The sequence below is a fragment of the Pinus tabuliformis genome, chromosome 9, assembly GCF_031772625.1.
Source record: "Pinus tabuliformis cultivar Carrire ecotype Pingquan chromosome 9, CPIR1, whole genome shotgun sequence".
NCBI classification, from domain to species: Eukaryota; Viridiplantae; Streptophyta; class Pinopsida; order Pinales; family Pinaceae; genus Pinus; species Pinus tabuliformis.
Genome location: NC_142307.1, coordinates 24222413 through 24294501, shown reverse-complemented (window position 1 = coordinate 24294501; position 72089 = coordinate 24222413). Strand labels below are relative to the sequence as shown.

Here is a 72089-nt window from a genome sequence, read left to right as displayed (position 1 = left end):
TATAGAACAAGCATATGTTATCCTCCTCAAGCTTGACAAAAATAAAGAGGTACTGGTCAGCAATGACTGGGGAAAAATTGGGAAAAATCAAGAAGTCTTTGATGGTAGCAGGTCGCTCTTGAACATGACACTTTTCCTCCGTACCACATCGGGTTGGGTTGTTTCATTCACCGGTCACATCACCATGGTCTTGCCACACCATCCATATTTGGGGTAATGCTACCAATCCATCGCATCAGTGTCGCCATATGTTCAAGAGAAGTCGTTCAGAAAGAGTCAACCGGGTCCCATCCACTGCCATACATTATCCTTCATCCATTCATGACCGCCACCCTGAATCATATGTTACAGATCGTTTTCACCTCCATTAAAATCATTAGCTCCATTCCTTGTCACTGATGTGGGATTCATTAAGGCCCTCCTTTGACGGATCGCTTTTTGTCGACATCAGCTCATTATCCAAGAAGTTGATCTAGGAACAACCCCTTCAGTACTTTGAAGCTTGCATGCCTCAATGGCAAGTTTCTCACTTCCGGCGACAGGTATACATCAATGACCTTCGACCAGGAGATTTTGCGTGGTGTTCGACACCAAGTCCTTTATTCACACCACATGAATTGTACTGCAGTACCTTGAGGGTCATTATCATTATTGGTGATTCCTCTCGCGCTTGTTAACGGTTTACATCATTGACCGGTAATCAAGCGATGTCTTTCCATGTTCGACTTCAGCGCAATTCTCACATGGATCGACTTGTACTTAGAGTGAAGATCGAACGAGTTTGAAGACCCCGAATCTAGTTTCATCCATCCGGGCTGCGATATATATTCAGGAAAATAAAGACATTTGACATGTACATCATTGCAGCAGATGATCATCCTACTCAAAGGATGATAGTTTCGCCAGAATTATCAGTCTACCATCAGACGATCGTCTGTTCTATGTACCAAAATGTATTTATAAAGCTGAGCATGGGAATGCCCGCCTCAGCTAGATCATGAAAGCAGAATGAATCATAATGTATTGTATTGTATCTTATTATAGGTCTCCTCCCAGCAAATGGATGAACTTCGGACTCCCCTGGATAAAGCATTTCACCTGATAAACGGCCTCATACTTTAGGGGGCAACTGTTATAGACATTTTTGTGCCTTGCATCACTGAGCATGAAATGTCAATAATCAAGGGATCCAAAGTCCCTAAACATGTTGTTCCTACCCCTAGAGGAACAAGGCCAGCAAACCACAGCAGTTCACAAAAGTTCTCCACCTGAAAACACTCAAAAACAAACCAATTCTGGATCATGTCAACTGCTCCACTGAGCATCTGCGCTGAATGTCAACTGCTCCACTGTCTACCTGCGTTGAATGTCAACTGCAACAAAGGCTACCTGCGCTGAGCGTAACTGGACAAGTGGCAGGCTCATTTCTCAAGGTGTCAATACTCAGGAAGCTTCCAAAATGACACTTGCATCAAGGAATTCGACTGGTGATGAGTAAGAGGTTCCAAATCTCCAAGTGGAAGCAAGAACCTCCAAGTGGACTCAAGAACTGAAGTGGGAGAGGACACTAGTCAGTTTCATACCAGCCTCAAGCTGACTCATCCTCTCTCCAAAACTCCTATATATAGATCTCTCTCCATGAGGTCAAGGGAGGCTAGAATGTTGTGATTGCAAAGAATTGTTGTTGGTTTGTGGTTGGATCATTGGGTGTTTATGCTTTGAAAGGGGCTGAAGAAGGAATTCCATTCTGTTGGGAAGGAGATGCTGGGTTGGAGCCCTATGGGTTGTATCTCTTCCTGAACCTTGTTTATCAATCAATAAAGCTTCTTGGTTCTTTCCTATATGCTGGTGTATTTTTGTATGATTTGCATTAGTATATTTGATTTACTTCTAATCCTAAATCATTTATGAATATGTATATTTGCCTTTGTGTTGTGTCCTTCTCTTGTCGCAAGTAGCTGTTCTCTTGTCACAGGTAGCTGTTCTCTTGTGATCTCGTGGGAATCGAGTAGCTGTTCTCTTGAGCGAGCGAGGAGGCAAGTAGCTGTGGACACCCAAAGAGGAGAGGATCTAGATCGAGGGACAACCGGAAGATAACGGTAAGTCTACCAATCTCCTCTCTTTCATATTTCATAAAGGAAGAAACCGAAGTAGCTGTATTCGTTTGTTGCTAAGGTACTGTCACACCTTAGGTTGATAGGATTGTCCTGCATAGGCATTTTTCCCCACAACAACATCGGGTGCCACACAAGTTTCAGGTGGGCGACAAAGTCTGGTTGCATTTGCAAAAGGAACGCCTTACTGGAGCCTATCGGAAATTGAGACCACTCCGATATGGTCCTTACACCATTACTAAGGCTATGGGAGACAATGCATTTGAGCTCAGCATTCCCCCATTCCTTGGCCTGCACCAAGTGTTCAATGTGGACCGCCTTCGGCCATACTTTCCACCATTGCTAGACACATCCAACATTGCAGAACAGCTCAAACCCACAGAATTAAATCCAGATTGCATGGAACAAGCTGCAACTGATCGGATCATGGAGACACAGATCAAGAACACTCGCCAACAGAATATCCAACTGTATCGAGTTGTCAAAGCAAGCCAACTCCTTCAGCAGGGCAAGTGGCTCACCAGGGAACAAGTTCAGCAAAAGTTTCCTCATCTCATGGAGGAGCTCAACGCAATGGGGACCATTGCTTCCTAAGGGGGGAGGAATGATCCAAGTGGATATTGGTGGCCACCTGCCAAGTCCACCTGGACCCCCACCATTTTTCTTCTCAGCATTTTCAGTTTCCTTAATTGTAGCACAACTTACTATTTTTAGCAGTTTTTTGGGTCCTGAACTTCCGGAGCCGTTTTGAGGCCCTAAACGACGTTTTTTGGGGAATCCGGGGGCAACATGGGTCCATGAAATGGACCGATGTTGCCCGTTCCAACAACGATAGTGCTCGGATAAATCTTTCTAACGAGCTATTGTATGCGTCAAACGGAGATCGTATGCCAAAGTTACGACCCCGGGAAGTTGATGTACCAACTTAACCCAAGCGGGGCCCATAGTTTGGCGTTTCATCTTCTAGGGTTAGGTTTTGGAATGTTAAGGGTTTTTTCCACTGTTTCTCAACAATAAATAGGCCTTCAAGCCTCATTGTAAGACAGTTCAGAGGCATGTAGCCATCACATCTCTTCTCAGAGATAAGCTACCATCGCCCTAGCTGGTTTATTTCCATTTCTGGTTGTAAGCATATTTCAGTATTTTCCATTAATGAAATGAAGTATTATTTCCGCTGCATCTTTGTGTATATGGTTATCTCTGTAATTTGTTGCGTTCCTGTTTAAATCTGGATCACCTTTCAAAGTTTTGGAACCTCTCATACACCTTCCTTGACCCACTGCATCAGTCACACCCTTGATGCTGACAGAATTTTTCTACTTACCTCTGTACGACACCGCGGTCAAGGCATTACCTTACAACCCACTGCTGGGAATCCTACACCAAATGGTCTAAAGTCTAATTGGGACTTCTTACCAGGGAGATCCCCTTGACATTTTGGTGGGTCCAGCACCGTCAACAAGGCCATAAGCCATAAAAAATAATAAGGACAATGGTGGACATGATATTCCAGAGTTTTCCATCTATCAAAATTTTATAAGCTTGGTTGTTGACATCTCTATATTTCGGTTGCAAGATAAGATATCATGGACTAGATTACATATTTTTCTTATCTCTTCTCACATAATCATCTATGTGTGGGAATCGTGGTTTTTACCTCCCGCCCACAACATCCTCCATGTGTTTGGGTTTGCATTCGCTTTAGGATTTGTTGCATGACTAATCATATAGGCATACATTTTTATATTGACTTGATGATATGTTGGTTGCACTGGCTTTATGAATACACTTAATAATAGCTTTGTCATATGCATGTTAGAGTAGGATGCATTGAATGCTCATTTTTGCATTAGAAGTAAGATTATATGATGTTTCTCACAATAGATAGATGCATATTTACATATTTTATTTTTTGTTGATTTTATGGCCTAACATATAGCATGTGCAATCATGAGACACCACGAAATCATGCTTCCCTATTATAAAATTATATATTATAGAGAAATGGAACACATAAAATATTGCAGAAGCATAAAAAAAAATGCATAAAACAAGAGAGACACATATATATGTGGTTCACCCAATTTGGGCTACGTCCATGAAGAAACAACGAGTCCTTCCTTTATATTATCTAGAAAAATGAAGAGATACAACCTAGAGAAAATCCACTATAATTTCCTCTTCGTTATCACACAATCTCCTCTCTCTTTCTTGCTCAAAATACACATGTACATAGCCGCAATACAATTCCCTAATAAATAGAGATGGGTTTCCTTCTATGGAAAAAAAACCCTAAATTAAACATGAATTCTACTGTTAGATCATCCGCCTAATGAATATCTCATATTGACTACAAAATTACAATATTTTACAAGGAAATTTTACATCTATTTTTAGCTTTGGGCCCCCAAACACCCTCCAGGGGGGGGGGGTCATAAAATTCATTCTCGCCCCCCTGGACCCCCCTAGCAGTGATCAAATGGACGGCATTGCCGCCCCATTACAAACTGGGGTCCGATGCGGCGATACCTCTTAATAAAGAAGATAATCAGCCTCCACACCTAACATGCACCATGTTTTTCCATCTATTATATGTGCAAGAAATAGATTGATCCAGATCTTGGGGAGGCCCAATTTCTGAGTAATTGCCACACCAAGAAAAGAACAAAAATAACCCAAACAAAAATGTAAATCATGAACAAAATTTTATTAGATCATAAAATGATAGTAGTGTTGGGTGTAGTTTTTGAACCTATTTCCTATACTTTCTTTCCCTAGTTTTGACCTTTTTCCCTCTGGACCAACAAAACATTACATGTTAAACACCTTTTTCCTTATTGTGAACAACATATTTTGCCATCACGTTATTTTTCCATTTTTGCTAGATATAATGATGAAATATTCCTTTTTATGGCTAACTGGGGTAATCATTGGAGAATTCTTTTGGATCCTTTCCCTTTTTTAGGTGTTTCCCGCAAGAATGAGGTTATGGAATGAACAGTTGCGTCGATCAGTCTAAGAGTAGGATGAAACATATTGTTGTTACACTTTATGTGTTGTTACAGATCTTGCTGTTACACCACGATATTGTTACAGACCTTGATGTTACACTGCGTTGCTGTTATAGATTATTGTTGTTACACCCCTGGTTCCATTACAAGATTGTTGTTATCTAGTGTTTCTGTTACATCCCAAACTATTATTGTACACAGGGTGTTGTTACACCATAGCTGTCAAATCCATGGGTACTATTCCACGCAACAACTATTGGAAGTTACGAATTGTCTATTTAGAAAGTGATAGATCCAAGCAATTATGATTTTAACCGATGTATTTGAATAGAATTCGTATTTAGGAACTGGTTATAACAATTTCTATTTTATGATCAACATGAGAATCATGAGATTCTCATGACTGATCTGTTCCTAATTTTTGGGTATGTAATTTCTATAAGAGAAACTTAATCCCTCGGGCATGGGGGACAACATAGAGAGTATTGTTATTTTGATCCTGTAACTTTTAATTATTCTTAATATCAAAGACACTGTGGTGATGTTGTTGATGTTTCCAAGTTGAATTCTTAACTAATCTTGTGTTCATTCCTGCACCCTTGCTAGGGAGGAAGGGCCCTCCTCTTTAGCAGGGATTGTAGTGGTAGAGTAGTTGTATATTATTGTCAGTTTCTTTTATTATTTGTATGGTTTCTGTTGTCGCTGTATAATTTGTAGAATATATATGATTCAATTCTATATTTATGATATGTTGTTAGACAGATTTGGTTAGCAGTATGGTAGTCGACCAACTGGTGTAGTTATCAGTATAGTGTGTGGTGCGCCTTTGCTTTGATGTGAAGTTTGATTCCATTCCTGTAGAGTGTTTTTTATTTCTGCATGAATTTTAGTTTCTACAATTGATTCAACGACATTCTTTACTATTTTTCTATCTTCACTCTTGGTTGTAGTGTATCGGCATAGATAGTGCAAACTCCATTGAAATAACAGACCTACCTTGGGTTGATAATTAAATGGTTTCAGTCTTGGTCAATTAGGATTGATTAAAACAACACTACATTTTTGCGTCGTTGTCGGGGATGGCAGTTGACGATATAGTTAGCCAAGTTGTTTTTTATATGATAGAGTGTTCCTAGTCCATAGTCGTTGGGCGGTAAGACAAAAAGGTAAGAACCTGCACATCGCTCTAACATACCTAGTTGGGTTCACCACTGTGATCAATAGGGCACTTAGGGTGTGGAATTTTGGTGTTTTTTAAAAATGTGTCTTTAGCTCTTCAGTTGTTGGGTAGTAAGACGAGAAGTAAGAACCTGCACATCGCTGTAACACATCTGGGCAGTCTCACCACTGTTGAAACTGAGACATTTAGGGTGTGAATCAATACACATAGGGTCCATGTGTGCAACTGTAGGAATCATAGAAATACCGAAAGCACCCCCCCACTCTAATTAGTCACAGGAAAAATGAGTCGTAAAAAGGAAAAGAAGAGTGTAGATTTGGGAAGGAAAACATTTATTCATGAACTGATCTCAAGGGCAGAAAAGGAATAGTCAAGTTCTCAGAAGGACACAAGGAAAAAAGAGCCACAAAAAGATGTTACTCCCATAACAAGAACAAAAGCCTCTGATTCCTCTGTCTCAGGACCATACCATTCTAAATCTAGTGAGAACACTCCCAAGACTAAGCATCCAATTCAGGAGCAGCAGGGGGAAGCTAGTAACTAGAACCTTAGGACCAAGGGATAAGGGGAAACTAAGGGGGAACATTAGAAGCCTGAAACAAGAGAGCATTTATTGGTTTATCAATATCCAGATTCAAGCAGCGTAGTGAAACAACTAGCCTTGAAGCAACTTGAGCTACCAATTTCACCCACAAGACAATCACAAGAACGGTCTGAAGAACACCTATTACAGCAAGGATTAGAAGGGTCAACAATGGGGGACAACAATAACAACAACACTAAAACAGATGCTACTGTCACCACCTTTGAGTTCCCAATTGGGGATATCAGAGGTGAGGCTCCCATGAAAAACATTCCTTTATCATCTCTACCATCTTTTCAAGGAATGACTGTAGAAGATCCTGACACCTTCTTGTTTGAATTTGATGTCTTGTGCAGGAGATATGACTATGTTTTAGATGCTCAGAAACTAAAATTATTTCCTGCTACTCTAAAAGGAGCAACCCTGAGATGGTTCATGGGGTTAGGCTTTGCTTCTATTCAAACATGGAGAAACATGAAGGAGACATTTTTATCAAAGTATCAAGATTATTGTAGAACCAAGGAACTAAGAGAGGAAATCTTTAGGATGACACAAAAGAAGGACGAGAGCCTGGAGGACTATGTGGAGTGATTTCATCACAATTTGCAGATATCTAAACACAATGATTTAGATCATGAGATCTTGAAGACCATTTTCATAAGGGGAATGATGGATGACTGCCTTGATACCCTCAATCTATTAGGAAAATGAGACATATCTCAGGAATCATTCGCTGAGATAATAAATCTCTATCTGATATGATCTAGAGGATCATCAAAGGGAAGAAGCACAATCCAAGATATCTCTGCCTGAATACAAAAGTCTGCAAGTGGAGGAGTAACCAAAGTAGATATCGGGAATTTATTTGAAAATTTCAAAACCGACATCCTTAGTACTTTATTTGCCCAGATAACGATGGCACAGATCATGAAGGCACAAGGGGAAGTTGATATAGCTTTAGCTGTGTTTTTTTCAAAATGCAGAAGAAACATCCCTTGAGGGATTGTGAATTAACAACGTCATCTTGTGCAATATTTGTGAGCTGGAACATCCTACAATTCAATGTTCGGAGCTTCCCAAACTGAAAGCAATTCTTAGAGAGTCGAGTGAAGAAGTTCAGTCCTCTTATTTCATGAGGCCCAGGAGACCATGGAGACCATGACCCCTAGGTATGTCCCAAGATTTTTCTTCTTTTAATTCATGGAATAATGCATATAACGCTCAGCAATATCCATGGCAATACTCTACTCCTTCTCCAACACAGTTCCCTTCACCCTGGAACCAGTGGTCCCCCTCTCCATTTATTCAATATCCTCCATCTCAACCATATCCTTGGAATAAGAATTGGAGGGGGAACGCCCAAAGTCCAGTTCCATATGCATTACCAATGCAACAACAACTACAATTTCCCCCTTTCCAAACTCCTATTCCTACACCTCCAGTGCGACCCCAATTACTTGTGCAACCTAACCCTAACCCGAATAATAAAGTAGCCCAGAGCATAGAGGCTCCGACTACCTTCCAGACTAACCTTATCACTCCTGTTAGACTTAATGAAATTCAACTATGGTCGGGTAAGGTGATTAAACCAAACCGCTTCCCTATCATCACCGAGGAGGAATGTGAGACTTCCAGAGAAGGTACAGTAGATCTTGAGGCAGTTGTTGCACCTGTAACAGCTGATACAGAGTAGACTGTTACATCTATAACAACCAACTTGAGAATAACTGTTACTCCTGTAACAACCAACTCGATTAAGGTTGACACACCTATAGTAGTCGATTTGGCTATTATGACTTAGGGTCCTCCATATCCTTAGATATTAATTGAGACTGGAATGACCTCACAACTCGAATCCAATTTTCTTAGGGAGTTGGAAAACTTGCACATACGGATTCCTCTATTGCAATCTCTCAAATAAGTACCTATTTATGCCAAAACAGTACGATACATGTGCATTAAGAAACCTGTAAGGAAGCCTAAGGACCTTGCTACTATACACGTGATGGGGAAATTATCCAAATTAATGACTACTCAACCTCTTTTAACCAAGTATAATGATCCAGGGAACCCTATGGTTATTATTTATATTGATGGCTAGCCCATAACTAATACATTGATTGATCTTGGGGCGAACATTAATGTAATTAAAAAGGACCTCTTTACCACCCTAGGGCTATATGGACTTAGACATACGCCTACCGTACTTGAATTAGTAGATAGGTCTCGTGTTAAACCCAAGGGGGTATTAGAAGATGTAGTAATCACAATATCTTCCTGGAGGTATTCGATTGAATTTCTTATCTTGCAAACCAAATCAAACCTGGGGGGACATCCTTTGATTTTAGGGAGACCCTGGCTGGCCACTGTGGATGCATTTATAAGGTGTAGATCCAGATCTATGATGATTTCAGATGGCCAAGCTACAAAGAACCTAACCTTTACCTCCCAGCAAAACCAAATATGGATTTGAATAATCCTTGGTGGGATGAATTTGAACCCGAATCAGATCTTTCCCTACCGCCCATCATGCTTGGAAAAGCACAGTATTTCAAGGACGAGATAGAGGATGATATCATTAATGGATTTATTAGTAACTCACTTTCTATGACTTCTATTGAAAATTCAAGGGAGGAAGAGGAGGTAGATGATGTAAAATTTGAACAAATGAGAACTACTCCACATACTGACAGCATTCTAGTTGAAATAGAACCAGGAAAGTATTTGAATATAATCCCAACTTGACTACTAAGCAAAATATATTGTTGTTATAGCTGTTACAAAAACACAAAAAGGAATATTCATGGGACTACATGGATATGAAAGGGATTCATCCTAGCCTGTGCACTCACCACATTTATTTGAAAGATGGTTGTAAACCAATTAGACAACCCAAGTGTCGCATGAACCCTGCACTCAAGGAGGTAGTGAAAGAAGAATTACAAAAGCTCCTAAATTCTAACTTCATTTATCTGATATTTGAGAGTCAGTGGGTGTCTCCGCTTGTCATTGTCCCTAAGAAGAATGGCAAGTGGAGAGTCTATGTGGATTACAAAGAACTCCGTAAAGCCACTCAAAAGGACCATTTTCCTTTACCATTTATAGATCGGGTCCTTGATACCCTTTCTAGGAAAAAGTTTTTTTTTCATTTTTAGATGGGTTTAGTGGCTACAAACAGATACAGATTTCCCCAGAGGATCAGGATAAAAAAAAAATTACTTTCCCTTGGGGTACTTTCACATACGGAGTACTCCCTTTTGGACTCTGCAATGTGCTAACAACTTTTCAGAGGGCAATAATGGGAATTTTTTCTGATTTGTTGAATGAATTCCTTGAAATATTCATCGACAACTTTACACCTTATGGTGATGCATTTGAAATAGCATTAGCTAATTTAAAAAAAGTGTTGGAACTTTGTATAGAGACTAATGTTTCTTTGAGCACCGAAAAATTTCACATGATGATGACTAAAAGGATTGTGTTGCAACACTTCATTTTTGCTGACGAGATCAAGGTAGAACCTGCTAAAATAGAGGTAATTCTAAACATTCCAACTCCCTAGATGAAAAAAGAGGTACGTAGTTTCTTGGGACATGCAGGGTATTACAGAAGGTTTATAGAGAATTTTTCAAGAATTGCATTCCCTTTGTTCTCCTTACTTATGAAAGATGTGGAATTTGTGTGGACAGGAAAGTGTGAGCAAGCCTTTTTGAACCTGAAATGTTGTGTATCAGCAGCTCCTGTTTTACATGGACCTAATTGGGATATGTCATTTCACATAGCTATAGATGCATCTGACATTGCTATAGGTGTTGTTTTGGGCCAGCTGGAGGATAGGAATCCTTACGCTATTTTTTACATTAGCAATAATTTGACTTCATCTGAGCTCAACTGCACAGTGACCGAGAAATAATTCCTAGCAGTAGTGCATGCCATCAATAAGTTTTGACATTATATTACTAGGTATCAAGTATTTGTACACACTGACTACTTTACCATTTGCTTTTTAATGAATAAACCAACTACCAATGGTAGAATTACACACTGGTTATTGCTGTTACAGGAGTTTGATATCACAATCTTAGATAAACCTAGAAAAGATAATGTAGTCGTTGATTTTCTTTCTAGGTTAACTATTGATGACAATTTCCTTCCTATTGAGGATTCTTTTCTTGATGAGTATCTCTTTGCTATTTCTACTCACTCACCATGGTATGCAGATATAGCCAATTATCTTGCTGCAGGAAAGTTTCCACAATACTTATCCTCCAAGGAAAAGAGAAAAATCATACAACAGAGTGCTACTTACTCCTAGATAGAGGGGAATCTCTATCACACTGGACCATATTTTCAGATCAGATGTTGTGTTAGGGAAGATGAGATCTTTGACATCCTTAAGGCTTGTCACGAGGAACCTTGTGGAGGGCACTTCGCAGATAAGCGGATAAGATACAAAGTCCTCTCGATAGGATATTATTGACCAACAATATTTCAGGATGCTAAGAAGTTCGTGAAAGGGTACGATAGCTACCAGAGGATGGGCCAACCGCTACAATCAGATGAGATGTCGTTACATCCTCAAATAGTCTTAAAACCATTTGAGAAATGGGCCTTGGATTTTGTGGGAGCAATTATTCCTTCATCTAGAAAGAAGTCCTACATCTTGGTCTGCACTGACTATGTCACAAAATGGGTTGAGGCAAAAGCACTAACTAGAGCCACAGAGCAGGCTGTTTTAGACTTCCTGTTTGAAGACATCTTTGTCCGTTTTGGGATACCCAAGTAGATAGTGATAGGTGGAGGGCCCCAATTTACATCTCACTTGATCCAAAAGTTGGTTGAAAAATGTAAAATCCATCATAGGATCACATCACCTTATCACCCACAAGAAAGTGGCCAAGTGGAGAGCACCAACAAGTTCATTGAGGGGATTCTTATTAATACTATGGCTAGTCACCGAGTGAATTGGGCTGATATACTTCCAGAAGTGTTGTGGGCATATAGAACTATGTGGAGGAATACTACGAGATTCTCACCATATGAAGTTATGTATGGTAAAAATCCCTTATTCCCTATAGAGTTTGAAATCAAGACATTGAGAACAACATTGCACGTAAATTTGGATATGACTATAGCACAAAAGCAAAGGTTGAACCAGCTCAATGAATTGGAGGAGAAGCGGTTGGCTGCTATCCAACAAAAAGAGATTATCGAGCAACATAAAGCTAAGTGGCATGACAAGTTTATCAAAAAGAAGAAATTTCAGAAAGGAGATTGGACTCTCTTATATGATTTGAGATTCAAGGACTTCAAGGGTAAGCTGTGCACCAAATGGCTAGGTCCCTATGAGGTAAATGTAGTCTTTGACAATGGGACTGTGAATTTGGTTACCATTGACAGTGCGAGGACACCATTGCTTGTTAATGGGCACCATATTTGGCTATATCATAAACATGCTTCAAGGGATTCATTTGTTAACATTGTCACAAATTAGGACCTTCAGATTACAAGGGAAAACCTCCCTGTGCTGCCAAAATTCTAATTTTTCAATAAGTGTAGCAGTGTTGGGTGTGGAGCCTGATTATATTCTTTATTCAAAGGTATTGTGCATTGGACCCCAGTTTGTAATGGGCAACATCGCTCGTTTATGCTCACCGCCAGGGGGGTCCAAGGGGGTCCTGGTAAATTGTTGTAATTTCATAGTCAATCTGGGTTGTTCATTAGGCAGAAATTTGATGGTATAAGTTATGTTTAATTTAGGTTTTTTTTTCCCTAGAAGGCAAACCCTCGCTATATATGAGGGAATTTTATTGCAGATATGTAGATGTGTATTATGAGCCAGAAAGAGAGAGGATAATGTGTGAGAGCGAAGATGGAATTACAACGAAAATGTTGTAGGTTGTATCTCTTCATTTTTCTAGATAATATAAAAGCAAGGACTGGTTTTTTCTCTGTGGACGTAGCCCAAATTGGGTGAGCCACGTATATCTGTGTCTCTCTTGTTTTATGCATTTTCTATGTTTATATTTCTACAATATATTCTATGTGTTCCATTTCTCTATAATATATAATTTTATAACAACTGGTATCAGAGCCGAAGGTCTATTTGGCTGAGAAACTCGCATGAGAGAAGGGTTCCTGGTTTGAGTGGGAGCAATTGCGGAAGATGGTAGGTTTAGGGTTGAAAAATTTAATGGATAAAATTACCAGTTGTGGAAGATGTAGATGAAAGATTACTTGTATCAGAAAGATATCTACCTACCATTGAGAGGAAAGACAAAGAAGTTGATGAGTATGATATACACAGAATGGGATATTCTCACTAGAAAGGCACTTGGAACAATACGGTTGTGCCTAGCGGCATTTGTAGCCTTTAATATTTCAAAGGAAACGACAACAAAGGGTTTAATGTTGGAATTGGAAAAACTATATGAAAAGCCATCGACCTCAAATAAGGTATTTCTTATGAAGCATTTATTTAATATGAAGATGTTAGAAGGTGGACCTATTGCTAATCATTTAAATGAATTCAATACAGTTACCAGCCAGTTAAGTTCTACAGGGGTAACTTTTGAGATGAAGTTAGGGCTCTATTATTTCTATGCTCATTGCCAGAAACTTGGAATGGTTTAGTTATAGCCATTAGTAACTATGTCTTTGGATCTAGTACTTTAAAGTTTGATGATGTTGTCAGTGCAATCCTTAGTGAGGAAATGTGACGCAAAAGCTCTGGTGAGACATCAGGTAATTCTTTGACTGCAGAGACTAGGGGAAAAAATGGAAAGAGGAATGAGCATAGGATATCATAGTAAGTTAAGGAAAGGAATATCCAAGTCTAGATCGAGGATAGTGTGCTGGAAATGTGGGAATAAAGGACACCTGAAAAAATAATACAAGTCTTGGAAGGGAAAATAAGGAGACGCACAACAAGAAAACAATCATGAAGTGAATGTGACAGGTGATGTGTTGCAAGATTATTTGATTCTATCATTAGAAAATATTATTGATGCATGGGTGGTAGATTCAGGGGCCTCACTCCATGCCACACCTGATAGGAAACATTTTCATGATTATGTTCAAGGAGATTTTGGATAGGTTCGATTGGGTGATGATAAACCCTGTAAAATCATTTGAATAGGTACAATTTTCATAAAACAATAGAACGGAAATCAATGGTTGTTGAATGAGGTAAGGCATGTTCTAGATCTGAAGAAAATCGAATTTCAACACGGTAGTTGGGAGGTGAAGGTTGTGTAACTACTTTTATAGATAAAACCTAGAAGGTTAGTAAAGGAGCCCTGGTAATAGTAAAAGGAGAAAAGGTCAGTACATTGTATTTATGTAATGGTATTTCTAATTATGTTAATGCTTTAACCTCTACAAGAGCATATATGACATTGTGGCATCATCGGCTCAGGCACATGAGTGAGAAGGGGATGCAGATTATTCACTCAAGAAATTTGTTGCCAGGTATGAAGCATGTTGATTTGGAATTCAGTGAGAATTGTGTTTATGGAAAACAGAAGAGAGTTAGATTCCTCAGAGTTGGGAAAGAAAAGAAGAGTGAAAAATTAGAGCTTTTGCATACAGATGTATGGGGACCTGCTCAGGTATCATCTCTCGGTGGATTTCATTATTATGTTACTTTTATTGATGATGCAACCAGAAAAACTTAGATTTATTAAATTCGAAATAAATCTGATGTATTTGATACTTTCAAGAAATCGAAAGCTTTGGTTGAAAATGAGACAAGAAAAAGGTTGAAGTGTCTAAGATCAAACAATGGAGTTGAATATTGTAGAAAAGAGTTTGATAGGTACTGTTCAAAGAATGGAATTCATAGAGAGAAGATAGTTCCAGGAAAACCACAAGAAAACAGTGTGTTAGAAAGGATGAACAGGACAATCATGGAACGTGCAAGGTGCATAAGATTTCACGCAGTATTGCCTTTACAATTTTGGGCAGATGCTGTAGATAATTTTGTTTATCTAAAAAACAGAGGGTCTTCAAGTTCCTTGGATGGTGGTATTCCAGAGGAGGCATGGACAGGTAAAAAGGTAAACCACTCATTTTTAAAGACTTTTCGTTGTAAGCCTTTATCTACATTAATAAAGAAAATAGAACAAAAATTGAGGAAAAAACAATTAAATGTACCTTTATTGGATATGGTGTTAATGATTTTCGTTATCACTTTTATGATTATGAAAAACAAAAAATCATTAGGAGCAGAGATGTCATATTCAATGAAAAGGTTTTGTACAAGGACCAGCTACAGGAAAAGAAAACAGAGAATACACAGTCCTTGATGAGATCACAGAAAAAGTGAAGGTGCCTGAAAATCATAATGATCAACAACCAGAACAACAAAAACAACCACAACAACAACAAGCACCTCAAACACCTAAAAGTGGTGCTATAAGATCTACCAGGATAATTAGACCCCCTGAACAATACTCTCCTTCATTATATTATGTATTATTGATTGATTCTAGTGAACCAAAATGTTATGAAGAAGGAGTGCAGCTAGAAACCAGGAAGAAGTGGGAGCAAGCCATGAAAGAAGAGGTGGAATCCTTAGCTCATAACCCAACTTGGGACTTAGTCAGGTTTCCTGTAGGTAAAACAATGTTGCAGAATAAATCGGTTTACAAGTTGAAGGAAGAATGGAGGTAGAAAAAGGTATGAAGCTAGACTTGTGGTGAAGGGGTTTTCACATAAAAAGGGTATAGACTTTGAAGAGATATTTTCTCTTGTTGTTAAAATGACTTCAATTAGAACTATTTTAAGTTTAGTAGTAGCTGAAGGTTTGCATCTTGAGGAGTTAGATGTAAAGAAAACCTTTCTCCATGGGGATTTGGAGGAAGAGATATATATGTAGAAGCCATAAGGATATGAGGTCAAAGGAAAGGAAAAACTAGTGTGCAGGTTGAAGAAGAGCTTGTATGGCTTAAAACAGGCTCCAAGGCAGTGGTATCTAAAATTTGACAGGCTTATGTATGAACAAGGTTATACTAGATGTCACTCTGATCATTGTGTTTATCTCGAAAGGAAAAATGATGGCAGCTATTAGGGTACTATAATTTTATAGGATCGTTTAGCTGATGATTATTATATTTTTGATGTTGTAAATAGTATTCCATGTTGTAAATTATTTCCCAAAAAGGTCAAAACCTTGAGAAAATAAAAAATATGCTTGCAAGTTGAAAAGCAGCATTAGAGAATAATTAAGTGTGTTTAGATTAGTTTTATCACATCATTTAAATGTGATTACAATTGTAATAAGGCCTTGGTACCATAGCTTTGATTTTATTGTAAAATTGATCACGACAAAAGGAGATTTGTCGCCTATGGTTAAAAGAGCAGAAGTTATCTGCCGAGGGATCCTCCTACCTTTCAGATCGACGACGCAAATTTGTTTTCAGCCTCCCCTCTCCATTCTAGCTTTACCACTGGGGGGGCGTCCGACAAGGCGGTATTCCCCACCAGGTCCTACATTTCGCACCCCCTAGCCTAAACCACTAACTGCTCCCTACCCCCTCCGAAACTGCTTCCCCCTCACTTATTTACCACTATCCCTACCTAATCACCTTCTCGCCAACCATGTACCTCCATATTATTCCTCACCTCCATCTCACCTCTCGCCTCCATGTCATATGTCTGTTTCATGGCCAAGTAAACTATGTGTTTCCCTATACAGTACAATACTTTCAAACATGGTTACAAAAAACTGAGAAAATATTTTCAAATATTGAAACCGGTTTTTTTTCTAACATCCTCTTGTACAAAAACCTCTTTCAGTTTTCTAACATCGATTATGGTTTGGGAGATGTAAATGCATCTTTGAAGGCATATTTTCCAGAAATTTCCTGTTTCAGTCACCTTTTTGTAGAGAATATTGTCGATAAAAAGAGATGAATATTGGGAAATTGGATGAGGTTTTAGTTCCTAATATGCCAATATACAAAATCCTATATCACTTTTCACATAGCTATCAGGGATTGGGAGATTCACTCTCAGTTTAACTTATTTTTTCTGACTGCGCAATGTATTGTTTTAGTCACCTTGTATCAGAGCATATTGTGGATAATCAAAAATGAAGTTTCGTAAAATGGAGGAGGTTTGTGTTCTTAATATACTAAGATATCCTCTCTCATTTTTAGAACATCTAGCTTGGATTGATTTCTTCAAAGGTATGCCTGGACCCTATTTTTCAAAATTTCAGGAGGAAAAAGCTTAAAGGCAGTTAGTGACTTGGAGGCCACCTCATCAAATAAGAGTGTTACACAGTAATTTGTCACTGCCTTCCTGTCAGTCACCCTGCTGTGCCAATCACTAAGCTTCATGCCTTCTGAACTGGCCCAAAAACCCATTTTCCTAAAGTTTTATTCATCAGCGCATCTGTTCGCAAAATACCCGCGATGACTGGCGCTCCATAGTGTATTCCGCGCGCTGCCAGCTTGGAAGGACATCACTTTTCCGCGCTGGTCACCAGCGCGCCTTTCCCGTGTTCTTCCGCGCTGACATGACTTTCCTAGTTATGTAGACGCGGCGACATCGCGTCAGTTACCTCATAATCCGCGCTGATCCAGTTTGGGCGATTTTGTTCAAACAACCAGCCTTCCAGATAACTCCAGGCTTGGTTGTTAGCTTTGTGAATGTCGACTCCCTTCTATGGCATGTCTGTTCGACCCTTTGCAACTACTTCCCTTGGAGATAAGCTCATCCTTCCACCCTTTTAGGAGGCTCCTTCTCCTACATATACTTCCACCATTACCATGAGCAGCTAGTTAGACATAGCTTGGATTGTATAGAGCTTATAGTGCTCAGATTGCTGCTACTATAGGTATTTGGTGTGCTAGGTGTGGAAGTGATTGATTGCTTAGGGAAGGTTGTTTTGTGTTGCTTGTGTGTGAGAGAGAGTTGTTTGTCTTGGGAGAATCATCCTCAAAGGTGAATGCTTGAGATACATGCTGACTGGCCCCTCCTGAGAAGGTTACCGACGTCATAACATTTGGTTGTACTCTTCTCTATTCTGATTAATAATAGATGACTGTTATTATTGTTCCATTCTCATTTGTACTTGCAATGGTTAAATGTGAATTACATCTTTTCTGACCGATGTATGGTTGCTTTTACTAGATTTCACGCTTGCGTTTGTTTCCTCTTCGTGTGTGCAGGTATCTATTCGCGGAGATCGCGGAGGATCGTGATCAGCCAAAACGAAGGAGCGAAGGCAACATCTCTTCGTCAAACGACAGCGCTGGAATCCAAGTAGGTGCTCTTTACCTCTTGTTTAATTGTAATTAGGAACATGCATAGCAGCATTGTTTGATTGTTGCTAGACCCTTGCTGGGCTAGTAGGGATCGCCTCTATCCGTAGAGGGGATTTACCTCTCCAACAATTTGGTGACTCCGCTAGGGATCAGCCTTTTTGTCTCTTGAGTCCATCTTTGTGTTTGAATTTGATTGCTCTCTTTTTGAAATTGGGGATTAATTATCAGTCTTTTGCGTTTCCTGGGTTGATCTGGGAGATGCCCCTGTTTGATTGAAAGATTGGCTGTTTTGATTTGGGAGTTTTGATTTGCCTGTCACTATTTTTGAGCTCCATCGCGGATTTAATTTTAACAGTCGCGCTGACATCGCGCTCACCCTTTTGCAACATCCTGTTCATCGCGTAAATACACCTAACAGTTTCGACGATCCTGGAAAATCGGATCAGCGCGGAAAAGACGTGTATAGTCGCGATGTCAGCGCCACTTGCTAGCTTTCTACCCGCGCTGACCTTGGGTTTCTAGCTTAATTCCGCCACGACTGTGTTTTTCTGAGATCAGCTCGGTTTTTTGGGCAAAAGTCGCGCTGACAGCGCGGGTGGTCTGTGTAAAAGTTGTGCTGACATGGGTTTTTAGTGTAAAACTTGCGCTGACTCCTGAAAAGTTGTTTTTATAACTTTATCTCCTGAATTCATCAATCTTTCTTATCCCCTGTGGTTTCTTGTCCCTCATTAGCTTGTTTTGATTGCTTTTTGGTTAAGGGATGCTCTCTCTTTGATTTCATTCGAGTGACTCTTGTGTTTTTAGACCATGTGACCTAGCCCTTTAGAAGTTTCATCGAGAAACCGTTTGCTTGGGTTACTTGTCTATTCAACATTCATCCACAACCCTCTTATTGATTTGCTTGAGGCTTTTTCACTGCTTGTTGCTGGTTGATTTTTAGTGTCGATTATTGAACCACCTTTTTTATGTTGATTCGATTTCTTCACTACCAAGCATAGATTACGATTGTTTGGATCGATCAGTTCACATTCGCTTCCTCCTTGCTTGCAATCCTTGCTTGTCTTGCCGAGCTTAGATCACATAGCTCGTGCGGAACTTAGTTTTCCTTTTGATTTGGAAGCCTTCGTTGGATGTTTTGGGAACTTTGTGTGCTTTCATTAAGTGATTTGCTTGGTGTTCCGGTTCCTCCAAATTCATTTAGATGCTTTGTGCCATTGGAAGAAAATCAAACTAGTAGCTTTGCTTTGAGAATTGAAAAGGAAAAGAACATTTCGTTGATTTGCATTTTCAAAAGAAAAAGTTTCCTTTCCTTGCTTTTAGCTGCATTAGGTTGCTTGTTTGCTTGTATTTGTTTTGTTTGATCAAAATTCTTTACCCTCTCATAGCTAGAATTCATCGAACAAAATGAAATTCTTTGGCATGTAGTTGGCATCTAGGTAATTGTGAGAGAACATACGATAGAGCCTGAAATCGAAACTTAATCTCAAGATCAACTATAAAATGAACCGAATGAATCTAAAAATGCATTGGAACTAAACGCAAGCATCTAGAGGTCTAGGTTAGAGACGTGTTCCGGCGTCTTTAAACATAGTCACTGTTGTTTCACATTAGGTTGGGTGATTCCTCCTTCTGTGACTCGATAGTGGTCTAACACGGACTGCGCTCCCACATACCGTCGTGTATATAGGGAGACCCCACTAGGATTTTATCCTTTATCCATAGGAAGCCAAGTCTGCCGCCTTACGATTCGCAATGCAGTGAACACAGCATTCACGAAGATTGACCACCCATACCCTAAAAAGTATTCTGTGGTTTTGCGAAAAGTCTGGCACACCTTTTACCTAGAATCTCCAGAGCAGTCACTTTTGATCCTTTTCGGACTCCCTAAATGAAAAGGTGTCTGTGAGCGTCTTGTCACTTCGTGCTCATTAAACATTCGAAGGCGACTGGAGTCATCTTTTCGTCCTTTTCTCGACTCCTGAAACATGAAAAGGTCAAGTTTGGTTCTTGTGTCTTAAAATTAATTCGGCCACGATAACATCACCTGATTAGATCTCGTGTGCGATAGCTTGAGTAGGTTTCGTTTTCGTTTGCTATGGCAACCTTTCCGAGATTCACTAACCCAGGTTCCCCATCTGATGGGAATCCAGGACAATTCCCTCCTCTTGGGAATGTTGGTGCTCCGTATATGGCGACGTTGTCCCTACCAGGGTTAACTGTCGGGTTGCCTGTGTGGTTGTTTTCAACCTCTTTGGTCCCTACCGTATCGGCTGTTAGTCCATCAGTCCCTCCACCTGAACGAAATCATGTTGATTCTAAGGTGGATCTCTCCCCCTCGACGCCTACTTCTACGTCGTCCTCTTGTACTTCGCCTGGTGAAATTCTCGATGTGAGTAACCAGGTGGCTAAGAAGAAGAAGAGGAAGACCAAGAAGAAGAAGTCCCCTCAGGGAGAGCCTACACACACAATCCCCCTCTCAAGTCCAGCTATCCACTCCAGTACACCTGAAGTCGGGTCACCTTCTGCTCCTCCGCGGAAGGTTAAGTTTCCTTGTCGATTATGCAAGGAAGACCATCTTCTTCGCGATTGTCCTGGCATTCCCAGGGTACTAGAAATATGGTCTCGTGACCTGGCCCACCCCTCATCGTCCTCTGAGGCTCACGACGATGCTCCCTCATCAGTTGGGAATGGCAAGGGAAAAGGGAAGATTCGAATTCCCTGTAGACTTTGTGAAGGCAATCATCCCCTTCACCTTTGTCCACTCATGGATAAAGCCTCCACTGTTTTGGAAAGTCTCCCAGCTCCTTCACCCCAACTCCCCGTTGGATATCAACGTCTCTCTGCAGCTGCAGATCATCCGCCTCCCGACAATGAGATTGATTCACATTCTTCTCTTGTCCAGGCCCCTCTTCCCGAACCCGGCTATGTCCAGCCTGTTCCAGACCAACCATTGGTCGGAAAGAGTGTCAACTCGAGTCCATTTCCTGTCGACCACTCTGTTTCGGAAGAGAAAAATTCTCATGTTCTTCTCGTCTCATCAAATTCTCCTGAGCTTGATAATGGTTTTTCCACCTCAATCTCTCCGGAGAATCCTGATTCGTTTCCTTGTGAGCAGGGGGGCAACCATATGGTTCCCCCACCAAGTCGTTCGGTCATCTCCTTTGATTGGAGTCGTTTGACTGCCCCTCACCTTCCATCCCACGTGCCTTTCTGGGTCACCGCCTATGCTTGCAATAAGGCGCTGCCCGGCACTGTGTTAGACGAAGGAACATCGGTTAGTCTCATGCCCGTTACTACTTGGCGAGCTTTGGGTTCCCCATCGCTTGTACCTATCGCACCGCATCTCACCGCGTTTGATGGAGGAACGAGTCAGCCATTAGGGATCCTCCTGAAGTTTCCTATTACTTTGGGAGGCAAGACCATCTATATAGACGTCTCGGTTACCCAAGGTTCTTTAGACTTCAGTCTTCTCCTTGGTCGTGATTATGTGTATGCCATGGGAGCCCTTGTTTCTTCACTTTTCCGTGTGGTTTGTTTTCCACACGATGGAAGAATCATGACGTTCGATCAATTATCGTTCGTTCGTCCACAAGCCCCTCCGGCGCACTCATCCTTCCCTCCTAGCTTTCATCCACAAGTTGCATCTGCCTCGCCGCAAATCAACTACGTGGCCACCTACCCCGTGCCCGTACCCAGTGATGACACCATCGTGCATAGTGTCCTGGGGGCATTAGGTCCTGATTTCCAAGATGTCGGCCTTCCCTCCGGAGCCACTTTCTTGGGGGCCTCCACTTCCCGTTCATTATGATGAAGTCTGGATGGAGCATAGTTCTTTTCCTATGTCAAGCTCCTTAAAAAATGAAACTGGGTTTGGTCGGAGCATAGTTCCTTTCCGGTGTCAAGCTCCTTAAAAAATGAAACTAGGCTTGGTCGAGCATAGTTCCTGATCTTGTGTCAAGCTCGTTAAAACATGAAACAAGGGTTATGAGGATAGTTCTTTTACTGTGTCAACCTCATTAAAAAAATGAAACAACTCCCTTTTCAGATCGAGTCTTTGATTAAGATCTCGTAAAATCCCAGTCGAGTCTTTCCAAGATCTCGAAAGTGAACCTTCATTCCATCCACTTTGTCGAATGCAATGAAGCTTGGGGGGCATGTACCTCGATTTGCATTATTATGTTGGGGGCATGCGAACTTATAACAAGCATAGTTTTTCATTTCAAGATTGTGTAAACATGAAACCGAATCCAAGCAAAGTTCTCCACGGTTCAAGCTTGTGTAAAAATGAACCCATACCTGATTTACATCTCGTGATTGCCATTTTTCTCCGCTGAATTCTGTTAGATAAGCCTTGGTTGTTTCATTCCATTGCTACCATCTCTTTGGCCGATCATATGCTCTCACTTGGTTGTTTTTCCTTTCCTGAGGAACCGCAGCGATGAGTGGTTTTGTTAGCCAGCCTCTTGACCATTACATGTTTTGAGCAGTTCCACCATTGCCGGAACCAGTTGCTACCCTTTATACCACTCGTTCCTCTAGGACGAGTCGCCTTTAAGCTCTTTTCTGACTCGTAAAATATGAAAAGATTGCCGAGTATTTTTCCCTTTTTGACTCGTTAAAGAGAATAAAAATGGAGGTCTGCTTTCAGCTCTTTTCCGACTGTTTAAGATGAAAAGGCCGAGTCCCCTCTTGACTCGTTAAAAGGAATGAGAGGCGGTCGCCTTTAAAGCTCTTTTTTCGACCGTTTTAACTTAAAAAAGATTGCCGGGTGTTTGTCGTTTTGCACTCGTTATTGGCTCCAAAACGACGTACCTCTGACCGCTTTTTTACTTTTTCAGGTCGAAGTTACTATTTACGAAAAGTACTCCTCGATCGTAATGGTCGGGCGGTTCTTTCGGGCATTGTTTTATACTTTTTCGGGCTCGAGAGACACAACTGTATGAAAAAGGACCCCCTTGGAGTTTTCTTTTCTGCTGTCTTTTCAGACTCTCTAAACAAGAAAAGACGCCGAGTTTTTCCTTTGTCAGGCTCGTTAAAACACTTGATGACATCGGATATTGTCGAAATGGCATTCTTCAAGCATATGCTATCCCCATCAAGCTTGTCATCCAAAAATAACCGGGGTACCCACCAGAAATGGTGGGGAAAATGGAACTGTAATCCTAGTCGTGTCGGCAGTATGTCGCTCTTGAACATGGCACTCTTCTGCTTCGTATCTGGGTGGGACCATCTCATCTTGTTTTTCACTGGCCTCCGTGGGTTTGGGTTATCCTATTCGACCTCTCATCTGCTCATTGCCATCATCACTATACCCTTTGCTCATTTGATGTCAAATACTGCCAAACCCGCTACAGTGCCGTCGATATGTTCAAGAGAAGTTGACCTCTGCAATAATACAACCTCATCTGCTATCTCACACAAATCATTTTTCCTCTGTCTCGCGTCGATGATGTGGGAAACATTATGGCCCACCTTCGATCAAGGTCACTTCCTGTCGACTTCAGCTCATTATCCGGGAAGGTGACTTAGAGACTCCCTTCAGGTGCCTTAGAGCCTGCATGCCTCAATGGCAGGTTCTTCGTGTTCGACGCGAGGTTTACATCATTGGCCTCCGATCGAATGATTCCGTTGGTGTTCGACACCAGCTCATTGATTCACACGCCGCGGATTGTACCTATAGTACCTTGAGGACCATTGTCATTATTGGTGGTACCTCTCGCGTCTGTTAACAGTTCTCATCATTGGCTGGTAATCAGACGATGTTCATGCATGTTCGACTTCAACTCGTGTATTCACATGCTTGGACTTGTACTTTGTTCGGGTCGGGACGGAGCGCAAGACCCTGGATCCCTGTCTGTTATGGTCCAGGTTGCGATTTTGTGGATGATCATTACATGACTCATTGATGGATGGCTGCGCCCATACCTGAGTCGTTTTGGATGGCTGCGACCATCCCTTATCATTATTATGGTCTCTTTAGCTGGGTGGCTGCGTCCATTCCAACAGACCTTTTCGCATGTCTTTTTGGATGGCTGCGCCCATGCCTAGACTGCATGTACTTGATTATCAGATATTTTTCGGTCCTTCCTGGTGGTGTTCCAGTTCGGCGTGTGTTGTAAAGCATTTCACCCCTCCCACTCTCTCGGTCTTCATGCTTTAGGGGGCATCTGTTACACAGTAATTTGTCACTGCCTTCCTGTCAGTCACCCTGCTGTGCCAATCACTAAGCTTCATGCCTTCTGAACTGGCCCAAAAACCCATTTTCCTAAAGTTTTATTCATCAGCGCGTCTGTTCGCAAAATACCCGCGATGACTGGCGCTCCATAGTGTATTCCGCGCGCTGCCAGCTCGGAAGGACATCACTTTTCCGCGCTGGTCGCCAGCGCGCCTTTCCCGTGTTCTTCCGCGCTGACATGACTTTCCTAGTTATGTAGACGCGGCGACATCGCGTCAGTTACCTCATAATCCGCGCTGATCCAGTTTGGGCGATTTTGTTCAAACAACCAGCCTTCCAGATAACTCCAGGCTTGGTTGTTAGCTTTGTGAATGTCGACTCCCTTCTATGGCATGTATGTTCGACCCTTTGCAACTACTTCCCTTGGAGATAAGCTCATCCTTCCACCCTTTTAGGAGGCTCCTTCTCCTACATATACTTCCACCATTACCATGAGCAGCTAGTTAGACATAGCTTGGATTGTATAGAGCTTATAGTGCTCAGATTGCTGCTACTATAGGTATTTGGTGTGCTAGGTGTGGAAGTGATTGATTGCTTAGGGAAGGTTGTTTTGTGTTGCTTGTGTGTGAGAGAGAGTTGTTTGTCTTGGGAGAATCATCCTCAAAGGTGAATGCTTGAGATACATGCTGACTGGCCCCTCCTGAGAAGGTTACCGATGTCAGAACATTTGGTTGTACTCTTCTCTATTCTGATTAATAATAGATGACTGTTATTATTGTTCCATTCTCATTTGTACTTGCAATGGTTAAATGTGAATTACATCTTTTCTGACCGATGTATGGTTGCTTTTACTAGATTTCACGCTTGCATTTGTTTCCTCTTCGTGTGTGCAAGTATCTATTCGCGGAGATCGCGGAGGATCGTGATCAGCCAAAACGAAGGAGCGAAGGCAACATCTCTTCGTCAAACGACAGCGCTGGAATCCAAGTAGGTGCTCTTTACCTCTTGTTTAATTGTAATTAGGAACATGCATAGCAGCATTGTTTGATTGTTGCTAGACCCTTGCTGGGCTAGTAGGGATCGCCTCTATCCGTAGAGGGGATTTACCTCAATTTTCATTATTATGCTGGGGGCATGCGAACTTATAACAAGCATAGTTTTTTGTTTCAAGCTTGTGTAAACATGAAACCGAATCCAAGCAAAGTTCTCCACGGTTCAAGCTTGTGTAAAAATGAACCCATACCCGATTTACATCTCGTGATTGCCATTTTTCTCCGCTGAATTCTGTTAGATAAGCCTTGGTTGTTTCATTCCATTGCTACCATCTCTTTGGCCGATCATATGCTCTCACTTGGTTGTTTTTCCTTTCCTGAGGAACCGCAGCGATGAGTGGTTTTGTTAGCCAGCCTCTTGACCATTACATGTTTTGAGCAGTTCCACCATTGCCGGAACCAGTTGCTACCCTTTATACCACTCGTTCCTCTAGGACGAGTCGCCTTTAAGCTCTTTTCTGACTCGTAAAATATGAAAAGATTGCCGAGTATTTTTCCCTTTTTGACTCGTTAAAGAGAATAAAAATGGAGGTCTGCTTTCAGCTCTTTTCCGACTGTTTAAGATGAAAAGGCCGAGTCCCCTCTTGACTCGTTAAAAGGAATGAGAGGCGGTCGCCTTTAAAGCTCTTTTTTCGACCGTTTTAACTTAAAAAAGATTGCCGGGTGTTTGTCGTTTCGCACTCGTTATTGGCTCCAAAACGACGTACCTCTGACCGCTTTTTTACTTTTTCAGGTCGAAGTTACTATTTACGAAAATTACTCCTCGATCGTAATGGTCGGGCGGTTCTTTCGGGCATTGTTTTATACTTTTTCGGGCTCAAGAGACACAACTGTACGAAAAAGGACCCCCCTGGAGTTTTCTTTTCTGCTGTCTTTTCAGACTCTCTAAACAAGAAAAGACGCCGAGTTTTTCCTTTGTCAGGCTCGTTAAAACACTTGATGACATCGGATATTGTCGAAATGGCATTCTTCAAGCATATGCTATCCCCGTCAAGCTTGTCATCCAAAAATAACCGGGGAACCCGCCAGAAACGGTGGGGAAAATGGAACTGTAATCCTAGTCGTGTCGGCAGTATGTCGTTCTTGAACATGGCACTCTTCTGCTTCGTGTCTGGGTGGGACCATCTCATCTTGTTTTTCACTGGCCTCCGTGGGTTTGGGTTATCCTATTCGACCTCTCATCTGCTCATTGCCATCATCACTATACCCTTTGCTCATTTGATGTCAAATACTGCCAAACCCGCTACAGTGCCGTCGATATGTTCAAGAGAAGTTGACCTCTGCAATAATACAACCTCATCTGCTATCTCACAAAAATCATTTTTCCTCTGTCTCGCGTCGATGATGTGGGAAACATTATGGCCCACCTTCGATCAAGGTCACTTCCTGTCGACTTCAGCTCATTATCCAGGAAGGTGACTTAGAGACTCCCTTCAGGTGCCTTAGAGCCTGCATGCCTCAATGGCAGGTTCTTCGTGTTCGACGCGAGGTTTACATCATTGGCCTCCGATCGAATGATTCCGTGGGTGTTCGACACCAGCTCATTGATTCACACGCCGCGGATTGTACCTATAGTACCTTGAGGACCATTGTCATTATTGGTGGTACCTCTCGCGTCTGTTAACAGTTCTCATCATTGGCTGGTAATCAGACGATGTTCATGCATGTTCGACTTCAACTCATGTATTCACATGCTTGGACTTGTACTTTGTTCGGGTCGGGACGGAGCGCAAGACCCTGGATCCCTGTCTGTTATGGTCCAGGTTGCGATTTTGTGGATGATCATTACATGACTCATTGATGGATGGCTGCGCCCATACCTGAGTCGTTTTGGATGGCTGCGACCATCCCTTATCATTATTATGGTCTCTTTAACTGGGTGGCTGCGTCCATTCCAACAGACCTTTTCGCATGTCTTTTTGGATGGCTGCGCCCATGCCTAGACTGCATGTACTTGATTATCAGAGATTTTTCGGTCCTTCCTGGTGGTGTTCCAGTTCGGCGTGTGTTGTAAAGCATTTCACCCCTCCCACTCTCTCGGTCTTCATGCTTTAGGGGGCATCTGTTACACAGTAATTTGTCACTGCCTTCCTGTCAGTCACCCTGCTGTGCCAATCACTAAGCTTCATGCCTTCTGAACTGGCCCAAAAACCCATTTTCCTAAAGTTTTATTCATCAGCGCGTCTGTTCGCAAAATACCCGCGATGACTGGCGCTCCATAGTGTATTCCGCGCGTTGCCAGCTCGGAAGGACATCACTTTTCCGCGCTGGTCGCCAGCGCGCCTTTCCCGTGTTCTTCCGCGCTGACATGACTTTCCTAGTTATGTAGACGCGGCGACATCGCGTCAGTTACCTCATAATCCACGCTGATCCAGTTTGGGCGATTTTGTTCAAACAACCAGCCTTCCAGATAACTCCAGGCTTGGTTGTTAGCTTTGTGAATGTCGACTCCCTTCGATGGCATGTCTGTTCGACCCTTTGCAACTACTTCCCTTGGAGATAAGCTCATCCTTCCACCCTTTTAGGAGGCTCCTTCTCCTACATATACTTCCACCATTACCATGAGCAGCTAGTTAGACATAGCTTGGATTGTATAGAGCTTATAGTGCTCAGATTGCTGCTACTATAGGTATTTGGTGTGCTAGGTGTGGAAGTGATTGATTGCTTAGGGAAGGTTGTTTTGTGTTGCTTGTGTGTGAGAGAGAGTTGTTTGTCTTGGGAGAATCATCCTCAAAGGTGAATGCTTGAGATACATGCTGACTGGCCCCTCCTGAGAAGGTTACCGACATCAGAACATTTGGTTGTACTCTTCTCTATTCTGATTAATAATAGATGACTGTTATTATTGTTCCATTCTCATTTGTACTTGCAATGGTTAAATGTGAATTACATCTTTTCTGACCGATGTATGGTTGCTTTTACTAGATTTCACGCTTGCGTTTGTTTCCTCTTCGTGTGTGCAGGTATCTATTCGCGGAGATCGCGGAGGATCGTGATCAGCCAAAACGAAGGAGCGAAGGCAACATTCCTTCGTCAAACGACAGCGCTGGAATCCAAGTAGGTGCTCTTTACCTCTTGTTTAATTGTAATTAGGAACATGCATAGCAGCATTGTTTGATTGTTGCTAGACCCTTGCTGGGCTAGTAGGGATCGCCTCTATCCGTAGAGGGGATTTACCTCTCCAACAAAGAGTTTCTATCAAACTCGAATTTCTCTTCTTTGTCACCAAGAATCTTCAAATATGGTGCCAAGTATATTCATTAGTTTTAAATGTCCTATATTTTAGTTCTGTTTGTGTAAGAGAGTTTGAGATATTTGTAAACAAATCTTGATATTTTTTCAGGATATTTTAGTTTAGAATTTGTATAAATACTTTATAGTTTGAAGTAATAGATGTTGACTGTTGAATATAATTTTCCCCTGCAAGTTGTAATGTTTCAAAGTTGCTGGAAGCATCAATAATACAAGGACATTTTCACAGGATTCATGTGGTGTACGAAATGGCGATGTTCTTTTTCAGTTTATGTGCTTATCATTGTCTCTTTTCTCTGTCATTTATGAAAAGCTTAATTACATAACATAAATTGTGATGAATAGGATATGTTATACATAACACCCTATTCTAGTTGTTAGTAATTTATATGTTTTCCGTTGAAGTCAAATTAAGGAATCCTTCATTTCTCCTTAGTTTCCACTTATTCTTACATTTCTTTTGTTTCATAATCCATTTAAAATTTTGAAAGATCCAACTAGTGCAACCTAGCTTGCCCTGTGAAACTCCTTCAAATTTTGATGCAGATCCAGTTAATCTTCAAAATCCATAGCCCAATGGAATTATAGAAATTTAATCAACCAAAAAATCCAATAAAAAATAATCAGTATAGTCATAACTAGCCTAAAATTCACATAAAACATAGCTAAATTTTACAAAGAGATCCCTCTCTGAAGCTAGTAGGGCTAGATCCGAAATTCCAAAGTGGTTTTGATGTTGTCCTATGTGTTTACTCCCTCAAACTCAAAATACAGAATGACAACAACAACTATATTATATTGTTATTGTATGTAGATGACATTCTTGTTGCAGGTTCTAATATGAAGGAAATAAATGTGTTCAAAAGAAAATTGGCAAACTCACATGCAATGAAGGATTTGGGGGCTGAAAAACAAATCCTTGGTATGAGAATAACTAGAGACAGGAAGAATCGCAAGTTAACATTGTCTCAGAGTGAGTACATACAAAAGGTGTTGAAAATATTTAATTTGAAGAATGAAAAACCAGTTACTATACCTTTGGCCAGCCATTTCAAACTAAGTAAGGAGGTGTGTCCCAAGACTCAGGAAGAAATGGCATGTATGTCTAAAATTCCATATGCATTAGTAGTTGGAAGCTTAATGTATGCAATGGTCTACACAAGGCCTGATATTGCAAATGTAGTGGGAGTTGTAAGCAAGTACATGAAAAATACATGAAAAGAACATTGGATGGCGATGCAATGGATTCTTAGGTATTTGAGAGGTACCACAAATCAAGAATTCTGCTTTGGTGTTTCAAACATTACTCTACAGGGATATGTTGATGCAGATATGGTGGGTGATAGAGATAATAGGAGGAGCACCACAGGGTATGTGTTTATGTTGGGAGCGGGATCCCCCAAGGGCAATTTTAGGGCTAAAAGCCCATGTTTGAGTAAATTTTGTAATAAAATGGTAAAGTCTCCACATTTTGTGGTCATGGACTGTGAAGGTGTTATGTGTCATAAAGGGTAGTCTGCCCTTAATTTTGTAAAGTAAAGTCGGCTGTAAGAGTTCTACACATGGTTCACGTACCATGGGATTGTATAAAAAGAGCTAAGCTCTAAGTATTTTTAGAGAGATAGAATGATCGAATATGGAATAGAGTCATAGCTTTGAAGCAAGAAGTCTATGTCTTGGGTTGTAGCGTAGGTAGAGGCTTTGCAGCTGAGTGCGCAAAGGCCTAGGGTAGAATTCCGCAGCTGAGTGCGAGAACCCCTGCAACTGTGTGTGCAGGGTGGACAGAGTTTGTAAACACTTGGAAGATATTAATAAAGAAAGTTATTCTAAAACTTATGTGTCTTTGTTCTGTTGATACATTTTGATATGTTATATATGAGTTTCCTTTACTATGCTTATGTGATGCGCGAATGAGTGCAATAATGTTGAACAATTGAACACGATCAAGGATATTTGTTTACGTGGTGTTAACCTTAATTATCTAATAAGATAAGTAAGACACTTAGATTAATTGGGGAATCTGCACGGCACGTTGCCATAGCAGCGTGAAAGTACCTGAGCAACAGGCTAGGGCTACGTGAAGGTCAATCATACCCAATCACGGAGGTATTAAAGGACACAATAAAAGGCTCATCTTGCAAGCCCTAGAGTGAAGTGACCTACACGAAGGTAGGGATAGAAGGAATCAAACGACATCAAAACCATCTTAGGGTGCAGAAACTTGGTTCCAACATCCCCCCATACTGCTTCGGGTGAGACTTCGGTCTGCACTCCACGGGTTGATGCCGAAAGGGCCAGTAGTGTAGGGATTTGTTTGGCTAATTAACATTGAACCTGGGTCAGGCCCCCTCAAGCCAACAAATGGTTCTGTTGCCAGGACCAGAATCTGCATAAGAGATGTGTGATGTCATATCACTGGAATCCAACTAAGAAGGAGATCAGAGACTGGTTGGATAGGAAGATCCATGAATTCGCGACGCAGGAGAACAGAAACCTACGACTGACAAAGGAATAGTGGTTGGACAGATACCTATATATAGAGATCCATGAGATATTTTTCTTCTCCTTCCCTATTGAGCTATATGAGTGGATCGTGAAGCTAGTAGATAACCAAGGAAGGTGGAAAATTGATGGTCATATTGTGTGGACCCCAGAGCTAGTGCGAAGGTTGGAAGCATCGGAGGATAAGATCGCCCGTGCTGTTGATCATTGGCTCGATCGCATCATACGAGGATTTGTGACTGAATTCACGGTCGACACCTCAGTCAGCTACAATGAGGCGAAGAGACGCTTTTTCAAAGAACCGCGAGGTAAGTACGTAAAATACTTGAATACATGGATTAAAATTCTTTTGTGCAAAAAACGGGTTATGCAGCTACCTTGATGTTCAGAACTACTCGAAGCAGAAAAACTTACAAGAACGAAGGTAAAAAGGGTCCGGAGTACAATCCCTTGATTTCACCTTCGTGAGGTGATGAAGAAGGGATAGCGAAGATTTCTCCACAAAGTACTATTCAGTTAATAAAACAAGGATTCCTACGAATACCACCTCCGCCCACACCACCTACAACTTCACCCGTACCACCTCCACCTCTCCCGCAGTTTAGTATGGCAAATACAATGAAGTTGTCTTTGTTTAAATGCTTGGGAAATGAGGACCCAGACCAATTCTAGTTCGTTGTGAGGGTTGTATGGGAAGCTCAAGGTGTTATAGATGATCACATAAAGAAGGCGACACTAGGTAGTGCTCTACAAGATCGCGCGCTAACCTGGCATATTAAGTACTCTAATGATAACCCGAATGTTGGAGTGGCAGACATCCATACAAGACTGAGTAGAGAATTGATTAGGCCTAAATATGAGACATAGTTGATTGTGGGATTCAAATAAATCACAATGCAACTAGGCGAGATGCCTTGGGAACTAGATAAGAGGTTGAAGTGTACAATACGCAAAGCCAACATGAATTTGATAGACGGATAACATCGTCAGTGGTTTATGGCTTTGCTACTGCCACATTTAAGGGTTGTGCTGTCGCAGCAGAAGATAACAACTCAGGCAGAGGCCTTGGAGATCACAATGAGGCTACATGAAACTCTAATGCAAGATCCAAACCTAGGGGTTCAACAGATCCATGCGCAGCTGAAGAACCTATGCCTTGAGATGCAAAGTCTGAAGCAGGACAGGACAGTTCGACTAGAGGTGCGCGAGGAGGTATGGTGCTTGAAATGCAAGAGTCAGGGGCATGACAAGGACCATTTCCCGGTCTTTGTGAACTATATTGTAGGAGGGGGACCAATGCCTTTAAGGCCAGAAGCTCAAGCAGGACCTAGCGCGGGGCCTGCATTATGGTGTGTTATTTGTCAAGTAGCAGGGAAACACTCCACGGATAACTTTCACTTGCTACAGAAGTTTGTACAGACACCATAACCTCTGTTTTGCAACTTTTGTAGGTCGGTAGGGCATGATGAGCATGCTTGTAGGAGCTATGAATTGATGATGGATAGAACTCCCACCTATAGGGTTCAGGCTGAAACACAACCCCCTGATCAGAGCGCAGGAATGGCATGGACATGATTTCATGGGTGCGAACGAGGTTTAGGTAGACGAGGACCTAGTAGAGGTTGAGGACAGCTGATTTTCTACAATTGCGAAGGGTTAGGACACTATGCCCATTATTGCACTAACCCAACACATCTGTCATGCAAGTATTGCATGCTGTTTGATCATGAAACAAAAGATTGTCCTACGCTGATAGCTAGGATACATGATAAAGGGGCACTACCACCTCTGCTAACTTAGAACCTATAGATGATGAGGTTTGAGCCATGCGAAGAAGATCCCAACGTAAATATAGTGCTCAGAACTGGAATCACGATAGGAGATGACAAGGGGAAATAGCCACAAGATAGTACACGAGTTCGCAAAGCTCCGGTGAAGGAGGTTGAGTTCGATTTGGAATGCGCACGTGAAACCTTCGTGGAAGCTAGGAAGAGCTTTGCTGAGGCTCCACCTCAGGAAGCAAGGATAACCCTAAATAGGAGATGGAGCCCTCTATGCTCACAACTTTCCTGGAGACTTGTATGAAGTTACTACGCGATAGTAAGGCTATGAAAGGGTTACAAGAGCTCATAAATAGATGCGCTGGAACTGTATCGGGAGAGCTCCATGTAGTACGAAAGATTGGCAAGAATAAAACAAGAACGGGACAAGAGATGAGACTAACTATGCAGATAGGAGTGTATGAGATGGATTAGGTTATTTTGGACCTAGGGTTAGACGCGAACGTCCTACTGAAGCATCCTTGGGAATGAATGGGGAGACTTGCGTTGTAATGGTCTCCGATTCAGCTAAGGATGGCCAATCAGCAGAAGATCATCCCCATGGGGCAGCTGCACAGGGTGACCATGGATATTGAGGGAGTGAGCACACTGACTGATTTTGAAGTAATAAAGATAGTGGATGAAAACAATCCCTATCTTGTGCTCCTAGGAATTGACTGGGTCACTGATATGAATGGGGTAATCAATCTTAAGAAGCAGAAGATGATCTTTGAGAAGAAATCACTACATGTAATAGTACCTCTAGATCCTGCTGAGGGATCGCGCTATAGGGAACCAATATGTGATTATGAGAGATGATGATTTTGACTGTATCTATAAGATAACAACATGAGATCAAGATTGGGTGAATCCCACCATGGATGGACGAATTACATGGGATCACAAGAGTTCCTGCACCTCGGACTCCGATGAAGAGTTAGAGTGCTGGAAAAACCGGTTACATGAAGTGACTACGCTGAACTACAACATGATGACCCAATCATTGCACTGTGTGTCCTCAAAGGTAAGGAATCTGCCTACTTATGATGGCCTGAATGAGGTAGATATCTTTTTGGATGCATTTGAAAGGGAGGTACCAGAAAAGCAACACTTCCATGCATTGGACTAGGCACTGCACACTACGCCCGTAAGATGGTGGGGTACACATAAGGGAAGCTTTGACGATTGGCGCGAATGTAGGAGAATGATGAGAACTTGCTTTGGGAAGTCGAAGATGTGAATGATAGACAAGTATGATGGGTAGGGTCATCCGCGCGTGCATTTGGCCAAATGGACCCAGGCTTATGGAGAAAAGCCCCAACTTGAATGGGTGCACTTGTTCTATCACACCCTGGATATCATCTCGATGAACTAGTATGTAGAAACCAAGCTTCACCATGAGATAGGTGAATGGGATATCCTGCACGAGGGATTCATGATGACATTTAGTTTTGAAGACGGGTTTGACAGTATTGAAGAAGCGCTACGAGAAGTGAAAGCAGCAATCTTTAGGATACTGTAGGATCCTTTGGACCTGATTCAACCTGAATGGTCTACTCAGTTGAGTCACATGCTAGAATGTTATAATGTAATTGCTGAAGAAGAGGACGAGGATCCATGGAAGATTAACATTCCAGAAACATAAGGTCACCGCGAGGTTCAAGGATCATAGATTGAGAACCCTGATATAACCGCGTCGTTGAGAAAAAAACAAGTAAACATTGGTACGGAGGCAGAACCCAAATTTGCGAAGATTGGAGACTACTGGGATGATGCGACAGTGGATAAGTTCATTGAATTGCTCCATGAATACTAGGATTTATTTGATCCAAAAATGGATCCTGGATAAACCTCTAAGTCTAAAAGACTTCATATAAGAGGTAAAAGGTGCCAAATGGCACAAATCCTTTGTAAATCAGAGGAAAATGAAAATCACAGGCTACTCCTGGAAATAGTCTCATTGTAGAGATCTCTTCATTCTAAATCTAACACAATTTGAATGGGCTAAAATGGACTTTGGATGAAGAAGTTATTGTAAAAAGAAATTTGCCCAATGTCCTTAGAAAAGGAGGCAATTTCATTAATCTTCAAACTATATTGAAAATGTTGATCTTTGGTATAGGCTCACGGGCCAATCCACAGCTGACACATGGCAGGCTAGAATTGGGCCACGTGGCCCACTCTGATTGGTCTAAGAGGAAATGAGGCATTAATGCTCAAGGGTTGTTGGATCTAAAAGATCAATGGATGGGAGTGAACCGCAACAATGAATTATTGACATCGTATCAGGAAAATCCAGAGAAGTGTAATCCTTGTAATAAAGTGGTGGCCAGATGATATCGCATTGGCGGATGGCTCTATAAAGGAGGGACCTCAGGTCTTAAGGCATTGCGGCATGTGATCACCAAAATATCATGTCGCCGAAAAGCCTTTATGTATTATCGGAACCGACCATGGAGTGATTACGATTGTGATGATGCGATAAGTCATGAACCGTCGGATCAAGATTCAGATCAATGGTCATGATTTGATTGGTGATCAGCGATCGAGGAAGCTTAAGGACCATGGGCCATGGGAGCAGTGTACTCTGATATCCCAAAATGTTGATGTGCCGATAGCTGATGAGGCCGATTGGTAGATCAGAGTGCAATAATACAAAGGGGAGCATTGGACCTTAGCGACACACAATTTGCAATGTGTGTGGGCTTGACAATGTTATACATGCAGGTTTATTCTCCTTTGAGATCCGGCTAAGGCTTACGGTCGAGATTTTCATTGTATTTCCTGTATAATCCATTATTTGGATTTTTCTCGGGTTTTAGCCGTGGGCAATGCGACATGCGATGGCGACTTACAGGCAGACCCAATAGAAATATAAGGTGGGATTAAGGACTTTTGAAGTCTGACGAATAGTGATTTGGCAGGTTTTTCCCGTGTTTTACAGCGTTCTCTGTGTAAACAGGGAACGACTGTTTCTGAAGGAATTTTAAGTGCCGATGCACTCCTCCGTTACAGCATAGGTGGCATTCATCCCTGAGGGCATTTAGAAATGATTGCTAATGCTCAAAGAAGGGATTTGAGCGGACTGTGGCTGGAAGACAAAGGGCCTGAGAGGGAAGATGAACCAACAACACCGATTTGGCTTAAAAATCCATAGAACGACAGAGACAGGTTGTTGATGGCTGCTGAGTTGAGTTTTGGTTGCTGTTGTTGACCCTTGAGGTTTTGTTGCTAAAAGAAAAGCCAATGCAGGAAGCTAAGGCAAAAGAGGCAGCGCAGAAGCCAAAGATGCAGCGCAAAAACAAAAACGCGGCGAGGGGAGTCACTTGGAGTTCAAGTGAAAAGCCCACAGAGAGAGCTGTAAATTGATATAGAGCCAAGAAGCCAGAGCTAAAGAGCCTAATGCCAGGGCCAAATCTGAAGAGCCAGAGTCAGAGTCAAAGAGCTAGAACCAAGAGCCAAGAGCCAGAGCTAGAGCTAAGAGCCAAAGCCAAGAGCCAGAGCTTCGAAAGCCAAGGGATAAAATGGTGTCTGAACCCACTATTTATGTATAGAGTAGCAGGAGTGGAGCCAAAGAGCTTGTAAAAAGACTTATACCATAATCCCATAGAGCCTAGTTGAATTGACTAGAGCTCACGGAGATGTAGCCCAAGAGTTGTGGGTGAACTCCTAATTAAATTGTTGTTTCTGTGTGTGTTTTACTATTTCATTGTCTCTGTTGTTTTATTTACTATTATATGCATTTATATATAAGTTTCAGCACATAAATTTACAACACATGAACAGTTAAAAATTAATACAAGCATACACCATTGTTTTCAAGCATTTTTAATTCTGCATTGGTTAATCAATAAGACTTGGGAAAATTGAAAGCTTTGGAAGTGGGAGAGGTTCTTGTAAGTTAGAAAAGAAAACTAAGAGCCCAATTTTCAGATCAGGTGGTATCAGAGCCTGAGATTTGATTGACCTCACCTTCAAAGAAGGTTATATCAACATGCTTGATTGACAGAGTAAAGACTGCTTGTCTAAAAGGTGTTTAAACAATTAGAGGCTGATTGTATGCTTGTTTTGCAGACTGACTATTGTTTAAGTTTGAAGAGGTGAAGGGAAAGCTATTTGATAGCTCAGTCTAGGAAGGACAAGAAGGAAGAAGGGCTAAAGGCATTCTGCTATCCCAAAGGACCTCAAAGTAATCCCTAAAGCACAAGAGGTTTGTTGCAAAAGATTGTTGAATAAGCTCTTTATTTATCTTGTTGAAGTTTTTTTGTTCATTGGCATAATGAAAACTTCTACAAGTGGGTCCTCAAATTCTACCTTCTTCACAAAATTCTTTGATGAAGACATGAAGCAAGAATTTACCACCATGATGGATATGGTGAGAGAAATGTATGAGGATGGAAGGAAGAGAAGCATGCTTAGAGAGCAGTTGAATTCCATAAAGGAAGAGAAGCAATTGCTTTCTGACAAATTGTAGGAAATGGAGAGGCAACTTCATATTGCAAATATGAACCTGAAAAGGATGCATGAGTTGGAGACACAACTCCTTATTTCCCAAGAAGCCTTGGTCAAGTATCAACTTTAAGAAGAGGTAAACCATTCCAGTTTGTCTTAAAATTCCTCTAAGAGTGCTTATATTGGTTCTTTTGAAAAACATACTAGAGGCATAGGTTCCAAGCTAATGTCCAAGATGGGTTATGAAGGAAAAGGCTTGGGTAGACATGCACAAGGTATTGTTGAGCCAATAATGATTTAGGAAAGGCCTAAGTATTTGGGTCTTGGCTATGGACAAGCTTATGGAGAAAATTCCAAGGTTGCCATGAAGGCCATTGAAACAGCTCCAAGGAGGGGTTGCATTACAGAGTGTGAAGATTGTATTAAGGAAGAATGCAATAGCTTGAAACATCATTTGCAGGATGCAGGTGTTCAGAAGCACACACTTGAACTAGAGAGTTGGGGAGACTTCAACAACCTTGAAGAGATTGATGGTGTTCAAAAGGGGGCCACTTCTTCATTTGATTTACCTCCTCATGAAGGCAATAAAGGTGAAAGAGAAAGGTATAAATCTGGTTCTAAAAATTTTCCTTATGATTTTGCAAAGCATGATAAATTTCCACATATGTATGGGAAAATAATTGCATGTTCTTTTTGTGGGTTGGATAACCATAATGTTTCTAGATGTTGGAAGAGAATGGCCACATACAGGAAGCAGAAGAAGGAAAAGAAGCAAGAAGCCAAAGGTCCATTGGACAAGGCAAATCATGTTGTCAAGATGATGCACATGCAGTGCACTTACTGCCATAAGCAAGGACATGTTGCTGCAAAATGTTAGACTCTGAATCTAGCAATGCTTCCACAAAAGCTGAAGAAAGTGGAAAGAGAAAATGGTAGAAATGGAAGTGAAGATTCCATGAATGATGTGTCTCAAAATGATTCACATGATGATGTTGATGTGGAGAAAAAGGTAGTACCTTTGAAAGCGATTGGTAAGGAATGGTTAGAGTTCTTATCCGATAGATATTGCATGTCTATTGATGCATCTACATTATATTTCATTTCAGCTTCGAAAGCACAGTGTGCTTAAGTGGAAGTTGAGGGATGAAATGCATGTATGAGCTTGAGATGCATGAACACAGGGATGTCAATGGTTTCCTTGTTTTTGAACATGTATGTGTAATTAACTTGTAGGGTTGATTGCTTTGACATGCATGTGATGCAATGTTGACTCAGGAGAAGTTAACTTGGTCTCCAAGTTGAAGATGATGATGAAAGTTTCATCTTTTGAAAAAGAGTCCTAAAGGTATTTTTCTACATGCTTGACTTGAAGGGTCATTTGTTTTAAGGGCATGTTTTGTGGGCTTGTTAACTAGTACGTCATTTGTATGCAAATGTAAGACATGGAGGTGTTCACAAAATGTGAAATCTATTTCTTTTGTTGAAGCAGGAGTTTAAGCCATCCAGTTGTTCTCTTTATTTCTGTTGTTGTTAATAGCTGTTGGTAGCATGTCAAACAGGTATAAATGAAAGTTTTGTGGAGCAGATGTACTTCAAATTTGTTTGAGTCACCTTGGATCAATAATCAAGGAAAAGATGTCCAAACCACCTTCTATGACAATTTCAGCAGAAGTTCTGTAGGAAGGCAAGGAGGAAGACAGTTCTTCCTAGGAAGACCAACCCATCCAAGAAGGGAAGTGGTCAGAAACTTTGGTTCAGAGGCACTATGCAAAGGCAAGTGTAGGGATGCTGAAAGAAGAGGGTGAGTCACTCTCATTACTGTTCATATCAGTATATCAGTCTTTTGGAGACCAAAAGTTCTCTTAGTGGGAAGGCGTGATCCAAAAATGGATCTTGGATAAACCTCTAAGTCTAAAAGGCTTCATATAAGAGGTAAAAGGTGCCAAATGGCACAAATCCTTTGTAAATAAGAGGAAAATGAAAATCGTAGGCTGCTCCTAGAAATAGTCTCATTGTAGAGATCTCTTCATTTTGAATCTATAATTTGAATGGGCTAAAATGGATTTCGAATGAAGAAGTTATTGTAAAAAGAAATTTGCCCAATGTCCTTATAAAAGGAGGCAATTTCATTAATCTTCAAACTATATTGAAAATGTTGATCTTTGGTATAGGCTCATGGGCCAATCCACAACTGACACATGGTAGGCCGGAATTGGGCCACGTGGCCCACTCTGATTGGTCTAAGAGGAAATGAGGCATTAACGCTCAAGGGCCGTTGGATCTAAAAGATCAATGGACGGGAGCGAACCACAGCAATGAAGCATTGACATCGCATCGGGAAAAGCCAGCGAAGTGTAATCCTTGTAATAAAGTGGCGGCAAGATGATATCGCATCGGCGGATGGCTATATAAAGGAGGGACCTCAGGTCTTAAGGCATCGCGGCATGCGATCGCCGAAATATGACATTGCCAAAAAGCCTTTATGTATTATCGGAAATGGCCATGGAGCGATTGTGATTGCAATGATGCAATAAGTCATGAACCGTCGGATCGAGAGTCAGATCAACGGTTTTGATTTAATCGGTGATCGGCGATTAGGGAAGCTTAAGGACCATGGGCCATGGGAGCAACGGTACTCTGATATGCCGAAATGCCGATAGCTGATGAGGCTGATCGGAGTGATTGGAGATTGGTAGATCGGAGCACAATAATACAAAGGGGAGCATTGGACCTTAGCAACACGCAATTTGCGATGTGCGCAGACCCGACGATGTTATACATGTGGGTTTATTCTCCTTTGAGATCCGGCTAAGGCTTACAGTCAGGATTTTCATTGTATTTCTTGTATAATCCATTATTTGGATTTTGCTCGGGTTTTAGCCGTGGACAATGTGACATGCAATGGCGAATTACGAGTGGACCCGATAGAAATATAAGGCAGGATTAAGGACTTTTGAAGTCCGATGAACAGTGATTTGGTAGGTTTTTCCCATGTTTTACAGTGTTCTCTGTGTAAATAGGGAATGATTGTTTCTGAAGGAATTTTAAGTGACGATGCACTCCTCCATTACAGCATAGGTGGCATTCATCCCTGAGGGAATTTAGAAATGATTTCTAATGCTCAGAGAAGGGATTTCAGCAGACTGTGGTTGGAAGTCAGAGGGCCTGAGAGGGAAGATGAATCAACAGCGCTAATTTGGCTTAAAAAGCCACAGAATGACAGATACAGGTTGTTGATGGCTTCTGAGTTGAGTGTGGGTTGTTGTTGTTGATCCTTGAGGTTTTGTTGCTGAAAGAAAAGACAAAGAAGGAAGCTAAGGCAAAAGAGTCACCGCAGAAGCCAAAGAGGCAGCGTAGAAGCAAAAACGTAGTGAAGGGATTCACTTGGAGTTCAAGTGAAAAGCCCAGAGAGAGAGTTGTAAACTGATAGAGAGCCGAGAAGGCAGAGCCAAAGAGCGAGAGCCAGAGCTAGAGCTGAAGATCTAGAGTTAGAGCCAAAGAGCCAGAACCAAGAGCCAAGAGCCAGAGATAAGAGCCAGAGCTTCGAGATCCAAGGGATAAAATGGTGTTTGAACCCACTGTTTATGTATAGAGTAGCAAGAGTGGAGCCAAAGAGCTTGTAAAAAGACTTATACCATAATCCTGGAGAGCCTAGTTGAATTGACTAGAGCTCATAGAGATGTAGCCTAAGAGTTGTGGGTGAACTCCTAATTAAATTGTTGTTTCTGTGTGTGTTTTACTGTTGCATTGTCTCTGCTATTTTATTTACTATTATATGCATTTATATATCAGTTTCAACACATTAATTTAAGCACATGAATAGCTAAAAATAAATACAAGCATACACCATTGTTTTCAAGCATTTTTAATTCCGCATTGGTTAATCAATAAGACTTGGGAAAATTTAAAGCTTTGGAAGTGGGATAGGTTCTTGTAAGTTAGGCAAGAAGCCTAAGAGCCCCATTTTCAGATCATTATTCCATAACAAGTTTACGGACCTGAAAGGGATAATCGGGGACCTAGGAATGATGAAGATTACATTGAAACTTGACGCAAAGTCAGTTAAGAAAAGGCCTTACCATCTCAATCCAAAATATAAGGAAAAGGTCTCTTAGAGTTGGACAAGATGCTCGTGGCAGGCATCTTTGAGCCTGTGGAAGAATCTGACTAGGTAAGTCCAATGGTGGTATAGGAAAAGAAGCAGAAGGATGAAATAAGGATATGCGTGGATCTCAGGAGGTTGAATGATGCTTGCATGCATGATCCTTTCCCGACTTCGTTCACTGATGAAGTGCTGGACAATGTAGGTGGCCAGGAAGCATATTCCTTCACTGATGGGTTCTCTGGGTACCACCAAATCAAAATTGTGTCGGAGGATAGGAGCAAGAAAACCTTCGCGACTGAATGGGGTTGTTTTCAGTAGATTGTAATGTTATTTGGATTGAATAATGCGCCTACGATATTCTTGCGTGTAGTTGTTGCTGTGTTCAAGGAATTTATTCATAAGTTCCTGGAGGTATATTTTGATGACTGGACTATGTTTGGGTTGGTTAAGCACCATGTAGCAAGCTTGCGCCTGATGCTGGATACCTCTTGAATATACCAGATCATGCTCAATCTCAAGAAGTGTCTATTTTGTGTTCCTTTTGGGAACTTGTTGGGGCATGTGGTTTGCAGACAAGGATTGATGGCAGACCCCGTAAAGATAGCAGTGATATTGAACTTGGAAACGCCAAGGAGTGTGAAGTAGTTGCACGCTACTCTGGGACATATGGGATATTACAGAAAGCTTATCAAAGGCTATGCCCAGATCACCGCACCTATGGAGAAATTGTTGAAGAAGGATGTCACATTCTACTAGAACGATGAATGCAAGAAGAGCTTGGATATATTGAAAGAAAAGATTGTCATCGCACCGATTCTAGTCTTCCTGGAATGGAAGAAAGAGTTTCATTTACATGTCGACGCGTCATGTATAGCACTGGGAGCAGTACTTGTTAGCGCTTGAAATTTCACCTCAGGCTGAGAAAGGTAAACCTCAAGGCTACATCAAACCATTCAGCCTCGTAGCTAGCCCTACGGGGCAGGAGAAGGCTCTCTCCGGTCAATCTCGGTAGATCTTCAATGGGATGAGATGACCAACAAGGTAACACTGATATTAGGCTAGTAAACTGATTAGAAAAATTGATTTTGGGGTTTTTTGGGTTTTTTGGTGGCAAATTGAGGAACTGCAATTTTGGGTGCGGGGATTGGACACAGTTTCTGCAGGGGGTTCCTTGGGGCGAGGTAGGAGACAGTGTTGATGCCTTTGACTGAAGTGGATGGTCAAGAATGAAAGATAAGAAAGCTAAAGAGAGAAAACAATGACTTTGAATTCTCTTTAGACAGTAGAAAACATTGAAATTAAACAAACTTAAAAGCAGAGCATGGCAAGCATGAATTCTTACTTTAACACTTCATTTGTTTAATATGCAGAAGTATAGAAAGGAAATGAATCACATAACAAAGCTTACAATAACATGGAGAAACACACCATCAACACATGAGTCCACAAGAATCCCAAAGATGACTGCAAAACCTTGGTCTTCCTTGCCAAAAATTGCAGAGATACAAGTGAAATAATACAATGATAGCTTCTCCCTCAAGAGTCCAACCCTGAAAATGAGCAAGAAAGTACATAATATAGATGATCTAACCTCTTTCCTTGCCTCCATGGGTCGAGCTCACTATCCTAGGAGCTGTTTCAACAACTTCTAAACTAGACACTAGAAAATAGGCAGTCAAAACAACTTGCCTCTATAAACTTGGAAACCAGTTCATACATTCAATTTTTACCCTTTACATGAATGAATCTTCTAGAAGTGTTAAACAAGAGTAAAAGTATCTAAAAAGTGTCACAATTACATCCAAGAGGACCATCATTAACCTCAAAAAGTCAAAAAGAGTCAAATCTGCGTTTTCTGGGCTGAACAAGTCAATTCTGGCAAAATCTGCTCAACGGGTTGCGCCCCTTTGGAGCTCTGTTTGAGGCACTTGCAGGTGTCAGAATTGGGTGCAGGATAGCTCGTTGGAAAGGTATTTGAGTCTAATTTCCAACCCAACTAGAATTTTTTAATTTGGAGGTCATTTGCCTTGTCAAAACGTAATTCTCCCAAGACTGGTTTCTGCAACTCAAAAAAGGGGCAGAAAGTCAAATTTTGCATGTATTTTGACCTTTTGGAGGCCCAAAACTCCATAAAAACTCAAGTCCATCCATAGGAATATGTAATTTTGCATGAAAAATCAGGAAATGCTGAGTTTTTGTGAAAAGGAGTTGCCATGACAAAGGGTCTCACCGGGGGTGAGACCCGTTGAGGAGCCAAAACCTGTAAATTTCCAAAAATTGCCAAAATTACCCAAAATTCTCAAAAAATTTTGGGATTTGAGCTGTGGCTAGGCTATTGAGTGCCATGATCTTTGAGTGAAGCCTCAGCCAAGATACGGAGGGGATTTGGCCTCTTTCTCCTTTTTTGTGCCTTGGCCAAACTCCTTGGATCCGGCGATTGTAATTTTGGCATTTCTCTAAAACCATGACACCTGTGCAAAAAGTGAATGAGTTTTTTCTTCTTTGGCATGTTATGGACAAAAACCTCTTTCAGTTTTCGAAAATTCATCTTTTATTGCTCTGAAACATCATTTGAGTGCGACTTGTCCCGATGTGTGAAACAAAGAATTTTGTCGAAATGGAGCGAAATGAAGGGGATAGGGGGCTTCTAAATTCTTGGGGAAATTTTTGGGAGTAGGGAGGGATGTTAGGGAGCAGAGGAAAGTGGAATCTCAGAGATTAAGCAAGGGGAAGGGGTCCACAAGGGCAAAACACAGGCCAAACCTAGAAAATTGCCAGGTTGTAGTTAGAAACTAGGGTTTGTGCAAAAATGAGGAATTTGGCGAATCTAAGTGATGGGAAGCATTTGATAGGGTATTTTAAGGATAGGGGAAGGTGTATGAACATCAGGATACAAGTTTTGCCGATGATTTGACCATCCAAGAGAAATTGGCTTTCAAAACCCTAGGAGAGGGAAATGACCTTTGCCAAGGCACAACTGAAGCATGAACAAGGTGTAAAATGACTCATTCGACACTGACATGATAATGAAAACCCTATGAATGATGATAGACTCAGCTGAATAGTGACATGGACCGACATTTGGACAACTTTAGAAGGAGTGAAAGCAAACCCTAGACCTAATGCCTAATGACCAAATTTTGCTTGAAGACTCACAGAAATGACAAAATTTGACCTTGACACTTCAAAATCACTTTGTAAGAGCACGTTTGATCACTGGAGGAAGGCTGGGAAGACTGACACTAACAGTACTAACATAGGCTGGCAGAGAAGGCTTGGATCATCCTATCACGTTCGCAAGCTGATGATTACCAAAAGCGGAGAAGAACTATTCCACCACTGAGTGTGAAGGGCTAGCTATGGTGTATGCGCTCCAGAAGTATAGGAACTACTTGCTGGGAGGCCATTTTAAGATGTATACAGATCACTCTACACTGAAGTACCTAGTCAATAAGCCTGTATTGGGGGTGGGAATCTACAGGTGGCTCTTATTGTTCCAGGAGTATGATTTTGAAGTTGTTGTGAAGCCTGGATGATTAAACGCGGGACCAGACCATTTGTCATGCATCGAAACAGGGGAGGAACCCACTACTTTGGAGGAGGTGTCAGGTGGATAAATCTTTCTTGCGGATAAGACCGATCTCCCTAGTATCAATTGATATCTAGCGAAAATCAGAACAAGCAAATCTATCTTTCCCTAAACATATTTCAATTCATTAATAAAAACTAAGAGGTGTTTAAGACCCTACCTTAAGTCCAAGGCTAGTTTGTGGTAGCCAAGCTTCAACTATCCAAGAGAGTTTCCTTTTGAGAATATGCAAACATAGACAAGCACACATCAAAGAACACCTGCATAGCTAATATAATAAATCATGTTCATCATAGTGATCAAGGAGTCTATGAAATAAACCATATAACACAGCTTATTGAGAAAAATGAACTTGATTGTATTAACTTTAAAAAAAGAAGAACTTTACAAACTTGGTGCCTTGATGTTGTACAAGCTCCTCCCAGGGTCCAAGCAAGAATCTCCTCTACTATGACAAGCTTCACACTCTTCCCAATGAGATCAAAAGGTATGTAATCTCTCCTATCAAGATCAATTAAGAAGTCTAAATTCCAACAGCATTTACCCTAAAACATATTCAGCTTTCAACCTCCCAAGTAACTAGCCCAATGCCTCATTTTATAGTACAGAGGAAGGAAGTTACCAGGTCCACCTATGAAGGGATAGAGTCCTCCTTCAAAGGGATACGCTTCTCACATCAAGGGGTTAGCTCCTTTAGTTATGGGATGCATGAACCACCAAGGAGCAAACTAACCACGTCAAGATTCCCTCTAGAAGCTTCCAGAAATAACCCAAAGTGAGTTTTTAAGAATGTACTTGCGCCTTTTTGACTTTTACAGGGGTCCGCACCCTTTCCTTTAGAGACAGAGTGGGCAGGTCCGTAGGGGACATGACCACGAGGCGCGGGACCACAGGTAACGCTAAGAGAAAGTGCAGAACCAGAGTTTTAGAGATTTTCAAGGACTTTCTCTCATTTTTCAAGGCTTGACATGAAGAGTTGAGGTTTAAGACTTGCATAGGAGGAATATATGAGTGGTGATAGACTCACACTTACTGCGGAATGTCATGGTGACAATATTTTGTGTAACGGATTGCCCCCTAAAGTGTGAAGTCTGTAATAGATAGTATTTGTCATCTAAGAAGAGTGAAGTACTTTATCATTTCGAGGATCATCCTGTGGAGAGCCTGGTTGGAACCTGTAAAAACATTCAATACGAAATATATATATATATATGTGTGTGTGTGTGTGTGTGTGTGTGTGTGATCATATCATCACTGAGGTAGGCATTCCCATACTCAGATCAAAACTGACTAGAAAACTAACTAAACTGCTCTGTTATAGGAATGATCTTGTAATACATCACAAGTCTAGACATATGTAGACACAGTATGGATGCAGCCATCTGTTTATGAATATTCCACTGTATAATGAATAACAAAATTCCTCGCAGCCTGGATGGTAGAAGCTAGATCCAGGGTCTTGATTTCTGCTTCCCGAACTAGTACGATTCTATCCATGTGAATGAATGTGTCAAAGTCGAACATGGTAGAAATCACTTGATTACCAATCAATGATGTAAACTATTAAAAAGTGTGAGAGAAACCACCAATAATGTCAATGGCTCTCAAAGTACTCAGTACAATCCATGAAATGTGAATAAATGAGCTGATGTTGAACATGTCACAGAATCCTTTGATCGAAGGTCAATAATGCAACCTGTCGTCGAAGGTGAGAAACTTGCCATTGAGGCATGCAGATTCCAAGGTACTGACGATTTCTAGATCATCTTTCTAGATAATGAGTTGGAGTCGATAGAAAGCGATCCGTCGTAGGCAAGCCCAAAACACGAAATTACAGATCAAGTTTGAAGAAATATATATGCAAGGACTAACTCAGGGATGGTCAAGATGGATGATAGATATTTTGCAGATGAATGGTTTATTTGTACTGACCTCTTGAACACATAACGACACTGCAGATGGTTTGGTGACAATTGACCCAAAGCTAATACCCAGAAACCGGTTGAAGACTTTCAATATGGTTTGATTAACTATTAGGCAAAGGATTTCCCAACCCAGGTGAACAAAAAGTGTCGTGTTCAAGAGTGGTTGAATGCTTTTCTAGGACACAAAGTATGACAAACAGGTTCATTTTTCTCTCTTTTCCCCCACCATTTCTGGCAAGTACCTCTTTATTTTTGACAAGCTTGAGGAGGATAACATTTGCTTGATTATAAGCTCATCCTTTGGATGAGTCCAACTTAGTTTAAATTCGAACCCTAAGAAGGAATGGTTCGTTCCTGTTTGTAATTGAACAGGTCCTTTACTATGAAATTTTAACGAGTCCAGTATAGGAGAAACTCGGTTTTTTTCAATTTTAGGGAGTCAGAAGAAAAACTTAAGAAAACTCCATGGTTGTCCTTTTTCGTAAATTTGTGTCTCCCAAGCCCGAAAATGTATAAAATAATACTTGAGAGAACTGCTTGACCATTATGATCAAGGAGTACTTTTCATAATTAGTGTCTCTGATCTGAAAAAGTAAAAAAGCGATCAACGACACGTCGTTTTATAGCCAATATCGAACTTGAAACGACAAAAGTCCGGCAATCTTTTCACGTTTATACAGTCAGAAAAGAGCTGTAAGTGGATCATCCTTTTAATTCCATTTTAACGAGCTTAAAAAAAAAAACTCAACAATCTTTTCATATTTTACAAGTCAGAAAAGAGCTTAAAGAGGACTCGTCCTAGAGGAACGAGTGGTATAAAGGGTAGCAACTGGTTCCGGCAATGGTGGAACTGCTCAAAACATATAATGGTTAAGAGGCTAGCTAAAAAAACTACTCATAACTGCGGTCGCTCAGGAAAGGAAAAACAACCAAGTGAAAGCATATGATCAGCCAAAGACATGGTAGCGATGGAATAAAAACAACCAAGGCTCATCTAACAGAATTTAGCGGATAAAGATAGCAATCACAAGATGTAAATTGGGTATGGATTCATTTTTACACAAGCTTGAACCATAGAGAACTTTGCTTGAATTCGGTTTCATGTTTACGCAAGCTTGAAACGAAAAACTATGCTTGTTATAGTTCGCATGCCCCCAACATAATGACGCAAAACGAGGTACATGCCGCCCAAGCTTCATTGCATTCAACGAGTTGGATGGAATGAAGGTTTACTTTCAATATCTTGGAAAGACTCGAGGGAGTTGTTTCATTTTTTAGTGAGGTTGACACAAGAAAAGAAGTATCCTCAAAACCCTTGTTTCATTTTTTAAACGAGCTTGACCCAAGATAAGGAACTATGCTCATGATTCCTTGTTTCATTTTTTAACGAGCTTGACACAAGACAAAGAACTATGCTCATAAAATCCTTGATTCATTTTTTTAATGAGCTTGACACAAGACAAGGAACTATGCTCAAGTCTACTCTCTACATTCTACCTAACAAGGAACTATGCTCTAAAACCTTGATTCATTTTTTAACGAGCTTGACAGAAGACAAGGAACTATGCTGTAAATCCTTGTTTCATTTTTTAACGAGCTTGACACAAGACAAGGAACTATGTTCAAGTCTACTCTCTACAATCTACCTTTATAACCTATGACTCCTTGTTTCATTTTTTAACGAGGTTGACACAGGAAAAGAACTATCCTCACAATATCCTGTTTCATTTTTTAACGAGGTTGACACAGTAACGAAACTATCCTCGCGTCTACTCTCTACAATTCACCTATATAACCTACTGATTCATGTTTTTTTAATGAGGTTGACACAGGAAAAGAACTGTGCTCATGCCTGATTCATTTTTTAATGAGGTTGACTCAGTAACAGGAACTATCCTCTGACCAACTGATTCATTTTTTAATGAGGTTGACACAGGGAAAGAACTGTCCTCATACTCACTGATTCATTTTTAACGAGGTTGACACAGTAAAAGGAACTTTCCTCAAACCAATTGATTCATTTTTTAACGAGGTTGACACAGGAAAAGAACTGTCCTCATACTCACTGGTTCATTTTTTAACGAGGTCGACATAGTAAAAGGAACTTTCCTCAAACCAACTGATTCATTTTTTAACGAGGTTGACACAGGAAAAGAATTGTCCTCATACCTGATTCATTTTTTAACGAGGTTGACTCAGTAACAGGAATGTTAGATGATCCAAAAATACAATTTTATCATAGGCTATAAAATTAGAATAAAATAATTATTAATTTAAGATATTAAATTAATAATTATTATTCTAGAATGTTTAATTATTTAATGGAGACTTTTAGAATTAGCAAATTGTTGTAACTAGATATGACTCTCCAAATGTGTCGTATCTTAGGCTCTATTTTAGGAGATTAGTTAGCTAGTTGGTTTGAATAGCATTTATTGTAAATGGACACTTGTTATTTAATAAGTGATGCATAATTAGAGGTAGTTAGGACATGGATCTTATAAATAGCTCATTGCAAGAGTGTTTGGTTGTTCGGGTGTAAACTCTTGCAAAATCAATTATGTAATTGTTTTTTTTCTGATTAATAAAATTACGTGTCTGAGGACACTTCTGCCATTATTGTGGTATCAGAGCTCCAGTAATGTTGCAGTGGATGTGAGGAGGATCTTCCAACTCAACAAAGTCTTGGAAAACTCCATTCAGTTGGCCAGCAAATCATTGGTATGGAAATTGTACAGTTTTGTTTAAAAGGAAAATAAATTTTATCATTGATTTTAGATTTTTTAAAATCTAAAATTCATTTTTTTATTATAAAAAATTGCCTCTGCTCAGCCTTCACACTTTTCTTCTGCTCAGCCTTCACACTTTTCTTCTCCAAATCATGTATATTTTCCCTCAACTTATTAATCATTTCGCACTGAGATTCGAGTTTACTCTTCAATTTTTTGACCTGTTCTTCTGGTGTAAGATCGCTCATGCCTTCCTGTTGGATAGTGTGTCCTTAGGTTGCATAACCTTTGGTTGAGTATAATTTTTGCCACGGTAAAAAAGGATTGTGTCATGTTGAATATGAATTGCTATGCCCCCACTTAATCTAGCTATCTCCTCTGCATATTCATATATTTGGCCAGGCTTACAATGTTTGCAGATGACTTGTACAGTTTCATGTTTTTTCCAGTGCAGATGCATGTTCAGAATTACACCCCCAATGTTTCCACGCCTTCCAACAGGAACATAGTTTTTGTGCTTTTGACCCATTCTTTTCAGGTAAAAGCGCTCACTGGAAGTTAAACATTTAGGTTCAGGACCAGGAGCCTTTGGAATTTCGTATCTTTTGATTGCCTCAATCAATAAGGCCTCTTTCCTTTTCGCCTTTTCAATCTTGAATTTGATTCTAGCTTCTGCATTTGGAAACTTTATTTGTCTACCTCAAATTTGGGAGTGCCTTCCCATTGTAACAGCCCATTGGCAGTGTCGTTGTTGAAGAATTTAACAGAACTTGATGACCACAGTGGTAATTGCGGCCTCGAAGTTGAACCTAAAAGGAATCGATGGTATTGATATTGTTGCTGCAGCAATGAAACCCACCTAACGGTTCCGAGACGGGGTGCTTGATTTAAGACTATGGAGGTACTCTTTAACAAAAAACTGAATACCCACATCGCATAAGCACGGTAATATTCATTTAAAGGCCAAAACCAAGCAAAGAACTGAGACTTTCAGTGGCCGCGGAGTCACATATATGCGCTGGAGTCAGATGTATGCAGGAGAGCTCTGGTTCAGAGCACGTGAATAGAAACTGAGTTGTAGCAGTTTAAATTTTACGGGGCTGTGGGGCGTATATGTTTTCAGGAGCTCTCATCTGTTTGATGTATTTCTACAGCATTGTATCTCTAGGTTGTGAAAAAGCGAAAGCTCCTCTGATTGTATGTGCAATGGGTGTAACTGTTTATTTTCATTAATATGATCATTTCTGGAGTGATTTGTGCTGGTATTCAGGTGCCGAAGAAGCGAGAGGCTTTTGCAGCAATGGACACGTAGCTATGCATCATCCACTGCAGCCTCAGCCAGTCCCATGCCTACCGTTAAAAAAATGCCCAGAAGCCAGGGGCAAGCACATTTTGTAAATTTGAAGAATATTTTGTGGAGATATAAATGTTTTCTTTTGTATTTGGAGTAATAAGGAGTTTTATTTGTAATTTGTAAATTGGGGAGATAAGGTGTGTTGGGTAATTTGTTTTTAAGAAGTTTTTTGGGATCATCACATTGTAACTCAAAGTATTTTTTACTTTGAGGGAGGGTAATTTTTTTTTTACCAGATTGTGCAAAAGCACCATTGTAAAAAGTCAAATTTTGAAAGTTGCCCTGTAAAAATTTGAGAAATTGACTAGAGCCAAGTGCAAAGCTCAGTCAATATTCTCCTGTTTTGACGACTATTCGAGGGTGAAGGCCAAGCCCCGATAGATCGTGCTTTTTGTGTGGTGTGTTGTGCTGACTATCTTGTCCTTTCTGTTCTGCTTCTTGGTGCGTCTCTTCAATGCTAAAAATGTCTAAGTTGATTAATTTATTTTCTGATTCCAACAAACTAGAAGGCACCAAATCTTATAAAACATGGCATCGTCTCATTGAAAGCACACTCATTTACAATGAATTATGGCAGGGAATATGTGATGGAGATGTTAAGCCGAATAAATCCACAGATGCAGATGCACTAACAAAATGGGAAATCAAGAATGCTAAAGCCTTAGCTCTTATTAAATCGTCTGTGAATGATGAATTGTATGTCCATATAGAAAATGCCACAGATGCATGGACTGCCTTGAAAACTTTTAAAGACCTCTTTGATACTCAGCCTGAATCAAAGAAGGTTGATCTACAGTTAAAATTGTTGCAACAAAAATTAACTGAAGATGGTGATATTCTTGAATATCTCTCCAGACTTAAGAATATTAAGCAGGAAATTATTAATGCTGGTTTTCCCGCAATTGATGATAGCTTTATGGTCACAATTGTAATTGCTGGGCTTCCTTCTTCCTATACGCATTTTTTAGAGACTTTACAAGTAACTGGGAAATTAGAAAAACTAAAGTTTGATGAACTTTGTGAAATGTTAAGTCAACATGATAAAACTTTTGGGAAGAAGAAGAAAGTTGGTGAAGATGTTTTTCTCACAGAAGCTAGCACAAGTAAGTCATCAGCAGATAATTTTTGAGGAAGAGGCAGATGGAATCAGAATCAAGCAGCACATAATTGAGGTCGAAGCCAAAGCAGAGGCAACAATTTTAACAGAGGAGGAAGAAATAATTTTCAAGGTAGAGGAAACAACCAAGGAAGAGGCAATTTTCAAGGACAAGGATATAATAGTCAAGGTAGAGGACAATCTCAAAATAGAGGTCAAAGCAGAGGTAGAGACTTAAGTCAAATTGTGTGTCGAAGATGTAACAAAGTTGGCCATTATGCTGAAGATTGTCGCACTTCACTTAATAAAATTCCCAAGTTTCAGCAGCATTCATCACAATTTGCAAATGATCAAGATGAAGATAACTCAGAATATGTTTTTACTTCCTCACCAGCATCACAAATTTCATCTCATCTTAGAAGTGACTATGAAGATGCCTGGATCTTGGATTCCGGGGCAACTCAGCACATGACTTGTCGACGTGATTTTTTCTGGAATTTTCAAGAATGCCAACTTAATTCAATTTTTCTTGCTGATGATAAAAAACATACTCCTTATGGAAAAGGAGTAGTAAAAGTTTTTCTCCCTGACATTGGAGAAAAAATGATTTCCAATGTATGGTATGTACCCAGTTTCAAGAAAAATTTGCTCTCTTTAGTCACGATTCGACAAGCAGGACATCAAGTGATTATGGAAGATGGTTTAGTGAAGATTAATTCAGTGAAACAGAACTTGAAAATAGTCATGACAGGTTATGAAGATGGAAAACTGTTACAGATGAAAGGGACAGTTATTCCAAGGCATTCTGATTTTGTAGGGGCAGTGACTATAGGTATTTCACCTATAAGACTATGGCATGTAAGATATGGACATTTGAATTTTGAGAGTATTTCTCAATTGCAGAAACAAGGAATGGTTAAAGGACTTCCCACATTCAAAAGGGAAAATGCAAAATGTGAAGCTTGCATTTATGGGAAACAAAATCGCGAAAGTTTTCCAAAAAGTTCATGGCGTGCAAACAGGCGGCTACAACTAGTTCACAGTGATGTTTGTGGTCCACTACAAACTTCATTTGGAGGTTGCAAATATTTCTTACTATTCATTGATGATTTCAGCAGAATGACTTGGGTTTACTTCTTGAAGAACAAGTCAGAAGCATTTGATAAGTTTAAACTTTTTCGCCAACTTGTTGAAAATGAAGTCAAAGAAAAGATAGGTACTCTCAGGACGGATAATGGGGGAGAATTCACTTCAAATGAATTCAAAACTTATTGCAGTGAAAATGGCATAAGACGACATCTCACTAATGTTTACACTCCACAACAAAATGGAGTAGTCGAAAGAACGAATCGCACTTTGTTCGGAATGGCGAGATCCATGTTAACATTCAAGAGGTTAAGTCCAACATATTGGGCGGAAGCAATACATACAGCTGTCTACTTAAGAAACGGATCTCCAACTGCTTCTTTAGACGAAATCACACCTTATGAAGCTTGGTTTGGTTTCAAACCTCGAGTTAAACATCTTAGAGTTTTTGGGTCAGTGTGTTATGCCTTAGTTCCGAAAGGAAAATGAACTAAGCTTGACTCAATAAGTTTAAAATGCACAATGATTGGCTATTCTGATGAGAAGAAAGGGTATCGTCTTTTGACCAATGGAAAATTCATTGTGAGCAGGGATGTCATTTTTGATGAAACAGAGAGTAAGAGTGCTGAAGAAATTGAAAATCTTCTTCACAAATTAGAAACTAAGGGAAGTAAAGAAATGGAAAAATGCAAAGTCAACCAACTTCACCAAATTGGTATGAACTTGATTTTCCTTCCTCTGAAGATGAGTCATCCAGTCCATCTACATCAACAACATCATCTGGGTCTTCTAGCAGTTCATCCGCATCTCCAAGCAGCAGCAGTTCTTCTGACAGTGATTCTCCACATTCTTCACCTGAACGACAAACATCAGTTTATATTAATCCTCTTTACAATGATGGGGACTTTACAGAAGCGCAAACAAGTGAGCACCAACTTCCGAAATGGGCAGTTCAACTTTTGAAAGATGTAAAGCCTGATGAACAGAATAAAACTGGCACCAGAAGGGCACATAGAAGTGAAGGCAATTTTGCCTTGATAGCAAATGATTTTACTGAACCTTCCACATACAAAGAGGCAGTAAAACATAAAGAATGGCAACAGGCTATGGTTGAAGAATATCAAGCAGTAATTGATAACAACACATGGAAACTTGTTGATTGTCCAGCAAATGTTAAACCCATAGGGTGCAAATGGGTTTACAGAATTAAGTATAATCAGAAGGGTGAACTTGATAAGTATAAAGCACGACTTGTCACAAAGGGTTTTGCGCAGCAGGAAGGCATTGATTATGAAGAAACTTTTGCTCCCACAGCTAAATGGAACACCATCCGTTTAACACTTTCATTGGCCGCTCAAAAAGGATGGAAAGTTCATCAAATGGATGTAAAAAGTGCTTTTCTCAACGGGGATTTACAGGAGGAAGTGTATATGACCCAACCACCAGGTTTTGAAGTTGAAGGACAAGAACATAAAGTCTGCAAATTGATCAAGGCTTTATATGGGTTAAAACAAGCTCCCCGAGCTTGGTATGCAAAGATGGATGAATACCTTAAGAAAGTTGGTTTTCAACGAAGTGAATCTGATGATACTTTGTATGTGCGACAACAGGGAAAATATTTGGTAATTCTTGTTATGTATGTAGATGATTTGATCATCACTGGCAATCATGATGATCATATTGCATAGGTGAAAAAGGAGTTACATGTAGGTTTTAAGATGACAGATTTGGGATTACTTCACTACTATCTTGGAGTTGAAGTCTTCCAACGTCCACATCATATTTTCATTTCTCAGAGTAAGTATACCGCAGAGGTTCTTCAGCGATTTGGCATGCAAGATTGCAAGCCCGTTCTCACCCCCATGGAGCAAAACTTGAAACTTTCAAAATTTGAAGGGGGGGAAAAGGTTGACAGTACAACTTACAGACATTTGATTGGCAGCTTGATTTATTTGAAAAATACTCGTCCTGATCTATCTTATGCAGTCAGTATTCTTTCACGTTTTATGCAGGAACCACGAGACAGCCACTGGAATGCAGCCAAAAGAGTTCTTCGATATATCCAAGGAACAAAAGATTTTGGTCTTCTTTACACAAAGACTAAAAATTTTGTACTTGGTGGATATTCTGATGCTGACTTTGCTGGGAGTATTGATGATCGAGCATCAACATCAGGTTATTTAATGAATATGGGGTCAGCAGAAGTATCTTGGAGTTGTAAAAAACAAGCTACAGTGGCCACTTCTTCAGCCGAAGCAGAGTACATTTGAGCATGGGAAGCAGCATGTGAAATTGTTTGGTTGCGCCGAATTTTGCAGGACTTGGGCATTTCTCAGGGAGAAGCTACATCATTGTTCATTGACAGCCAGTCAGCCATCAAACTTGCCAAGAACCCAGTTTTTCATTCAAGACAAAGCATGTTGACACCAAGTATCATCATATCAGGTCTCTCATTGCCAAAGATGTTCTCAAACCAGTTTATTGTCCTTCCGAAGATCAGATCTCCGACATTTTCACGAAACCACTTGGCAGAATAAAATTTACTAAGTTCAGGGATGAACTTGGTATCTGTTGTAATGTATCTTTGGATCATAGGGGGGAATGTTAGATGATCCAAAAATACAATTTTATCATAGGTTATAAAATTAGAATAAAATAATTATTAATTTAAGATATTAAATTAATAATTATTATTCTAGAATGTTTAATTATTTAATGGAGACTTTTAGAATTAGCAAATTGTTGTAACTAGATATGACTCTCCAAATGTGTCGTATCTTAGGCTCTATTTTAGGAGATTAGTTAGCTAGTTGGTTTGAATAGCATTTATTGTAAATGGACACTTGTTATTTAATAAGTGATCCATAATTAGAGGTAGTTAGGACATGGAGCTTATAAATAGCTCATTGCAAGAGTGTTTGGTTGTTCGGGTGTAAACTCTTGCAAAATCAATTATGCAATTGTTTTTTTTCTGATTAATAAAATTACGTGTCTGAGGACACTTCTGCCATTAAGGAACTATCCTCTGACCAACTGATTCATTATTTAACGAGGTTGACACAGGAAAAGAACTGTCCTCATACCTGATTCATTTTTTAACGAGGTTGACTCAGTAACAGGAACTATCCTTTGACCAACTAATTCATTTTTTAACGAGGTTGACACAGGAAAAGAAATGTCCTCATACCTGATTCATTTTTTAACGAGGTTGACTCAGTAAAAGGAACTTTCCTCAAACCATCATTTAGGTTGACACAGGAAAAGAACTGTCCTCAAACTCACTGATTCATTTTTTAACGAGGTCGACACAGTAAAATGAACTTTCCTCGAACCAACTGATTCATTTTTTAATGAGGTTGACACAGGAAAAGAACTATCCTCAAACTCACTGATTCATTTTTTAACGAGGTCGACACAGTAAAAGGAACTTTCCTCGAACTCACTGATTCATTTTTTAACGAGGTTGACATAGGAAAAGAACTATCCTCATACCTAATTCATTTTTTAACGAGGTTGACTCAGTAACAGGAACTATCCTCTGACCAACTGATTCATTTTTAATGAGGTTGACACAGGAAAAGAACTGTCCTCCTACCCACTGATTCATTTTTTAACAAGATTGACACAGTAAAAGGAACTTTCCTCGAACCAACTGATTCATTTTTTAACGAGGTTGACACAAGAAAAGAACTGTCCTCATACTCACTGATTCATTTTTTAACGAGGTCGACACAGTAAAAGGAACTTTCCTCGAACCAACTGATTCATTTTTTAACGAGGTTGACACAGGAAAAGAACTGTCCTCATACCTGATTCATTTTTTAACGAGGTTGACTCAGTAACATGAACTATCCTCTGACCAACTGATTCATTTTTTAATGATGTTGACATAGGAAAAGAACTATCCTCATACCTGATTCATTTTTTAACGAGGTTGACTCAGTAAAAGGAACTTTCCTCGAACCAACTGATTCATTTTTTAACGAGGTTGACACAAGAAAAGAACTATCCTCAAACTCAATGATTCATTTTTTAACGAGGTCGACAAAGTAAAAGGAACTTTCCTCAAACCAACTGATTCATTTTTTAACGAGGTTGAATCAGTGACATGAACTATCCTCTGACCAAGTGATTCATTTTTTAATGAGGTTGACACAGGAAAAGAACTGTCCTCCTACCCACTGATTCATTTTTTAACGAGGTTGACACAGTAAAAGGAACTTTCCTCGAATCAACTGATTCATTTTTTAACGAGGTTGAAACAGGAAAAGAACTATTCTCACGGACACCTGTTTCATTTTTTAACGAGGTTGGCACAGGAAAAGAACTATCCTAAAAAACCCTTGTTTCATTTTTAAGCGAGCTTGAAACAAGACAAAGAACTATGCTCTAAAACCCTTGATTCATTTTTTAACGAGCCTGACACAAGACAAGGAACTATGCTCAAAAACCCTTGATTCATTTTTTAACGAGCTTGACACAAGACAAGGAACTATGCTAAAAAATCCTTGATTCATTTTTTAACGAGCTTGACACAAGACAAGGAACTATGCTCAAGACTACTCTCCACAATCTACCTATATAACCTGCTGATTCATTTGTTTTTAATGAGGTTGATACAGGAAAAGAATTGTCCTCGTACCTGATTCATTTTTTAACGAGGTTGACTTAGTAACAGGAACTATCCTCTGACCAACTGATTATGGCTTCCAACTGGAAGAAAGACATGTTAATGGACACACCCTGATCATGGCTTCCAAGAGGTCTTCATCAGAAGGAAGAATAGTTCTTTGGAAGGAACACATGTCAAGGGACTCAAAAGGGATAAGAACATCACGTTCAAGTAATCCCATAGATTTTTCCATGTCAATTACCGGATCTAAATCAAAGGAAGGTGAGAAAACAGTGAGAGGCTCACTTACATCAGTAACTGAAAACATGGGACCAGTTGCCACATAATTAACCCGTGGCGGGGTAGATACCACTTTAGAATCAGGAACATTTAGGGGTTTCATATTATTGGTAGTTGAAACAAGACTAGGGAACGAAAGCTGGTCTATAGTCACAATATTTCCATTGTGAGGGAAAGACATCACGCGAAAGAGTGTCGATACGACAACTTTCGTTGCATAAACATAGTCGCGCCCAAGAAGTAAATTGAAATCCAAAGGACCTCGAACTACCATAAGATCAATATAGACAATTTTACCTTCCAAGGTAATAGAAAACTTAGGAAGGATCCCTAAAGGTTCACTAATGGTTCTGTTAAAAGCTTTCAGATTCTGCTTAATAGACACAAGTTGAGGGGAACACAAAGCTTTCCAAGCAGTTGAGGATAAAATACTAACATAAGCACCTTCATCTACCTGTGTGCGGTGTATGTCCCTACCACCAGTCTTGACAATGATTTGGAAAGGGATGGAGGAAGGAAGATGAGGTTTTGGTAGTCTATTCCAATCAAAGGAAAAGACCTTAGTACTTGGAGGGGGTTCTATAGAAATAGGTGAAATGCCCCCTGGCGTAGAAGAATCTAATGTAACAAGAAGAACCTGAGCAGTATGAAGTTCACTCTCTAAAGGGAGAGTGGGATCAACCGAATGTGAAATTGAATCGACCACTTGATCAAATAATGGATCATCAACCTGAGTGATATGAGTTTCACTCTCCAATGGAAGAGTGGGATCGACTGTACTTGAAATTAGATCAATCACTCCATCAGTTGATGGTAGGTTGGGAGAAAGTTTATGGTAATCAGTTGGAAATTCTTGTTGTGGAACAGTAAGGTTTTCCAACAATTTTGAGGCTTCATCCATGTGAGGGAAAATGTGAGTTTGATGACTCCCTTTGCATAACTTACAAGGAAACCTAACTTTACCCTATTTACCAGGAACCTAACTATCACTGGTTAATGGATCAATGGAAAGTTGATGAGATTTTTCTGACCATACTTCCAAGACCTTTGGAATGCCAGGACAATTGATAAGGAAGTGGTCACCTTTACAAAGCCTGCGAGGGTATTTGGGTTTACGATCCATGTTGGAGGTTTCCTTAACACAACTAACACTTACAGCCATGGTTGGTTGGTTGACTTCTTTCTTATCTTGCTTCTTCTTCCTAGCCACCTGGTTACTAGCGTCAAGGCTTTTACCAAGCGAAGAGGAAGAAATATTAGGAGAAGAAGGTAAAGGGTCAACAGAAGGTTGGTGATGTTGAGATGGTGAACTCTGTTGAGGTGAAGCATTCGGTTGAGGTGGAACAATTGGAGTATTTGGGGCCAACGAAGTTGAAAATAACCATATCGGTAAACCTATTGTAAATCCAGGTAATGACAAAGTAGCTATATAAGGAGGACCAACATTTCCAAAGCAAGGAAAAGTACTAGGATTCTCGTTAAGAGGGGTTCCTTGGTTGGTGAATTCCGGAACAGTTTCCATTATATTCAACTTCAGTGAATTTTATTAACAATTTAAAACTAAAATTAACAATTCATAATTCACACATATGGTCTCTAAAATTAAAAACAAACAAATTAACACGCGCTATCAAATCTAGGAGTCAAACCACACACAAACAGTAACTTTCCATACTAAAAACGCTAGTTGGTGATGAAATCCAATGTCGCAAAATTCAATACAGAAAGGGCGGTTGGAACAGTTACCCTGACACCCTGCTTAATGCAATAGATTGGCACAAGTTTCTTCACAAAACCATCTCGAGTGAAGAGAACCCCCCAGAGAGTCCAAGTGAGTCTAGTCGACGTCTGCTCCAGGTACAGTGGGATCTTCCCTCCACCATCACCTTAGGAAAGAATCCTATATATTATGGCCACTAAGGTTACCAACAGAAACAAATATACCTGGGGGAACAGTCTACGATCCAATACACACGCAAGGGCAGAGTAACAAAGCTCAATCCCCTTGAAGGCTCCTTGACATAATCCAAGGTTTACCAACAAGTGACCCCAAGCTCCTCAACAATGGTTAATCTGAGGTTTACCATTTTTAATACATGTATATCTGCTATCATTCCCAATGAGGAAGGATTGATTACCTCACTGGTTCAAATATGATCTCGTGCTTGACTCCTTTAAGAGGAGCTTCCCAGAGCATATATGTAACAATTGGAATTTATTTCCTACCGCAAGATCGACTACTTGTTTGTTTTACTGTCTTGGAGAATTAACTAAAACCTATTCCAAGACACTAGCCTAAGCTAGATTGGTGGAAAGAGCCCTAAAAATGTAAAAATTACTAGATGAATTTTAATTAAGCGCTGTGTTATTTAGGTTGTTATTACTCAAAAGGGTAAATGGATATGAAACCAATGGTGTTATGACCCGACCCAAAATTGAATGCAATCAAATATGATAATGTAATCTTTTCAATTCGATGAATCCTAACTAAAGTAAGGAGAGAGTTTCCATTCACTTCCAACAATGCAAAAAAATTGATCACTAAGAGAAAATATAACAAATTCTCTACTGCACTAATTTCATCAAGAAAAACTAATGCAAATGAATTCCAAAACAGTTTTTATTTTTATTTTTGTGTGTTAAAAACAAGCGTAAAAATATGTAAATTCAAATCAAAGAAAACTGATCTAAATCTACGATTGATTTTTCATAAGTAAACTATGCAATTGTAATCTATGCATAATTCACTTGAAAGGTATGCAAATGTAATCTATGCACATTTTTCATTCATATTCTGAAAATGAGAATTATAATTATGCAAATGTGATCTATGCAAGACAATTCTCAAACACAAGATGATCCTAATGTAATCTAAGAACCAATCAAGTGCAAGTCAAGAAAATTGGGTGAGAGTTCCAAAGATCAAAAAATAAAAAAACTCAAAGGCGATTAACACTCATACACCATTTAGCCGCCCCCCGGTGAATGAGGGGGAATTTTTTTTGCAAAAACAAAAGCAAAAAGATGCAAAATTGTGAAAATACTGAGACAAACCTCCAAGTAATGACCAAAGGAAATCAAATTAAGAATTTCTCAAAAAAGAGACACTAAACACCCAATTAACTTAATGGAGATTGATGAGATGAAGAATTTGCTGAAAGAAACTCATAAACAAGGCTTTTTGACAGAACACATGCAGATCTGGGTAGAGGCTAAAAAACATAAACAAATCCTAAGCTTAACTGGGTGAAAATCTTTTAGGTTTTTCAAAACTTTGACAGGGTCCGTAGGCCCCCGGTATAACTAGGTGTGGTACCGCACTGTGTAGTAAAGAAACAGTGCGGGGATGCCCGCACTGTGTTACAAACAATACATGCGATCCTCTCTCAAAAACGTGAAAAAACAAAAAACAATTCAAAATCTAAAAACCTACCCAATTCCACACACATCAAGAAAAAACCAGAAACAGAGAAAAAGTTTCTCAAGTCAAAGTAAAAATAAAGGCAAAAAACCAAAATTCAAGTCCCGAGTGGAGTCGCCATTTTGTCAAGCGGATAAATCGTTCTTGCAGACAAGACTAATCTCCCTAGTAGCAATTGATATCTAGCGACAATCAGAACAAGCAAATCTATCTTTCCCTAAACATATTTTGATTCATTAATAAAAACTAAGAGGTGTTTTAGACCCTACCTTAAGTCCAACGCTAGTTTGTGGCAGCCACGCTTCGACCGTCCAAGAGAGTTTCCTTTTGAGAATCTTCAAACACAGACAAGCACACATCAAAGAACACATGCATAGCTAATATAATAAATCATGTTCATCATAGTGATCAAGGAGTCTATGAAATAAACCATATAACACAGCTTATTGAGAAAAATGAACTTGATTGTATTAACTTTAAACAAAGAAGAACTTTACAACCTTGGTGCCTTGATGTTGTACAAGCTCCTCCCAGGGTCCAAGCAAGAATCTCCTCTACTTTGACAAGCTTCACACTCTTCCCAATGAGATCAAAAGGTATGTAATCTCTCCTCTCAAGCTCAATTAAGAAGTCTGAATTCCAACAACATTTACCCTCAAAAATATTTAGTTTTCAACCTCCCAAGTAACCAGCCCAATGCCTCATTTTATAGTGCAGAGGAAGTTACTAGGTCCACCTATGAAGGGATAGAGTCCTCCTTCAAAGGGATAAGCTCCTCACATCAAGGGGTTAGCTCCTTTAGTTATGGGATGCATGAACCACCAAGGAGCAAACTAACCATGTCAAGATTCCCTCTAGAAGCTTCCAGAAATAACCCAAAGTGAGTTTTTAAGAATGTACTTGCGCCTTTTTGACTTTTACAGGGGTCCGCACCTTTCCTTTAGAGACAGAGTGGGCAGGTCGGCAGGGGACATGACCAGGGGGTGCGGGACCACAGGTAACGCTAAGAGAAAGTGTGGAACTAGATTTTTAGAGATTTTCAAGGACTTTCTCTCATTTTTCAAGGCTTGACATGAAGAGCTGAGGTTTAAGACTTGCATAGGAGTATGAGTGGTGATAGACTCACACTTACTGCAGAATGTCATGCTGACAATATTTTGTGTAATAGGAGGGATTTCCTAACGTGTAGCTACTTGTAGTGTGCATGGTAGATGGTCATTTTTGAGGATATAGTACATTTCCTAATGACAAGTACTGCATCGGAAGGATACACTGTCCAGTAGAAAAAGGAATTAGTGGTGCGCGTGACAGATTTCTCTGTCATTGTTGGTCATTTGTACAAGATGGGGACTGATGAGATATTGCCACGGTATGTACTTGAGTTCGAAAGAAGCAGCATCCTCGCAGATGCTCATGGGGGTGTTGCGGGAGGATATTATGCAGGAAGAGAAACCACGTAGAAGATTCTACGCGCAAGGTTGTGGTGTCCAACCCTTCATCAAGATTCAAAAGCATATTGCAAGGTGTGTGATGTGTGTCAATGGACTAGCAGGCCATCACGGAGGGATGGGATGCCTTTGAATCCACAAATGACATTGCAACCCTTTGAGAAGTGGGTGATAGATTTTTTGGGGCCTATACAGCCACAAGGACAGACGGGAGCAAGATAAATTATCACTGCGACGGAGTATTTGATTCGTTGAGTACAGGCACAACCTGTGAAGGATTGCATAGGCGCGACTGCTGCAAAATTCCTCTTTGAGCATGTACTAACGCAATTTGGCTGTCCAAAGATCTTGATGAGTGATCGCGGTACGCACTTCCTGAATGAGACGATCAGCGTGCTGACGGAGGAATTTCAGGTATACCACCAGAAGAGCACACCTTATCACCCACAGGCTAACGGGACAGTGGAGGCGTTCAACAAAGTGCTTGAAAATGTGTTGACCAAGGTTTTAAATGCTCAGTGAAGTGATTGGGACCTACGCATACCTGTAGTATTATGGGCTTATCGAACGACATGCAAGAAGTTGACTGGACAAACCCCCTTTAGGCTCGTCTATGGGGTTGAAGCGGTAATGCCTATGGAGTATATTGTGCCTAGTCTATGCATAGTAGTGCTCATAGGTATGATGGATCACAGAGCCCTAGAGAAAAGGTTCCCACAGGTGGATGAGCTGGAGGAAGAGAGATTTTTAGCTAGATTTCACCAACAGGTCCAAAAGCAGTGTGAAAAGTCATGGCATGATCAATACATCAAGTTTCACACATTTAAGGTAATTGATATGGTTTTGTTATATGATAGTAAGTTTGATAAATTTCCAAGGAAGTTCAAGATGCACTGGTTAGAGCCTTATGTCATTAAGGAGATTACCGATGGAGGAGCAGTATAGCTGGTCAAATTGAATGGAGAACCCTTCCTGGGAAAGGTGAATGGTAGTCGCTTGAAGCCATACATCGGTGGTCTGGCCATGTGACTAGATGAAGGTAGCATAGTCTTAGCACTCCAGGCAGCTGAAAGGAGGTGCGAGACTATAAACTACACTACCCGGGTTGGGTAGCTGTGTGACTGGAAGATGGTGCGAAGAAAGGAATGGTCACTCAGTCTGCAATAGTGTGGAGGGAGTTGCGCTACCCAAGGAGAAATTGCACAGGTCGACCGGAAAGTGACCATTACGGTCACTGTTCATTAAAAGATGGAAAAAGTGAGGCCAAATGGATCAGGCGACCGACATTTAGGATGAAATTTATGGCTTAGATCCTTGAAAATCTATCGCCAATCTGGCATTAATGAACCGATTTTGGGCGGGAACGGTCGGATTCGAATTCGAAATGCCCTATAAATTACATGTGGCTACCCAACGAAAAACACTTGGCATTTTGAGAATTGCGTTCTTTTGCTCTCAGGTGCACATGAACTGTGAATTCTTTCCAGATTTGATAGCAAGTCCGGCGTTTGAACAATTGTCAAAGGAGACATGGGAACTAGTGAATAGCGTCATGTCGACACACACAGAAGCTATGGACACCAACGAAGTGGCAGTCGAGGAGAATGTGCAGGAAATTGATATGGAGATCAAATAAGCTGCCCCAAAGGTTTCCAAAGTATTAGCAGAGGTCCCTAAGTCACCAAGAATGCCGCGACCAAAGCCAACCCCAAACAAGGAGACTGTGAAGGACAAAAATGGCAAACAACCTAGCATATCAGTGCGCACCTCACTAAGGTGAAACCCACCAAAGCCCACTGCGCAAGAGAAACACAAGGCTATAAACCTAGAAGCTAAGGAGGAAGACATCAAAGACATCCCGATGGGCAATGAGGATGTAGGGGTTGAAGTAGAGGAGGTTGAAGCCTAGGGTGTGGAACTTATTATGCGGTTGTCGGAGTATGTCCCTCCACACAAGCCTAAGTCCAAGGTCCCAAGGGACATTGATGAGACTAAGACTCCCCTACAAATCCCTTTGCTACCCGATGAAATTTCTTTCGACAGTCCATGTTTGGCATGTGTACCAATACTCAAGCTTGAAGGTTGGGACTTGGCAGACCACAAGAAGTTCCCACACTTGGTGACCGAGCAGTTGATGTGCTACATCATAGACACGAATACAGGATGACCGCATTGGAGCCACGAAAGTAGCTCAGGGGAGTAGAGAAGGCAGGGTTACTCAACCTGCTCTGGGTGCTACACTATAATGCACCCCGGTGACAGTCTTGGTCATCAAGCAGCTGCTATGCTTGGTGCATGATGGGTTTCTGTGGCTGGAGGAGCCAATACCCATTACAGATATGTTAATTCATTGAATAAAATGCCTGCCATATACAGGTGAGAATCGAGCTATGAGTTTTGGCGACAAGGGTGGCGAGCAAGCTCTCGCAGAGTCAATGAAGGAGAAATTCAAACTGGTGAAGAAGTTGCATGGGTACACTATCTCTAGCATCTATAACCTCGCTATGAAGGTAGCAATGTAGATCCTTACAGGGGAGGTGATGCGGAAGTGTCATGTCGATGAGGTGCCAATGCTTGTCGTTGTGCTCGCACATCAGTGCGCTAAAGGATTCCAGTTTAGCTGGTAAGACTACCTTTGCAGAGAGTTCTTGGCGAACTGCCGCAAAGCATAAGAGCAAAGAAAGGCATTCCACTATGCGTGGCTCTTGCTGTCTATTGTGTTGGTAGCATGGGAGCTACCAGAGGAGAGCCAATTCCGTTCAGTCATGCTAGACCTCCTTGAAGCAGCGAAGCACGCTTCGCTGTGGGCGACCAAGGATGCACAACGAGTTCGAGACAGCAAGATCTTTTGGATCTTGATGGAAATGAATATCAGGATGGCCATCAATCACAAGCCGCTATTGTGGCCCATGATGTACGCTAACCTACAGAGCTATGCCAAGTTTAAAGCTGATTTCCATCAAGTCTCCATTAGGGCACCGAAGGACCCTGTGTAGAAGTGGTACGACTTGTCGTACTTGGCCACAAATGACGCCATTGATGCGGTGCTCGATCAATGGTCGGAAAAATGGCGCACTACCACGAACTTGGCAATGGGTGGAAGTAAGTCCACCTCGCAGAAGAAGAAGGAGGAGGCCAAGCTGAAGATGATGCAGCTAGTCAAGAAGAGGAAAAAGGAGGCCGCTGAAAAGGCCTAGCCGGAAAAAGCAGAAAAGGAGGCAAGAAAACAGACAGGTGGCACAAAGCGGGGCTCTGAAAAATGTGTGCGGTCACCTTCGCCTGAGACCGAAGAGGAGGAAACCAAGCAACATGGCATGGACCCTTAGGAGACGTTCGACTGCATTAAGTGCCCATGAGAGCTAGAGTAAGGCGGGTCCAAAAAGAAATCCAAGGTGACCAAAACCTCACTTGACCCTATCACACTCACGGAGGGTGACTTACACGACATCGGTGACACAGTCAGAGATGTTACCACGGAGGCCCTACAGTAATTTTAACAACATCAACAGATCATCTTAGGGGCCATCCAGCCTAGGTTGTAGTAGTTGCAGACCTATGCATTGCAAGCTGGCACGATATCTACCAGTTTGGTTATCGGCACTTCAGAGGTTGCCGATATGCTGCACATGAAGGCTTCCAGTGTGATAGTGCTACCAGATGGAGCACTGACCACGGACAATGAGGGTTACAGGCCCACTATCAGTGCCTTGAAGGGAGTTGGGCTGAACTTGATAGTGCTTCCGCGTGAAGCACTCCACCTCTTACATGATGGAGTCATTGCAGAAATGAGGGCTCAAGAGCACTGTGCCCTCTAGGTGATTAGCGAAAAATGGATCAACAATGAACATATGGCCCTACAGAGAAATGCTGCCATCGCCATTGAGACCGAGGAGACCACTCAGAGCAAGAAGATTATGGGGGTTGTTGAGGAGGCATGTAGAATGGTCCTTGAGTTGGCCATTCCAAAGGAGGAGCAACATCCACAAGTTGGCCATAGGGGTGCGCGACACTTAGACTGAGATGGTGCGGGTTCAGCTAGAGTTGAACCTGCAAATTATAGAGCTTCAGTTGAGGGCCCAGCCTTTAACACTGCTAAAGGTAAAGGAATAGCGAATGCCACTACCACAGAAGCAGTTGCGGTGGTGGAGAGTGTAGTAGCAGACTGCACACAGTTGTTTGAGAAATCATTTGAGGTCTTGACAATCTTGCAGGAGGACCCAAATATATAGAGGCTAGAGATGGAAGTGTGTGAGATACGACAATGCTACATTGAAGTTAAGTGCACATCGTGAATCATCACGCTGACACAGAGGCTAGCCAAGCTGCAGGACGCCAAGCAGCTGAAGGAACAGGTGGACACAGCGCTGCACAAGGAAGCAATGTTGAAAGTGCGACTAAAGCCCTCAATGGAGGAAGCTTACACAGTCACAGGAAATATTGAAGGCAAGATTGCGACTCTGCAAGCGATGCAACAAAAACTTCATGTTGACAGCGCAGGAGTAGTGATCGAGAAAACAATTGAGGATGAAAAGTAGATGACAGCTCAGTGCATGGCCAAGGTAGAAGTCATCCGACTCAAATTGGACGAGCTTCATCCAAAGATCTCCGTGCTTACCAAGTGACTCAAGGGCGAGTCACGATGTTTGTGTTGGGGGCTTGTTGGGAGTGGGATCCCCCAAGGGAAGTTTTGGGGCTAAAAGCCCATGTTTGAGGAAATTTTATAATAAAATGGTAAAGTCTCCACATTTTGTGGTCAGGGAGCGCGAGGGTGTTATGTGGCATAAAGGGTAGTCCACCCTTAGTTTTGTAAAGTAAAGTCAGCTATAAGAGTTCTACCCATGGTCCGCGGACCATGGGATTGTATAAAAAGAGCTAAGCTCTAAGTAGTTTTAGAGAGATAGAATGATCGAACATGGAATAGAGTCATATATTTGAAGGAAGAAGTCTAAGTCTTTGGTTGTAGCATAGGTAGAGGTTCTGCAACTGAGTGCGAAGAGGCCTAGGGTAGAAGTCTGCAGCTGAGTGCACAAACTCCTGCAACTATGTGCACAGAGTGGACAACGTTTGTAAACACTTAGAAGATATTAATAAAGAAATATATTATGTAACTTCTATGTCTTTGTTCTGTTGATGCATTTGATATGTTATATATGAATTTCCTTTACTATGCTTATGTGATGCATGAATGAATGCAATTACATTGAACAATTAAACATGATCAAGGATATTTGTTTATGTGGTGTTAACCTTAATTATCTTAATTATCTAATAAGATAAGTAAGACACTTAGATTAATTGGGGAATCTGCATGGCACGCTACCATAGCAGTGCGAAAGTACCTGAGCAACAGGCTAGGGCTATGCAAAGGTCGATCATAACCTTTTGCGGAGGTATTAAAGGATATAATAAAGGGCTCGTCTTACAAGCCCTAGATCAAAGCGACATGCGCGAAGGCAGGGATATAAGGAATCAAACGATATCACAATCATCTCAGGGTGTAGAAACTTGGTTCTAGCATCCCCCCATACTGCTTTTGGTGAGACTTCGGTCCGCACTCTGCGAGCTGATGCCGAAAGGGCCAGTAGTGTAGGGATTTGTTTGGCTAATTGGCACTGAACCTGGTTCGGGTCCCCTCAAGCCAACAATTTACTATAGGTGGAACATTTGTTAGTTGGGTTTCAAAACTGAAAAGTGTTGTTGCACTCTCAATGATGGAAGCAGAGTATGTTGCTGCTAAAGAGGCTAGTAAAGAAATGATTTGGCTACAAAGGTTTCTATATGAATTGGGTAAGAAGCAGGATTTTGGCAGGTTATACAGTGATCACTAGAGTGCCATACATCTTGCAAAGAACTTTTCATTTCATTCCAAGACTAAACATATATATCTCAAGTACCATTTCATACGAGCAGTGTTGGAAGATGTACAGTTGAAGTTGGAAAAGATACACACTAGCCAGAATCCTACAGATATGTTAACAAAAGTTATAACCAGGGAGAAACTAAGATTCTACTTGGTTTCAATTAGTCTTCAAGTATGATGATGAAGTTGAGAAACAATCAGGACCAAAGTGAAGTCATTGTCCAACAAATGAAGCAGCGACAAAGTTACTATAATCAGTCTCCAAGTGGGATATTATTGGGTGTGGAGTGTGATTATCTTCTTTATTCAAAGGTATTGCTGCATTGGACCCCAGTTCGTAATGGGGTAGCAACGTCGCCTGTTTATGCGCGCTGCTAGGGGGTTCCAAGGGGGGGGGGGAGGTGGGGGCGACAACGTCAAAGCTAAAAATATATGAAAATTACACTGTAAAATGTCATAATTTCGTAGTCAATCTAGGTCATTCATTAGGCGGAAATATGATGGTAGAAGTTATGTTTAATTTTGCGTTTTTTCCCTAGAAGGCAACCCCTCGCTAAAAATGAGGGAATTGTATGGTGGTTATGTAGATATGTATTTTGAGCAAGAAAGAGAGAGGAGATTGTGTGAGAGTGAAGAGGGAATTACAATGGAGCTGATGTAGGTTCTATCTCTTCATTTTGTTGGATAATCTAAAAGGAAAGACTGGCTGTTTCTCTGTGGACATAGCCCAAATTGGGTGAACCACGTATATCTGTGTCTCTTTTTTTTTGCATTTTTTTTGTTTATATTTCTGCAATATATTCGTTGTGTTCCATTGCTCTGTAATATATAATTTTCTAACAAACCGCTGAAAGCCAACCTCTGTTGGCGACTCTTACACCTGCTATATATATGTGTGTGTGTGTGTGTGTGTGTATATGTATATGTACTTGCTCTGTAATATATAATTTTCTAACAAACCGCTGAAAGCCAACCTCTGTTGGCGACTCTTACACCTGCTATATATATGTGTGTGTGTGTGTGTGTGTGTATATGTATATGTACATATATCTATATATCTATCTATCTATCTATCTATATATATATATATTTAAAGAAAATAATTTGGTTGTGAAAACTTTTTTTTTTGGGGCACAAACAGACAATTTTTTGTGAGAGTTGAAAACCACTCCATGGTGACTGTTACACACTTTTATTGAAACAACAATGTCATTTTAGGCATATCTTACAATAATGTTTATCACGGTTGTTTTTAGTTCTTTGTTTTTATCTTTTGTGCAAACTAATAATACATTTCAGACGTCTTGGTTGTTACATTTGTAACAGCTGACAACTTCTAAAAAATGATCCAAGTGAATTATATATTGCGATATACAACATGCATCACCATGACTCAAGAGCAATTTCCATGACTGCCAGAATTAATTTCGCACACCTCGTCACCAATGTCTTCTCTCCACGTCATACTAGGAACGTCATGAAACGGTAATATCATTGTCCTCTTTTATTTAGTAATTATGGAAATTTAATGTGATATACTTTTTGTGGCTGAGGACAACCATCAAACTTAAGCCGAGGGGAGGACAAATTACATCATGACATGACATGTGCATGAACTATGAGAATTTAAACCAGAACTTAAGTATGATGATCCTGTAATCATTATCATCTAATGATCAATTATGCCCAAAATGGAATTGTACCTCAGGCCAAACCTTCTATAACTTAGCATTAATGAGGAAATGATATTGCGTAGTATGAACCCTAATTTGAAATCTCTGCCTTTAACCTCACTGCATCAGCCTACCATTACCCACTGCTAAAGTGTTGCATCCTCATTCAAAACCCTCATACAGAAGCAGAGGAGAAAAATTTGTAGAGCCAAAACAGCAGAGAATCGTGCCGATTACTTCCAAATTTCTCAAAGAGAAGAAAAGAGGAGAACATCGTTGTAACAACATAGCAATGGGTGGGGCAGCAATTCGACATGAACCATGATCAACCGAGGCATTGGAAAACTATCCTAAAGCATGCCAAATTTTCAAGGATGTAGGTTGGTTTGAGTTTTTCCAAAGGCTGGAGGGATCAAACAGAACAATTTCTATGGAATTCACTAAGAATTTGAAGGGGAATAAAATAGAGGTCAGAGAATTGTAGCTAGAAGTTACATGTTGGGTTGTGCTATATTCTTTCCATGACTAGCCCACGTAGTTAACTGGAGGGCTAGAAGGGGGGCGGAGCCCCCCCTTTCGTTGCACCGATTGCGTAGTGGGGGGGCGTCACAGGGGGTCTAAGGGGTGCTATATTAGGTTGGGCGGACCTACCGATGGTTTTGTGCATGATTTTTGCACATGGTTTTTGATGCGATGGTTTTCGGTCCATGGTTTTAGACGCGATATTTTTCGGTCCATGGTATTGGATGCTTCAACATGTGTAAATATGTATTGTAAAATTGAAAGGAACATAATGAAAAATCAAGCTGGTAGTCCCAGTTTTGGGATCCAGGGGAAAATCTCTGTGTATATGTGTTTTATGTGTTATGCTCTCGCATTGTTTATTTTCTGTGTTTTAGAATTTGTATGCAGGTAATTTCTATACGGGGTTGAAACCTACATTTGGTATCAGAGTTGTTTTGGCTTCAAGGGGACGCCTTTGTTGTTGAGGGGTTTTGCTCGTGCCTGTGGTAGAGCCTGTTCAGTGGGAGATTTGCGGGATCGACTCTAGTGGTGAAAGAAGATGGTGAGTAGTGGAAAGATAGAGATCGAGAAATTTAATGGTCAGAGTTTTGAGTTACGAAAACTCAAGACGGAGGATCTGTTGGTGGATAAAGATCAGTGGATTGCGGTATATCTGGGTACTAAACCAATAGGAGTGTCTGATGAAGAATGGAAGAAGTTGGATCAGAAGGCAAAGAGCACAATACGATTTTCTGTCTCAGATTCAGTATTGCTGAATGTATCAAGGGAAGCTAGGGTGAAGGCTTTGTGGGACAAGTTAGGGACTTTGTACCAATCTAAGTCTCCGGTGAATAAATTGTTCCTACGAAAAACGTTGTATAGCCTAAGGATGAAAGATGGAGACTCGGTGGCAGAGCGTCTGAATGCATTTAATACTGTGGTAAGTCAGTTATCATCTATTGATATCAAAATT

At 40.7% G+C, this 72089-nt stretch overlaps 1 protein-coding gene across 1 annotated transcript; it reads left to right on the top strand.

Moving 5' to 3' along the window:
* The first annotated feature begins 11833 nt into the window (after positions 1-11833).
* Positions 11834-64715, top strand: LOC149146921 (uncharacterized). The gene is made up of 2 exons (XM_089441662.1): positions 11834-12238; positions 64539-64715. The coding sequence occupies exons 1-2, from the start codon at positions 11834-11836 to the stop codon at positions 64713-64715; spliced, it is 582 nt and encodes a 193-aa protein (XP_089297788.1).
* Positions 64716-72089: the final 7374 nt, after the last annotated feature.

What these genes read in the sequence shown, in the direction of transcription:
- LOC149146921 (XM_089441662.1), top strand. Translation starts at nt 11,834, where the DNA reads ATGGCTAGTCACCGAGTGAATTGGGCTGATATACTTCCAGAAGTGTTG. An exon ending in AATGGCTAGGTCCCTATGAG is followed by an intron (nt 12,239 to 64,538) that starts GTAAATGTAGTC and finishes TTTTGCTCTCAG; the next exon opens with GTGCACATGAACTGTGAATT.